Here is a 72,089-nt window from a genome sequence, read left to right as displayed (position 1 = left end):
TTACAACTCAGTCTACCGGTCAATGGGGAAGTCATTATAGGGCCTGATTAGTGTTGATTGGACTGTAACATGCGAGCAACTACTAGGGAAGGTGTCGAACAAGTTTAGGGGGTAGTCGGATCGAGATGAGATGGCTGGAGGACAAGTATGAGCTCATCAAATATCAAATTTCCATGTGTTTCATGCATATACAAGTAATGATTCATTTCGAACTCATATTTTCTCATGTCAGGATTTTGCCCGTTGAATCATTTAAAATGTCGATGGATACACAGGTAGTACGTGCACAAAGTTACAAAACTGTAATTCGTCAATTCATATTCAGGAATGCTCATACAAGCACATAAACGGGAAGCTCTGTCAAGCCATATAACAAGAAGCTCATAAGAGCCAGTTATCGGGAAGCTTTGAAAAGCTAATTATCGAGAAGCTCATAAGAGCCATTGACGGAAGAAAATTTTGTTTCGCTACACATTTGTCCAATACTTGGTTCTATTTCCTGATTGGGCAGGAAAGGAATATGATTTAGTGGTAGAATATTATATGTGAAAGTCATCAATTCGAATCTAATTATCTCTAAATTTAATGTGAGTATTTTTATTTTGTCTTATTTCCGTCATGATTGAATAAGAATAGATAAGAGACTCGCTCGTTGGATTTACGTGGTGGGGTAGGAATAAATATATTTATAGGAGGGGACTTCAGATAAATGTGAAACACTTAATATATATATAAAAGCACGAAGTTAAAAAGACTTTTAAATAAATAATTAAAGACATTTTTTATCATATTACTAAATTTAGATGTAAAAAATTATAATTTATTTTGACATGTAGTGATGGTAATTTTAAAAAGAAAAAGAAAAAGAGTAGTGGGGCTACTTTAAGAAATATAATTTACCATTTCGTGGTGCTACTTAACCCTGCTTTTGTTTCTGTAAAACCCGACTTCTACAGTAACCCTATCTAAATCTTCATTCATTTCCCTCAAACAAAATAACAACGCAAATGGGTCTTCACTTACCGCTTTACTTCCTCTTCCTCTTCCTCTTCCTGTTGTGCCCAATTTTACAAGCAGCAGAGTCTCAAGAACCTACCTGCAGTGGTAAAGAAGTATGTGGAAATATTACAATTCCATCCCCTTTTGGAATCCATATCGGATGCTATACTCATCCTTGGTTTAGAGTAACTTGCAACAAAACCCGCAATGTGAAAATGCCATTCATAAACGTAAATGGCATCGATCTGGAGGTACTTGATTTCAAATATTCAGACGCTATTCTCATCAATAATCCAGTTACTTATATTAACTGTAATAAGGCTAGTGTGAGAGTGGATCTCTGAGGCACTCCATTTTTCTTCCCAAGTGACATGAATTATTTCGGGTCAGTAGGTTTTGGAAATTTGGCTACTATTTTAAGTAACGAAGGTGATTCACTTGGCGGCTGCATTCACCTAAGGTCTGACGATGGTGCTTCTGAATCTGGCTGCATTACTCTAATTACTGCAAATTTCACTTCCTATACTGTCAACATGACAGCCATGTATCCTGACAGCAAAAGCTGCGCATCTGCTTTCATCTTTAGCGTGTATTCTTCCAGTACTGGTTACTCATTACCCAGTGGCATCAATAATCGAACCTCGCATGTTCCCGCCGTGCTCAGCTGGAATTCCACCTATTGCGGTGAAGGAGGTCAGTCACGCGCTGTCACTTCAAATGCTTGGCTGTCATTTTTCCTTTTAATTCAGTTAATGTATAGATTTTGCTAATTGTTTAAAATCAAGAATAATTTACTAATAAGTCGGAAAAATTAAAAAAATTAGGTGAATAGGTTGATTTTTAATTTTTTTTAGGAATAGATTAATTTTACGAGCATTTTCAATATATTGACAAAAAATCAATAAAAAAAAATACTGCTAACTGAAAGTGTTTTCTATCACATCAGTACCGATAGTGGCAAAGTTAATATTTATTTTATTTATTTTTGAAGTCACTTATTAATGTGAATATAAAACTTACAAAATAGGTTTTATATAAACTCAAAGTCTCATTTTCCTTGTTTTCTTAAATGATGTAGGATATGAGTTTATATAGACTCATAATTCATTTGTAATTTGTTCTTAGATAATGTGAGATTGCTTACTCTTATACCAACATTTTTCTTATGAAATTATAGTTTAGATTGTTTTTGATAAAAAATTAATATCCAACCAAAAACTATATAATTTGAAGGTTGCTTATTCCAACTTTTATTTTATACAACAATGGTATAAAAGTATAATTTAAAAGAAGATAATAATAATAATAATAATAATAATAATAATAATAATAATAATAATAATAATAAAAGAAACCAAACAAACATGGCTATAATCTTATGTTGTTAGTTAAAAGAGTAAGCAATCCCATATTGTCTAGGTACATGCTGTAAATAAATTATGAGCTTATATATACTCATATCACACATCCACATCACTTAAGAAAATAAGAAAAATGAGACTTTGGGTTTATATAAAAACTTATTTTTTAAGTTTTATTTTCACATTAATAAGTGACATTAAGAAATAAAAAAAAATATTGGCGTTGCCACTTTTAATGTTGATGTGACAAAAGTGCTTTCAGTTGGAAGCATTTTTTTGTCAATACGTTGAAAATGCTTCTAGTGGGAAACATTTTTCTACAAATCACTTGAAAATGCTTTCAATTAAAAACGTTTTCCAAAAATCAACTTATTCACGTAATTGTTTTAAAAATTTTCGACATTTATTAGTAAATTAGTCTAAAATTATCTTTAGAATCATTCATTTTGTATATTAATATTTTCCTTTTCAAATATTTATACCTAAAAGTTTTTAGAAAAAGAAAACTTATAGGTAAAACTTTTGTATTTCAAAAGCTTAAATTAATACCTAAAATGTTTTAGGTAAGAAGCTTGTACCTTAAAGGTTTTAAAGGGCAAGTATTTTTAATTAAAAATAGTGAATGACATCAAATTCAACCATAAGATTTATATTGGTAACTATATTAATAAGAAATCCTTTATTGAATTTAATGTCACAAATAACACATAAATTTAATTAAAAACTTATAACACTTTTCATATGATTTTTTAGTAAATATTTATTTATTTTAATAATTAGAGGTAAAGAATAGGATTGCTTGATATGGAGCCTAAACTCCTATATTTACAATATAATACTTTTGTTAGTATATGTACCTTGTTTTTAGATAATTATATATTTTTCTGAAGGACACATTGCTTTTATTTCCTACAAACATTGGATGTACATGCATTTAGTAGATTTTGTAATTTACTTCCTTTTCGCTAAGCCCGCAGGATGCAAAAGACCAGGACTGGAACTTATGAAGTTCAGCACCTACAAGGTGGAGAACTGTGGGAATGTTAAATTTCACTACCCTTTTAGCATGGAGGACAAAGATGATTCCAATGACTGGTTTAAAGTAAATTGCACTGGGAATGTTAAATTTCACTACCCTTTTAGCATGGAGGACAAGGATGATTCCAATGACTGGTTTAAAGTAAATTGCACCAAAACTGCCAACGGGTAAAAATTGCCCTTCTTAAACATAAATGGCACGAATCTGCAAATATTGGACTTTAATTTTTTGATGGCACCCTCATTGTCAACCATTCAATAACTTACTCCAACTGTCAAAAAAACCATCACAATGGAATGAGTGTCAACCTAACAGGCACCCACTTTTACTACTCAGATTCTAAAAACAACTTCTGGTCTTCAGGTTGTGGTAATTTGATGACTATTTTAGGCAATGAAACAAATAATCTTATAGGCGGATTTTTGCAACCAAGTTGTAGGATTAATGACAAGACTTCCTCTATTGTTAGTTGTCCTCTTACTATTCCTAAGGGTCTCAGTTCATTCTTAGCAAACATGAGTAATGTGGTTGATTCTAGTGATTACAAGAGGAAAAGATCATGCGAATTTGTTTCCTTGGCTTCTTATGACTCTTTTTCCACCGATGATTTTGATCTAAGTAATAGGACGCATGTCCCAATGCAACTGCAATGGGGCACACTAATATATAGAGAGTGCTATTTGAACGATAGTTCGGACACTTCTTGTATACTCGAGGGTGACTATTGTTGGTCGAGGTTGAGCTCTACTCATCTATGTGTGTGCTCCAAGGATACTAGTGATATCAGTTATTCGAGGTCATGCAAAGGTATGAGTTAATGTTTTTTTAGGGAACTTTTATTCTTTTATCTATATTATCTTTACTTAATACCATAATCGAAAATTTATTAAAATATCTTTTATACAAATTAAGTTATATTATTTTAAGGGTATTCTCATATTTTTACATTTTTATATAAAATCCATAATAAACCTAACATGGTGAGATTTGAACCTTTCACACATTAAATTTTAAAATTTAACTTTATCATTTCAATCAAGAATTCATTTGATTCTTATATAAGCTTTTAACAAATATGTTTATTACATATTGTTTTCCACTCACATTATGGATCTGCCTTAAATTTGTATTATTTTTAAAGGGCTAATTGAATTGGTGTTACCCATCAATTGAGTCTCAACTCGGTTGAAAAATTATGAAAATCTATTACTTTTATAAAAAAAATATTATTATGAGAGTATTTTTTTTCATTCTATATTTTGTAAAATCTACAAAAATGAGTAAGTATAATGAAATTTGAACAAAATCATCCTAATAACTACTCAATGAGGTTTTTATTTTCATGCTTTAAATATTTTTTTTCAAATAATGGTTTTGCATACATATTGCTAGAATAATCCTACGCGTAATTTTAACGAACAAGAGGAAAAGGTATTAAATAAATTAATTTAGTCACTTCCATAAAATGAATAAAAAGAATTAAAGAAGCCAAATAAATATTTTTATATAGTAAATGTTAATGTTGTTATAATTTAAATTTATTTAATTCTTTTTAATAGTATTGATCGATTTAATAATAGAGAAACTAATTTAATTCAATACTTTAATTGAATTATACGATTATAACCTCTCTCTTTGTTTTTTTTTTTAATTCATAAATGGCAGGTGGGAAATGTGATAATTACCTGTATTGCAGCATACTTTGCTTGAATACCCCTAACAACTATTGCTCGTCAAAGTCTTGCCCTCCTCATTATGAATACAATAGTACGGGACTTTATTGCGAGCGCAAAGTACGAATTCAAAACACTCCTAACTTGAAAAGCTTTATTGTAGGTACATGGTGAATTTACACTTCTTGTTTTTAAAGTGGAATCATTATGATTATTTAATTTATGTCAATTTAAATAGTAATTTATTTACTTTTAAATGCGTGATACAATAAATGTTATTTATCATTAAATTTGTAAAAGTTCAATATGAAAACAATGAATGATGTAATAAGGTTGTCTCATTGTTCATTAAATGAATGGCTAATGACTGAAACTTTATTGAAACATTTTCATGGTTTTTTAGCCTGTATTTTAATTTTCAAATTCACCTTTAGCTATGTTTCTTATATCTATATAGGTTGCAGCACTAGTGTTGGGACACTACTTTTACTACTCGCAACATGGAGTATGTACAGAGCCCTCAAAAGAAAACAAAAAATCATACTTCAAAAGGAATGGAGGTTTGTTACTGCAACAACATTTATCTAGCAATGAAGGTAATATTGAAAAAATTAAGTTGTTTACTTCAAAAGAGATGAAAAAGGCGACTGATTCTTATAATGAAAACCGAATCCTTGGTCACGGAGGTCAAGGGACTGTTTATAAAGGAATGCTAATAGATGGAAGCATTGTGGCTATTAAGAAATCCAAAATGGTGGAAGGAAAGAAATTTGATGAAAAGAAGGTTGAACAGTTCATTAACGAGGTGATCATTTTATCTCAAATTAATCATAGGAACGTGGTTAAGCTTTTAGGGTGTTGTTTAGAGGCTGAAGTTCCTCTATTGGTGTATGAGTTCATCCCAAATGGTACATTATACGATCTCATTCATAACCAAAATGAAGAATTACCATTGACATGGGAAATGCGTTTACGAATTGCGATTCAAATTGCCAATGCCTTGTTCTACTTGCATTCAGCTGCTTCTGCTCCTATTTATCATCGAGACATCAAATCTAATAACATACTTTTGGATGATAAATATAGGGCAAAAGTATCAGATTTTGGAACTTCAAAATCAATTGCACTTGAACAAACACATCTAACCACTCGGGTGCAAGGAACTTTTGGATACATGGATCCGGAATATTTTCGATCAAGTCAATTTACAGAGAAGAGTGATGTTTATAGCTTTGGAGTTGTTCTTATTGAGCTTTTAACAGGACAAAAACCCATCTCCGCAGAACAATCAGAGCCAGTGAGAAGCTTGGTATGTTATTTTTTGCATTCAATGCAGGAGAATTCCTTATTTAACATTCTCGATCCAATGTTAGAAACGAACGGTCCAGAACAGGAGATTATAGTTGTGGCCCTACTAGTAAAAAGATGCTTGAATCTTAATGGAAAGAGAAGACCCACCATGAAACAAGTAGCAATGGAGCTGGAGTTGATTAACGCTTCAGGTGGAAATGTGTTGCGCGGAAGCGTGTAAAAGAGTAAAATTATTGTACTAAAAAATCACACTAAGTTCAATTCCCAGGAAAGAGAGGTGGATCACGAGGATCGCTTAAGTACCAAGTCTTTCCTAGCCAGAATATCCCTTTATCGTAATTTAATAGCACAATAAATCACTATAATCACACTCGCAAAATATGCAGAATAAACAATAAAGAACACTAGAATTTTAACGAGGTTCAACAAATTTTGCCTACTTCCTCGGGCACTACCAAATATATTTCACTCCAAAATACAAGTGAAAATTTACAAATAAGGAGAGAGAACAATGCCTTAAGTAGAGAATGGCATGTGTGGGATGTTGAAAATGAGAAATAGCTAGCCCTATTTATAGTTGAAGCTCAAGGATCAACTTGCAAAATCCCTATGCAATTAGGGACCAAAATTGCAATTATCCCATGCCAAATTTCAACCCAAAAATCTATGCGTTAAATGCTTAGATTTTCGGTGCCAAATTTTTGACACCATCCATCTTTGAAAAGTCAAAGATTGTTGCCAATAATCTCCACCTTGAAGATTTGATTAGGATTCTTATCTTCACACAATTCTTTCTGACAACAATACTTGATAGTGCCTTCTTCAACTGTTAAACTTGCAGGATATTGATCAAGTTCAAACAATGTTCGAACTTGATTGTTGTTACCACCTTGGTCATCATATCTGCGGGATTATCTGCAGTCTTGATCTTCTGAAGACGAATTTTCCCTCCATCAATAATTTCCCGCACAAAATGGAATCGTACGTCAATATGCTTTGTACGTGCATGATAGACTTGATTCTTTTCTAGATGAATAGCACTTTGACTATCACAAAACACGTTAATATGCTCCTGAACCAATCCCAAGGTTTTAACCATACCTTGTAACCAAATAGCTTCCTTTACAGCCTCTGTTACAGCCATGTATTCGGCTTCCGTAGTTGACAATGCAACTGTAGACTGCAATGTAGACTTCCAACTTATTGGTCCTCCAGCAAGTGTAAACACAACCAGTGGTTGATCTTCGTTTGTCCAAATCACCGGCATAGTCAGAATCAACGTACCCAATAACACCTTTACCAAGTGTAGTATCCTGCTTGAACAGTAATCCAACATCCACGGTCTTCAAAGTATACCGTAGAATCCATTTCACAGCTTGCCAATGTCCTTTTCCAAGATTATGCATATACCTGCTCACTATACTAACTGCCTGTGAAATGTCGGGTCTTGTACACACCATTGCATACATCAAGCTACCCACTGCATTAGAATATGGAACTTGTAACATGTATTCTTGTTTCGTATTCGTCGAAGGAGATAGTTGTGCAGAAAGCTTGAAATGAGAAGCCAACAGGGTACTTACAGGTTTTGTTTGCTCGTTCATGCCAAACTGCTGTAGTATTTTCTTCAAGTACTGCTTCTGAGACAAACTAACTCTACCTTTAGCTCTATCTCTACATATTTCCATGCCAAGAATCTTCTTAGCTTCACCTAGATATTTCATCTCAAACTCAAGATTGAGTTGAGTCTTCAATCTCTCAATCTCAACTTTTCTCTTAGATGCTATCAGCATATCATCAACATATAAGAGCAAGTATATGAAAGTTCCTACTTATAGCTTCTAAAAATACACGCAATGATCAAATTTACTTCTCATGTACCTTTGCCCTTTCATGAACTGATCAAATTGCTTGTACCACTGCCTCGGAGATTGTTTCAATCCATAAAGCGACTTTGTCAGTTTGCAAACCCAATTTTCTTTATCAGCAACCTTGAATCCATCAGGCTGAGTCATATAGATTTCCTCTTCCAAATCACCGTGTAAAAAAGCTGTCCTCACATCAAGCTGAACTAGTTCAAGGTCATATTACGCAACCAAGGCTAGCAAAATCTGAATAGACGAATGCTTCACAACTGGAGAAAACACTTTATTGTAGTCTATTCCTTTTTTTTGAGCGTAACCCTTTGCTACCAATCTAGCCTTGTATCGAATTTCATTTTTACCAGGAAATCCTTCCTTCTTTGCATATACCCATTTGCATCCAATTGCCTCTTTCCCTTGGGTAGTGTCACCAACTCCCAAGTCCTATTTTTATAAAGATACTGTATTTCTTCATTCATAGCTTGCTTCCACTTTACACCATCAGGGTTACTTATTGCTTCTGTGTAAGTAGAAGGAACATCATCATCTGCAATTGGAAGTGCATAGGCCACTATATTATCAAAGCAAGCAGGCTTACGAATCTCTCTTCTTGGCCTCCTATATGCAATTGAATCTTGTTGCTGTAGAAGTTCTTGGGTCAAAACTTCTTCATCATTTGTTCCTTCAATATCAGCTGGATCATCATTAACTTTTTCAAGCTCCACCTGCTACAAAGTGCCACTGGTTTTGTCATCCTTTTGTGAATCTTGTTCTTCATCATGGTTGATTCATCAAAAGTCACATCTCTACTGAAAACAATCTTCCTTGTATCAGGACACCAGAGACGGTATCCTTTTACTCCACCAGTTATACCCATGAGTAATACTTTCTTTGCTCTTGGGTCTAACTTAGATTCTTTTACATGATAATATGCAGTGGAACCAAAAACATGTAAAGAATCATAATCAGTAGCAGGTTTACCAGTCCACATCTCCATAGGAGTTTTTCCATTTGTTGCAGCTGATGGCAACTGGTTAATTAGATGGCACACATATGTAACTGCCTCAGCCCAAAATTCCTTGCCCAATCCAGCATTGGACAACATACATCGAACTTTCTCCAGTATAGTCCGATTCATGCGTTCTGCCACCCCATTCTGCTGTGGTGTATCCCGAACAGTGAAGTGTCGCACAATGCCCTCATCTTGACATACTTGTAGAAATGAATCATTTTTGTACTCAGTACCATTATCTGACCGAAGTCGTTTGACCTTTCGACCAGTCTGAGTCTCCACCATCTTCTTCCACTTCAGAAATGCATCCAAAACTTCACTTTTTCTTTTCATTAGATACACCCATACTTTTCTTGAATAATCATAAACAAAAGTAACAAAATAGTGCATACCTCCCAAATAAGCCACTTTGGTAAGTCCCCACACGTCACTGTGAACGTAGTCCAGAATTCCTTTTGCATTGTGAATTGCTGAACCAAATTTTACCCTCGTCTGCTTGCCCAGAACACAATGCTCACAGAATTCCAATTTGCAAGAATTTTCACCTTTCAACAAGCCTTGCTTCGCCAAAGTCTGCAAAGCTTTTTCACCAGCATGTCCCAATCGCCTATGCCATAACCTGGTAGCCTCTGAATCTGTATCTTTCGCAGAAACTGTTGATGTTGATCCAATAACTGTACTTCCATTTAAATAGTACAAGTTATTTCTTCTAGTGCCTTTTATCACCGTCAATACCCCAGCTACAACCTTTAGTAATCCATCTCTCAAAGTGATTGTGAGCCCTTTAGATTCTAGGGCCCCTAATGAGATGAGATTTTTCTTCAAGCTAGGTACATAGCGAACATCCATCAAGACTTGGACTGAGCCGTCGTGATTCTTCAATTTGATTGTACCTACTTCCATTGTCTTACAGACACTGTCATTGCCCATAAAAACAACTCCACCTTCTAGTTCTTCAAGACTAGAAAACCAGTCCTTATTAGGACACATATGGTAAATACATCCCGAATCCAAAATCCACTCATCTGTATGACATGTAATTGCCATGCCAACCAAGCTAAAGTCTGACTCCTCATCATGCTCCGCTACACATGCATCAGAAATAGCCTTGCCCTTTTGTAACTTAGGATAATTCTTTTTCCAATGCCCTTTCTCACGACAAAAAGCACATTAATCTTTGGCAGGTCTCCCTTTGAACTTACCCCTTCCACCAGGTTTGTTGCTGTGTGAACGACCTCTTACTGCTAAGACTTCTGCAGTTGTATCTCTGTGATCTCTTTTATCTTTCTTTCGAGTCTCAGATCTACACAACGCACTGCAGACTGCATCAAATGTGATCGTATCCTTCCCATGAAGCAATATGGTGGTAAGATGATCATATTCATCAGGAAGAGAATTCAACAACAATAATGCCTTGTCTTCATCTTCAAATTTCTCATCCAAATTTAGCAAGTCTGCTAAAATTTTATTGAATGAGTTCACATGGTCATTCATCGACATACCGGGTGCATACGTGAATTGACAAAGTTTCTTTTTCATATAAAGCCTATTTTCAAGACTTTTCGTTAGAAACTTTTCTTCCAGTGTATCCCACAACTTCTCCGCTGATGTCTCCCTCATGACAGAGTACTTCTGCTCTTTGGCCAAACATAGGCGGATTGTACCACACGCCTGTCTATTGATCTTGGGCCACTCCTTGTCATCCATCTTGTCAGGTTTTTCTTCAAGAGCTATATCCAACTCTTGCTGACATAAGACATCCAGGATCTCACATTGCCACATACCAATTATTGGTACCATCAAATTTCTCTACTTCAAATTTTGCATTGGTCACGGTAGTCTTTGTTGATGATGATGCCTCTGCCATTCTTCTCCTCGATCCCAACTACTGTATACGTGAACAGTACCGTCTACGTGAATAGTGCCATGGATGAACAATACCGTATACATAAGTAGTATCATAAACGGTCGTATTCCCCAAGTACGAATCTAGCTCTGATACCAATTGTTGAGCGGAAGCGTGTAAAAGAGTAAAATTATTGTACTAAAAAATCACATTAAGTTCAATTCTCAGGAAAGAGAGGTGGATCATGAGGATCGCTTAAGTACCAAGTCTTTCCTAGCCAGAATATCCCTCTATCATAATTTAATAGCACAATAAATCACTACAATCACACTCGCAAAATATCCCTCTAGAATTTTAACGAGGTTCAGCAAATTTTGCCTACTTCCTCGGGCACTACCAAATATATTTCACTCCAAAATACAAGTGAAAATTTACAAATAAGGAGAGAGAACAATGCCTTAAGTAGAGAATGGCATGTGTGGGATGTTGAAAATGAGAAATAGCTAGCCCTATTTATAGTTGAAGCTCAAGGATCAACTTGCAAAATCCCTATGCAATTTGGGACCAAAATTGCAATTATCCCATGCCAAATTTCAACCCAAAAATCTATGCCTTAAATGCTTAGATTTTCGGTGCCAAATTTCTGACACCATCCATCTTTGAAAAGTCAAAGATTATTGCCAATAAAATGTTCTTGAAGACCATGGTGATGAAGAATCTGAAACAGATGACATGATCCATTCATGGGAGACCAATCCAAGTTGTTCAATGTCTAGGACAATTACAACCAACAGTGTAACTTTTCCATTAAATTCATCTTTCTAGTTTCCAACACTCCTGAAACAATTTCTCTTAGATTGATAGCCTTTAACTTCGCTGTTTGTCACACTGGTGGAGTCTTGTGGTTTCCCAAGAATTCATACTTGTTTCACTCAATGTTATTTGACCTCTTGAAGGTATTTATCATACAAGTTATGGATATGTTTTTCTTTTCCTTTTGGTAAGTCGATGAAATCGTTAATAAAAAAGGACCTCATTTTGCTCTTCTTCATCCTTGACCTTCTTCTTCTTCTTCTTCTTCTTCTTCTTCTTTTTCTTCTTCTTCTTCTTCTTCTTCTTCTTCTTCTTCTTCTTCTTCTTCTTCTTCTTCTTCTTCTTCAGATATAAATAAGAAGAGGTGAGTAACTCATCATAGTAATAGTAAGTCTTCATTGAGAGAGTACAACTAAAGAAAGCAAGGGATATTAACAGAATCCAACATATCCTTTATCGCCATTTTCCTCGACGCCATTCTTGCTCATCAACAACTCTCGAACCAATCAAATTGAATATCTTAATACATAATTTCAAAAGCTTCCAATTCAAGTTGAATATGATATAATGTTTTTGGAATGGATAAGTGATAGAAACAATTACATCGTCCATTTTAGTATGTTAAGTGCAAATCAAATAAATTATTAAAAGTTATAAAATAAAATATTAACAATTATAAAATACGATTCAAACAATTAAACTTTTTATAATTCTCTTCGGTCAATGAACTTTTACCTTCCTCTAAATCGAAATTTCAATCGATTTTTAGTTCAACTAGACAGTTCGATTTAAATAACATTGCATTTTAATTTTTTATGATGAAAATTAATTGGTTTTATGGATTTTCAAATTAGTTTTCATCATATAAAATATAAATTTTTGATAAGCTATCAATAAGCGTTGAGCGTAGTGGTGAAGTATATTACAATTTGAAAGAGAGAGTACGTGTTCAAACCTTGAAGACGATATTGTTGGAAGAGGTAGTCATATACTCCAATCATAGATCGTAATATAGACATGAAACATACCAATAATATATACTTTCAATAAGTTATTATAAAATTGACTACATATATAAAAGATATATAACTTTTATTTGATTAATAAGTTATATAAATTTTATTTATATCATTTATTATAAATTTTTTTTGTATTGGTTAGAATTGTGTAACTCAAATCTTTGTTAAAAAATACATTGATGGTTTCACTTTTTCCACTACGTAATAATGTAATTGGAGTTTTAGATAAAGGCAAATCAACAAAACAAAATCAACAAAGTTTACCTCAAAATGTCACAACACTTATTAAATTGGACTCTTAAGTTAACTTAATAATATGACGTTTTGATAATCCCAAGGCAGTTACATTAAGCTTTCTAAAAGTTAGTTAAAAAGAATGTTTTCAAATTTAATTGGTTCAACGGAACCAAACCATAACATCTGAACCGAGTTAGGAAGGTTATAGTTGAATCCTTCAAGATTAAATTTTGAACAACATCAGCCTTCTATACCTCACTAGTAATAGTTTTACTGGTCGTATTCCTCTAGCTTTGTGTCATCTGATGAAACTGGAGTACACATCGCTTTCCCAAAATAAATAAAGTGGCTCAATCCCTTCTTGTGTTGATTGTTTATTGAAAGATCCTATTCTTGGAGAAATTTGTAATTTAGCCCTTAATCCAAATGAAAGAAAGAACTATCTCCATGTATCGGGAATAGAACCCTTAATATCTCACTAGTTTTGCCCAATAATCCATGGTAGATGAAGCAACTTTGCAATTTAGTCCAAAAATCTCAATTTCTCCTCTCTTTCAACTTAAGACAAGCTCATTCAAAACCTATTAACTACCAAAAGCCCAGCAATGACTTCTCAAACTCTTGAATTAGAATTTTCCGTATGAAAATCGCTATAAAAAAATTAATTCTCGATAAACTTTTGCAGTAATTTTATCGGAGTTTCATGAAATTGAATATATTAACTATTGTTGTTCACATAGAAAGAAAGCACAAGAGTGGATCAAATTGGAGAATTTCTTTGTTATCATATATGGTATATGGCGTAAACCTGTTTAATCAGACGAGTCTAACAAACAGTTAATCATGTTTTGTTTGTCTCTAAAAGCTAAAAAAAAAATGTAAGTTGGCTAACAAGTGAAAAAGCATTCATCACTATGCTTGGATGTTTTCCGATTATTATGGAAAGAAGGTTTCTGAGTGGTTTCCCATCATAAAACCCCACACGTAAAGTTAGTCATTTTACACAACTCTTAATTCTTACTTTAAGATGAAAATACAGCAGCAGGTCCACAAATAAAGCAGGGCACATTGACTACTGTTGTTGGCATAGAAAGAAAAACATATACAGTATGGAAACCCAGTAAAGTAGGTTGAAAAGCATTCATCATTCATCACGTTTTGTTTTCTATATCTATAGTATTAGTATGTTGCAACAAATGGGAAAGTATTCAATACACGGATCAGCTTTTGCCTCCTTTAATTAAAGGTAGTATGTAATCGCTACTCATCACCATTGAAGTGCGGATTTTTCCACAAAAGATTTTGAAACCAAAAACATTGGCTCAATTGTTTATAATATTGTCTTCTTTCACATGTGAATTTTAATTTATTGAGGATATATATTAGTTCTAATGACGTGGTATTATAAAATTATAAAATGTTAAATTAATTTTATATTTTTAAATAAATTTAATTAAAATTATTTTCATTATGTTATATAACTTTTTATTTGATTAATAAGTTATATAAATTTTTACAATTATAATTATAAAATTTATTTATACCTGTTGTGTTAGAGTTGTGTGACCTGAATCTTTTTTAAAAAACATACAATAATAAAACTGATGGTTTCACTTTAAAAAGGCAAATCAACAAAACAAAAATCAACTAAGTTTATCTCAAAATGTCACAACACTTCTTAAAGTAAGTTGGCTAACAAGTGAAAAAGCATTCATCATGGAATAGGTTTTGCTTTGCTTGGATGTTTTCCAGATAATTCTAAAATGCATTATTATTTTTTAAAGAAACTAAGTTGAAAGAAGGTTTCTGAGTGGTTTCCCATCATAAAACCCCACATGGAAAGTTACTCATTTTACACAACTCTTAATTCTTACTTTAAGATGAAAATACAGCAGCAGGTCCACAAATATTGTGGGAACAAATTTGATATTGTTTATTGTTGTATACTTGGTTAGCTTGCTGGTTTTTCAAAATATATTGAATATATTCAACATAAATCGCATATACTATATTAAAAAAACGCACATATGATAAAGATTGTATGTGATGAGGAGAGTTGACTTTTCCATAAAAGCTTCTGAATAGGAAAACTTTAGCTTGATTGTGAGGAAATTGTCAACAAAGTTGAGATTATCGTCTTTCTTTGCAAATCTAGCTTGGAAATTTCTACTGTACATTGAATTAGAAAAGAAGATGCCATGAGAGCAAATGAGGTGCATTGCACATTTTACGGGGGCAGATACTTGCTATACTGATTAGTTTGTTGAGGGTAATCGAGCCGAGTTTGAATATTACTAAGCTCGATTTAAATTTTGAAACTCAATATTTGGTTTGAGTTTAATTGAACATTTGTTTTTAAGTTCGAGCTCACTTGAGATATAACCGAGCTACTTGAATTCGAGCTCGATTAAACTCGTTTATCAATTTTTTGTACTTGAGCTCGGCTCGTTAATTAAGGAAAATCAAGTAACTTAATAATATAAAAAATATGAAAGCTATTCAAGCCAAGTATTACTAAGCTTGAAGTTGGCTCGATCGATAGCTCGAGCTCAACTCAATAATTTTTGAGTCAAATTCAATTTTTTTTCAAATCAAACTCAAGTAATCTTGCAAGCATCAGAATCTCAATTATACCCCTAATAGAGGGGACTGAGAAGGACAAAAAAAAATGACTCGTAGCAAATAAGGTTGTTTTACATGTGAAATATAATATAATATAATGTATGGGTAAAGTACATTAGTTGTCACCCAACTATGGAATTCTTTTTTTTTATTCACCCAACTTTAAAAAGTTGTAAAATAGTTATTCAACTATTTGATTTCGTCTTTGTTTGATCACCTAACTATCTTAAATTTTAGGTGTTTCTATTTTTATGTTAGCCAGTGAATGATTAAAACAAAAATTTAATAACAATTGAATAACTATTTTGTAACTTTTCATAATCCAACCATTAAAGAAAACTGTAATTTAGTGAACTCTACAATAGTTTATCCGTAATATATTCACTTGTTTCCGACCAAATCGTGTTGGCCGACTACAGTCCATAAACGGCTCAAACATTAAAAATGATGAACTGTAAAATATGAGTACCTTTGTTTGTACTATAAATTATATAATATGGTCACATTTCTTTTTCTTTTTTGGAAAATGCATTGTAACATGTGCGGTATATTATCTTTTTTTAAGGAAATGTGCAGTTTATTATTAAATATGTAAGTTTCATTTGTTTATTCATTCATAAAGTATAATTTATATAATATGTTAAATAAAAATTTAACAATGTGAATTTTTTATTTTGTCTTGTCCCGTTGTAATTGAATAAAAATAAATGAGAGACTTGTGGGATTGACGTGAGCAGATAGGTATGATTATATTTCTAGGGACAAACTCCAAGTAAAAATGAAGCGTATAGTATATATAGAAGTACAAATTTAAAGAAAATTTTAAATAGGTGAAGATATTTTTTTCATTCATATTACTAAATTTACGTCTAAAACAATTATAATTTATTTTTACATCTAGTGGTAATAATTTTAAAAGAAAAGAAAAACACTAGTGGTGCTGCTTTAAGAATTATAAGTTACATTTAGTGGTGCTAATTTTAAAAACAAAAGAAAATCACTAGTGGTGCTACTTTAAGAATTATAATTTACATTTAGTGGTGCTAATTATAAAAACAAAAGAAAATCACTAGTGGTGCTACTTTAAGAATTATAATTTATATCTCGTGGTGCTACTTAACCCTGCTTTTGTTTCTTTAAAACCTGATTTCTTCAGTAACCCAATCTAAATCTTCATTCATTTCCCTCAATCAAAATAGCAACGAAAATGGATTTTCAATTAGCGCTTTACTTCATCCTCCTACTTCATACTTCCTGTTATGCCCAATTTTACAAGCAGCAGAATTTCAAGAACCTGCCTGTGCTAAAGAAGTATGTGGAAATATTACAATTCCATCCCCTTTTGGAATCCATAGCAACTGCTATACATGAATAGACTTAGTTTAAATATAATTATATGCATAGACTTATTTTTGAAAATTTACAGGAATAGACCGATTTTATGAAAACACTTCCAGCTAGAAGCATTTTTAGGTGATTTGCAACAACTTAAACAAATGGGGCGTTCTTACGCAACAACTTAGTGAAAGGAACTGCAATTAAAGAAAACCCCTTGACAAAACTCCGATAATAACCCACAAGCCCAAGAAAATTGTAGATCTTAGAAACATTCCTAGACTGTTTCTACTTAAGCACATCTTCAATTTTCCTACGATCAACTCGGATCCCCTCCGTAGAAACCACATGCCCCAGAAGAGTCACCTCCTTCAACCAGAATTCACATTTGCTCAACTTAGCGTAGAACTGTTTCTCCTGGAGTATTTGAAGAACTACTTTAAGATGCTCATCATGATCATCTTCAGTCTTAGAGTACACCAGAATGTCATCTATGAAGACCATGACTAACTGCTCCAAGTAGGGTTGAAAAACTCAGTTCATAAGATCTATGAATGCAACCGGAGCATTCGTCAAACCAAAGGGCATGACTAGGAACTCGTAGTGCCCATAACGAGTCCTAAAAGTAGTCTTATGAACATTGACCTCCTTAGCCTTGAGCTGATGGCACCCAGAACGGATATCTATCTTGGAAAACACATAGCCCCATGAAATCAATCAAACAAATTGTCAATTCTCAGAAGTGAGTACTTATTCTTTACCTTTAACTTATTCAACTGTCAGTAGTCGATATACATCATCATGATATCATCATTCTTCTTTACAAATAAAACTAGTGCCCCCAAGGAGACATACAGAGACGGATAAAACTTCAATCAAGGAGTTCCTAAAGCTGAGCTTTTAACTTTATAAGCTCTTTCAGTGTCATACGATAAAGAGTGATGGGCACCGGAGCTGAACTCGATAGAAGCTCAATACCGAACTTGACCCCCTGATCCGGAGGCAAATCCGGTAACTTCTGGGAAAAAAATTAAGAAACTCTTTAACCATCCGAATGTCCTAACCGACGAACCCACAAAAGTTGAGTCACTCACAAAAGCCAAATATGCTTCACACCCTTTTCAAACTAACTTTTCGACCACAAGAGCGGAGATCATATTGGATAAATAATCCCGATGCTTGTCGATCATAACCACCTCCACATCATTCTCTAATATCATAACTACCCTCTTACTAGCACAGCCCAAACTGACCTGACGATCCACGAGCTAGTCCATTCCCAAAATCAAATCAAATTCCCCAAATGGTAGCTCCATCATATTAGCTGGAAACACAACCCTTTGAATCTCCAACGGTACGATCCTATACAATTTATTAACCCAAAATGATTAACCCAATGAACTAAGTATAATAATCTCTCCGGAAGTGCTCTTAACAGAAATCCCCAAGTTTAGAGAAACAGAGCTAGCTGCATAGGAATGTGTTGACCCTATATCTATCAATGCAAAATAATGGGCAATATGGATAAAAAAATGTACCGGTAATAACATCAACGACGTCTCTATCCTCACAATGTCTAGGAGCGTAAACCAACAAAGGCTACCTCGACTCAGTCTGATTAGCACCTCTACCCAATGCTCTCTAACCTTTACCCATACCGTTACCACCCCTAGCCGAACCACGGCCCCTAGGCGGTTGTTGAACTACCCACTAAGGCTGAACAAATCCTGGAGTTGGAGCTTGTATTTGATCAGAATGTTATCAGCAATCTCTGATACGGTGCTTCATCGACCCACATCATAGACACATTCCTAACCTCCTCCAAAATTCATCCAGATGGCGTCTACCACAGTTCCCACACGGTTGAGCCACAGTAGGAGTAATTGGAACCCCAATCCTTGAAGGCCCGTCAGATCTAGCCCATTTCTTAGGCATCTGAGTAGAACTAGAGGGCTCTGAATCCCTCTTATTCTTACCCCTTTCACACTCCCTATTTTCGCGCTCAACGCACTTAACCTCTTCAGTGATCTTCGTCTTGTCCATCAAGACAGTAAATTTTCGCTCCCTCTGTAGAGCTATCAAAACCTTCAAATTACCCCTTAATCCTTCTTCGAAACGAATACATTTCTCATACTCAGTTGATACTATCCAACGAGCATAACGACTCAGTCGAAAAAATTTTAACCTAATATTCGACCACAGTCTTATCCCCCTAGGTAAGGATCATAAACTCGCATCCACGAGTATCCACATATCTCGCCGCCACATATTTACTCTGGAATGCGCTCTTAAACTGATCCCAAGTAATCCAATCTGGGACCCTCCTCAACCGTTAACCACCACTGATATGCCTCATTATGAAGCAGAGATACTGCACCCTTGAACTTCTGCTCGAAGGAGCAGTCAATGTCATTTATAATCATCTCTATGACCTCTAATCAATAATCAACCATCGTAGGGACGACTCTAGTGACACCTCTAAACAATTTAGTACTATTGGACTGAAGTTGTTTAGTAACCAACCAACAGCTCCCAGATCCTGAATAGGGCTCAGTGTCCCTCTCCAAAACCCTCAGCATGGCCTGAGACAATGCATCATCACCAATCGAGCAACTTTGAAACCCGTTCTGAACAGTAGGTATAGTCGGCATCTCACTCGTATTCAAATTGGGCATATTACCCATCGATGATGACTCAGCTCGAGCCCTCTACGGTGTCTACCACACCCATGAATGCTGCATCCATGTGATCCATAAGTGCTCATCATTTTATAGATTATTTATATTAAAAAGTTTTATATATCAGTTCCTATAACATCCTAAAATTTAGGGTTAGAAGTTTTGAGGTTTGTTGTTAGGATCAATAAGTAGGTTGAGCAATTGGGTTTATTATCACGTTTCAATATCAAAATGAGCCTACTGGTTCGGAGGTTGAGTGTGTGTTAGTTTACCTTTGGGTCTCGTGTTCGAGTCCTCATGTGTGTTTTGAAGAATTAATTTTATTCTAGTTTTTCTTATTTGTTTTAAATACTAATTTAGTTATTTCTATTTTTTATTTAACTTTTAATCTAAAATAGGAAGTTATCTCCCAAACTATTTTTCCCACGTTACTCTTCTCTCTTCTCCCTCTCTTGCACGTAAATTTTCTTTTCGTTCCTTCTCCTTTCTCACTTTCATTTTTTTGTGATTTTTGAACCATTGTACTTCTGTTCTTCAAATTAATTCTGGGTTTATCATCGTCATTGTTGATTGATTTTCCTCGTGTGTTTCATTTAATTGGATGTGAATTATGTAAGTATTGTGTTGTTTAATTGTTTCGTTCTGAGTTTTAGGTTATTCTTAGTCAATTTGTTTGTACTGTTTTGGTTGTTGCTTATAAATTAGCATATCAGTTTATGCAATTTTAAAATTGGTACACTAAGGGAGAATCGATCAGTTCATAATGCCTAGGGTTTCGCTTTAAGGTGTGTTTTTGAACCATTAGCGATTAGGGATTGCGTTGCTATCGTGAAACTCGGAGTGGTTTTGTGACCGTACGGGTGGCCACACGAGCGTATGCCGCACACGGACGGTCCACACGGTTGTGTGACTTTGCAAATTAGAGATTTTGGACCTTTTTTAGTGCCACACGGTCATGTGGCTATTATTTAGGGATTTTTGTTAATTTTTACACGGGCATATGCCTTGGACACACAACCGTGTCCCTTAGCCACGCAGGCGTGTGAGTTTCTACATGATCATTTCTACTCTGTTCCTTAAATAAGCACTCTTGAACAGTGAGTTATACGAGCTACTCATACGGCCATACAACTCAAACATATGGGTGTATGTCTCCTCCACATGGACGTGTGCTTCTTCCAATGGGTGTGTGTCTTTTTTGCACAGCCATGTTGTTCTTCACATGACCTTGACTCTTCTACATGGTCAGGGTATACGGCCGTGTGGCACTGTTTCACTGATTTTTGTTCTGAGTCATAAACAGTCTCGTTTTATGTTTCTGTGTAATTCGACCCTCGATTAAGCCTTGATAAGTGTGTTTAGGACTCGGTCAAGTTTGGGTTCGTGTATTTATGGGCTATAACTTAATTGTTCGTTTATGTGATGAATAAATTTGAGTTTATTGTTGCTATCATTACTTAGTATTGGAATGCAAGTATAACCAACTCTGAATTTGTTCAACTGGAAATGTGAATGTCTGTTTATGTATGTTTGTTTGCGTATGTGTGCAATACTGCATTAGCATGAAAATTTTGGGATTTGCTTATGGAAAGAAAGAAGACTGATTTGGCAATTTAACTGCAATACAGTTTAGTGCACAATTTTACATATGTCAGCTCAGTTGCATATTATTATTTGAGTGGCTCAATTCCACATATAGGGTGTGCAATGTGGATAGGCCTATTACGGTCTTATGTGGTGTGCAGGGTGGTTGGGTCCAACATATCCCTATTGTGGTATGCAGGAGGGACGGAATGGTGTTCGAATGGTTGGGGTAGGTTTTTGACTCGTTACATTCGTTACGCATCTGAATATATATCTGATTATGTAAGCATTGGGATATTGGTGATATGGTTAATATAATATAATAAGTGTGTTAATTAATATGTGCTTTGATATTCTTTGAATACATTTTTGTATACTGGATTACCGCTTTGAGATTTTTGTAAGTCATTTTTATACATATACTTGTTTGGAATATTTATTGTGTCACTCCATCTTTTGCCATCTGTTTTATTTTCCGGGCTCACACTGAGCTCACGCAGCTTACCTCATTGTAACATTCTTTCTTTCAGGTACTTTTTATGTTCGAAAGTTGGACTCAACATGCTGGAGGTCTCGGGATGATAAGTGTTTGGTTTGGTTTAAATGATGCTACTTAAATTTCAGTTGTTATTTTCAAATGGTTTGTAGGAAAGATTATAAAAATTGTGGTATGGGTTGAGTTTGGATTTTCGATCAACTAGGTGTTACAGTTTTAAACAATTTATAAGTTTTGTTATATCACGATTTTCAAATTATGGTTTGTGATTGACAAAATTTGATGCTTTCGAAACTATCAAGGAATTCCATTTGGTTTATTTCTGACTTGCGTTTAATGCCAATTAAACTTTGTTTCAAAATTTAACTAAGTGTTATCTAACTTTCTAAAAGTTATGGCAAGATGGTTTACCAAAGGATTTTCTATGTTTATAATAGAGTTTTTCTTTTCGCCACTTTCGGTGGTCAATGTAACCTCCGGGATTCGATCTAGAATTCTAGGTCAGGTTTTTGGGTGTTACAGTTCAAGTATTTATTAACAGACATTTTATGCCTCAAAAAATTGTTAGAAGAAATTTCAAAAATCCCAAAAATGTTTCAGTCTCTAACTATCTTAATATGGTTTTAATCGTTTCAGAGTTTCCTAAACTAAAGTATTTCTGAGTGAGGAGTACTTACAGAATCGGTTCCAAAGACTCGGTATTTCACAAAATTCCTTTTCAGATTCATATAGAAATAAACTATATTTAAACAAATGATTTTCTCAAAAATAATTTTAAACCCAAAATTTCATAGTCAGAGTTTTGCAACCTGACTCTAATACCACTAAATGTAACATTTCAAACCCGTCCTAGACGCTATGACTAAATCTGAGGATGCTACTTAAAAGAAAATAGCTGTAAATCCAGTTCTTGATTATTTTGGAAATCATCATAAAATTTTGTTATCTAAGAACCAGTTTTATAGGAAAACATATTCAATATAACAATTTAATTGGGAATGTTGGTTTTTTATATTTGCTAAATAAAACGAATACTTTGCAACGGAAATTCTTAAAACATTAAATTTTTGAAAAACTCAGTTGTTAATCTGAAACCCATTATTTGCAGAAAAACGAACCTTGTCGACAAAACATTTAAGCGGTAACTACGAAAAACGAAATTAAAGTCCAAAACCCAAAACCAAAAAAAATTGTCTAAATACTCCAAAATTTACAAAACTCTCAAACCCAAATTTAAATAAACTAAATTTATAAAAATATGGTTATAACCGAGCTCCCGTCGCACTGACCTGCCTAAGTCTGAGGGTTACCTGAAAGTGATAGACAAACAAAAAGTGAGTTTTCATAACTCAGTGTGTAACTTTAAAGAAAACAAAATTACGGTTTTAATTTTCAGATTCATTACAAAGTAGAGTAGATACAAATGTATATCTTATACAGAATCAGAACCATAAGCAAATTTACAATCCTACCCTCATCTGCTACACACCATTTCCAACCATCCCTACACACCATATAGAGTATTAAATATCCATCCAACCCTACACACCACTTAGTGTGTAATGACCCAAAAATTCACGGGCATCGAAAAAGTATTATATCGGGCCTCCGTCTTAGTAAATTGAGTTTGAAAATAATTATTAGAAATAGTTAAGAGTTTAGTTTAGTGCTTAATTAGGTATTAATTAGGTGAATTTAGTCTAATTAAGAGTAATTAGTAAAAAGGATTAAATTACAATAGAAGTGAAAGTTTAATTATAGATTAAAGGAAAATAATAAGGGCCAAATGGCCAATTATGCCAATTGTCAATTTGAGGAGCATAAAATCTAAGATTTTATTTGTTAAAATATATTATTAAATTATTATTATTATTATATTGTGAAATAAATAAAATTAAGACAAATGTATGGTTATGAATATGACATGTGGTAAAAGATATTTATATTAATTATTATATATTATATTATTATAACAAAAAGTAAAAGAAAACAAAAGAAATAAAAGAATAGAAAAAGAGAAGAAGAACAGAAAAGAAACAGAGAAAGAGACGAAAACAGGGGAAGAAAAAGGGAAAGAAAAGAAAGGGGGAAAATTGAGATTTTGAAGCTTGAAGTTTAATAGGTAAGCTAAATCAAGTGCTTTTCTCATAAATTTGATGTTTATGGAATCCTAGAGTGAATTACTCTTGGATTTAAGTTAAAAATTTGAAAGTTAATAGATTTTTGAGTAGGGTTTATGTTGAATAAATGATGGAATTGAGGATTTATTTGATAGAAATTTTATTTGGAATTGAATAAAGGATTGAATTGTAAACTAAACTACAAGTTTTGAATTTTAGGGATTAAATTGTGGAAAATTCGAAATTAGTGAAAACTGATGAAAATTTAGTAGATAAATTTGAGTTTAGAAGAAGTTTTGAATAGAAATAGAGTGTGAATTAAATTAGAAAAGTAGATAAATCTAGTTAGGATTAAATTGGAATTAAAGTATAAAATTTGATAGAAATTTTATTTTTATTGTAAAATTTGTGCTGTAATTAATTATTTGATTATTTAATTTTCGTAGCTAATAAAGAATTGAGGTATCGGCACAAAAGGGAAGGAGAAGGTCATTAAGGAATAATCAAGCAAATTCGGGTTTGTATTACTATAATTCAAATTTATTTATTATTAATTGTTATATTTTAATTAAAATGCATGGTAAGTAAAATTAGGTAAGCAATTGGAATGATAATAGTGACTTGAATTGAATCAAATTGAATTGAATGATGGAAATATGTGAGTATTTGAAATGTATATTGATTAAAAAGTATTAGTGATTTGAATTTGATTGAAAATGAATTTAAAATATGAATTAAATAAAGTGAATTAATTTATAAATATGTGTGAAAATGTGAATTGTGTATTGATTGAAAAGTGGTTTGAATTGAATTGAGATATGATTATATGTGATTATTTGAAATATGTATTGGTATTAAATTGTTAATTGATTAGAAAGTGGAAAAGTGATCTTGAATTGGAAATGAAAGAGAATTGAGAATTTGAATACCCTATTAACTAGTCAGGCTAAGTCGGATATAGTTGGCATGCCATAGGATTTGGAAGAGTACGGGATTTATTGGCTTTGCCGATCAGACACTTTATGTGTCGTATTAGGCACCTCGTGTGTCATTTCAGGCACTTATGTGTCGTCTACTGATCAGGTACTATGTACCGTTTTAGGCACAATGTGTCGTACTAGTGTGTTTGGGTTGGAATCCGTGTATTCGTCAAAGTCCAGATTGTTAATAGGGTGAATAATTGAAATGAGAAAATCAAATGAATTTGATCGATTGTGGTATTAAATATGAGAAAATTTAAAATTTGCAGATTGAAAATTGATATTGAAAATAAAAGGCATGAATTTAATGTTTATGTAGTGATTAAAATTGTTACATGTGATATGTGATTGAGATTGAAGAATAGTTAAAAATTTTATTGTTATTGTTAAATAATGAAAGTTTATGAATTAATTGATATTCAAGAAATCGGATAGTTACATGCTTCGTAATTATAATTCTTTATTGCTATTATAATTTGAATTATGGTAATACCACTGAGTATAAAATACTCAGCATACGGTTGTTTCTGTACATAGGTTGAAATAGGGGTCTGAGTCTCGGTTCAGCATCCAGGTCAATCCCGACTCCTGCATAGAGATTTTGGTGATGTTTTCTTCCTTAAATGAAAGTGGCATGTACATAAGAATTATAATAGTTATTTTGGTATGCTATATAGTTTTGTTGTAAACTAAGATATTATGTGTTTTGATGATTATATTAGTAAAATGGTAAAAGTTCTTTATGGCTTTGGTATCGAATTGAAATGACTTGATTAGTTTTATGAGTTAATTAGAAATGATAATAGGATTTTTATTAATTAAGTTGTTATGTCAATATGTCAAGTAAGATTTAAGTATATAAATGCCTTGATTGAAATACTGGAATTGGGTTAGTTATGTTTTGAAATTTTACAGGGGGTTTTATGTAAAAATAAGCAGAAATGTTGCTAAAATTTTTATAAAAATGAATGAAATCAATTATTAAAATTTATAACAATTTATGAATTATTTTAATATGTTGGTTATTTATTTAAGAATTATTTGTAAATTGTTTGATATGTCCGGTAATGCCTCGTAACCCTGTTCCGGTAACGGTTTGGGGTTAGGAGGTGTTACATAGTATCGGTATGACATTGTTCAGATTATTTGCAGTTGTGCTGCTAGTATAATGGGCGAAATATCGCCTCTCACAGAAACATTTCCTCCACATAATATATCCCTCCCCCCAAAATCAGATATAATCAAAGCAGAAATCATGCAAAACATTTCAAATACAAATCATATACATATATAACATTACTCTTAGTTTAAACTATCATATGACAGCTCAGATACACTTGTAGATGTCGGAATTTATGTTAACAGATGACCAAATTTCGTGTTTTCTATTATATTTAATCACATACCAACCCCACGGAAGACCCACAGTCGATCGGGACGACGTGCCCGGCCCTAGGAAGAAATTCTAAATTTTTGGCCCATACGGCCTGGCACACGGCCCACACATGCCCATGTGGTCCATACAGTCTAAAATAGCTTAGGCCGTATGTCACACACAGTCCGACACATGGTTTGTCACACGGCCATGTGGCGTCAATAGTGCCCAATTTTGGCGTTCGTCGTTCGCTGTTTTTTGGGTTTCTCATTACACACCTAGTTATTTTCTGATGCTGATTCAACACAAGTAATCCTAGAACCTACATTGATAATTAACACAACCAATTTCAATAAAGATTAATACAATATCACTACCACTAATCAAACTAAACAACACTTCATAACACAACCACACACTTACCGAGAAACAAACAACTACTACGAGAATTCTAAATTGTTGGAAGGTCACCCACTGCCTCTTGTACTACTCCTAAAAACGCATTAGAATTAATACAATATCACTAGTCTGATCTAACACAACCCAACGTACAACACATCTACAAAAACACATAACATACTAAACTTAAACCCTTACCATTGGATTTGCAGTCAAAGGATCACAACTATTGCTTCAAAAATTAACAGCAGCCCAGCGTTTAAAGAATATTCCCAAAACAAAAATGAAGGAACAAAAGAAAAGATGAAAGCATAAAGAAAAACAATATTTTGGATTTGAAATTGCGGCGTGGGTTAGGGAGATAACAGAATTGGGAACGTGGGTTTGGGTTTTTTTACAAAATAAATAAAACAAAACAAAATGGATTTAATTTTTAAAAAAATGGAATGGATAAGCACAACGTAAACTAAATACCTTGTTTTGTTTACTTCAAAACAAACCCAAAAGATAATACATTTTAAATTAACTACTTGATTTTATTATTATATATTTTTAAAAGAAACTCATTTAAAATTAATTTCAAAATTATTTTGACAACAAAATATATTTTATTTTAAATCATATAGGCCTATGAACAAAAATGATTGAATTGAGATTTAAACTCAAGACCCTAACACATAACTAGAGCCTCTAACCATTGAAATAAATACTTGCTAATGATAGAATCTAACAACTATGACCACTAAATTTGGGCATTACAATTATAATATTTTATGATGAAAATTAATTAATTTCATGTATTTTCAAATTACTTTTCATCATACAAATATATAATTTTTTTTATATGCTACCAATAAGTGTTGAGAGTAGTGGTAAAGTCTTTTGCAATTTGAAAGAGAGAGCACATGCTCGAATCTTGGAGATGATACTGTTGGAAGAGGTTAAGCCCGTTCTTGTATGTTATATACATTTTTTTATTTGATTAATAAGTTATATAAATTTTTACAATTATAATTATAAAATTTATTTATATCTTTCATTATAAAAATTTTTGTATGTTACATGTCAATTACAATATTTTTTACTCTTGTATTTAAATTGTTTATTACTACGAAGTACTCATCTTTTGTAACATCCCTAACCCATATCCGTCGTTAAAACAGGGTTACGGAGCATTACCGAAACTTACAGATCAAATACAGACATTTCATTTCATTTAGCATCCATGTCAGAAATCAAATCAAAACCAATCATACCCTCACTTGAGCCCTCGAAGTCCAAACTACACATTAGAAATAAATCAGAACTAAACCGAGAGCTTAGAGAATTTTTTGCTAAACTTTAAATATTTTGCCTAGGTGCAGAGGACTCACGCCCCTGTGGCCAAGCCGTGTGGGCATTCAAAATAGGGCACACGGTCGTGTCCCATCTCGTGACCAATTTAGGGTGCTCTTTGATTTGGGTTACATGACCAAGCCACACGCTCGTGTGCTAGGCCGTGTGAATATTTTGAGCAATTTGTTTCTCAAATTTTAAGATGCAGGGGACACACGGCCAAACTACACACCTATGTGCTAGGCCGTGTATCACACACGGCTGAGACACATGCCCGTGTGGACTAAAATAGGTAATTTCTAAGGCCACTTTTCTCAGCCAATTTGTCTTCCACCTCCATTAACACTTTCACCAGCTAATACAATAAATCTAACTCAAGCCAAAACCAAGTTTAATACATATCATAACACCCCATATGCCTAAGTATTCAATCTTACCTAAATGACCATAGAAACATATATGCATATTTCTCCAATCATGTTATTTTAAACCATTCATCAACATACTCATAAATTATCCATTCATAACCATATCAACACAACAAACATGATAATTCACACATATATACATATCAAATTTATCTAACTCAAGCCATTCCAATGGCTATTTACAACAAAATACTTTTAAGCCAACATTGGCCAAATTACCCTATACATGTCATTATAACCAAAAGTAATCTGCTATTTATACCAAAATGAGCCGAAGGATGGTGAGATGTTGCTCCAACCAGCTTCCAACCAAATTGAGCTTCCAAATTACTATAAAACAAAGGAAATGAAACAGAGTAAGAACTTAATACTTAGTAAGTTTGTATAACGGAAATTAACTTACCATTTATTTAGATTTAAGGTAAGAATACAAAATACATCGAAAGAAATTTGGCTAATAGCCTAAACACATAACCTCATCAAACATGCTAGTCATGTATTTCACATGAATACCAAGAAACATGTATGAGCTCATCAAATATCAAATTTCCATGTGTTTCATGTATATACAAGTAATGATTCATTTTGAACTCATATTTTCTCATGTCAGGATTTTGCCCGTTGAATCATTTAAAATGTCGTTGGATACACAGGTAGTACATGGACAAAGTGTACAAAACTGTAATTCGTCAATTCATATTCAGGAATGCTCATACGAGCACATAAATGGGAAGCTCTGTCGAGCAATATAATGGGAAGCTCAAAAGAGCTAGTTATTAGGAAGCTCTGAAGAGCTAATTATCGAGAAGCTCATAAGAGCCATAATGGGAAGCTCGCAAGAACTATATAACAGGAAGCTCTGGAGAGCCATATATCGGGAAGCTCATAAGAGCTACGGTGTATCTAAAACACATGCAGGATCACAACCAATCGAGATGCTTCGAAGAGCTATTAACGGGAAGCTCGTGAGAGCCAAATATTGGGACGCTCGTAAGAGCTATGGTGTGTCTGTAACACATGCAGGATCACAGCCAATCGGGAACCCTGTATCCATCGAATTTCATTTATTCAAATGAGACTTAATACTTGTCGGTCATTGTTGATTATGTGATTAATAAATACACATAGCAATTTATACAAATTTCATACTTGGAAATTACACCATCCACATACACAACATTTAATTCAAACATATAGATATACAATTTAGTTACACGAACTTACCTTGACAATTGCACGTTTATTTGTTGTCTACTAATCCGATACTTTTTCTTTTTCACGATCTAACTTCGTATTTGATCTATCCGGATCTAAACGAATGAATTTAACATCAATTTAATAAAATTTACATTTAATAAAATTTACTTTTAATTAATTTAATTTCGTCCCTAGGCTCGGAAAATGAAATTCATGCAATTTAATCCTTATTCCAAGCCTAATCGATTTTTACATGTAACATTATCAACCCATGTATTTTACAAAATTTAGAATTTTTCCATAACTTTTACATCTTTTCAATTTAGTCCCTAAATCATAATTTCATCAAATTTCTCTTTACAAAAGTTGTTTATCTATCAACAAACTTTCATTTTCTACCATAAAACTTCATAATTCATACATACTCATCCATGGAAAAACCCTAATACTTTGATAACTTTACAAATTAATTCCGAGATAGCTAGATTAAGCTATTACGATCTCGAAAATATAACAATCATTAAAAATGAGTTAAGAATACTTACCTAATTAAGCAAAATAAGTTGGCTTGAGCTTAGATTTCCATGGCTAAGGTTTCCATCTTTTTAATTTAGGAAAGATGATAATATGATGATATTTTCTTTTATTTTATTATTTATCATCTTTTATCTTTTACTTTCCAATTTAGTCCTTTTCTTTATTAAATTTTGTAATGATGACTAACCATACTTATCTACTAACTCCTCTTAATAGTCTATTTTCCATATAAGGACCTCAAACTTTGAATTCCATAGTTATTTGATACATATAGCTACTAGAACTCAACTTTTTCATTTTATGCAATTTGGTCCTTTTCATCTAATTAGACATGCAACCGATAAAATTTCTTTACGAAATTTTCATGCGATATTTCAATCACACTGCAGACCATGAAATAATATTAAAATAATTTTTCTTCCGGACTCAAATTTGTGGTCCCAAAACTACTATTCTAACTTCACTGAAAACGGGCTGTTATATTTTTTATCTAATTATTAGAGTTATTATTATTATTATTATTATTATTATTATTATTATTATTATTATTATTATTATTATTATTATTATTATTATTATTATTATTATTATTATTATACACTATAGCAATATGATATTACAAAAACGGAAATAAATTTTATGTGATATAACTTATAAACTGTCATTTGTCATAATAAAATCTACCACGTATAACTGTCAACTATATTAAAAGATTAATTCAAGGCAATTTTCTTATAAAAGTGTAGCAACAGAATTGGAATAAATATTTTATATATTTTGTTAATATACCCAGCATCCTCCTCGTTATAATTTTTAATTTTATTTAATATAAAACCTAAAATGGACACCACGTAATTATTAAATACGAGATAACACAATATTAACAATGCATGTTACTTTAAAAATACATTGTTGCTATATTTAATTCATTCATTAATTTTAAAACATTTATATTTATTGTTCACAATATCCATGCATTTGGACTTATTTTATTTTCAGCATATTATTATACGATATATATGAATATAAGATTATATATGTATAAATGTACTTTATTTTTACATTAATTTTTCGCTTGATATGTAGCTCTAAATGTGCATATATTGAAATATGCATGAATATATAAATATACAATAAAAATACAAAATTAAGATTAAGTATAATTCGACCTATAATTAAGTTAAATAAACTATTAAAAATACAAATTATAAGGAAAATTGACACTAGTATATATATTTAATAATTCTTTAAACTTAAAATATATTTTAAAATTAACTTTTAATGTTGACAATATTTGAAACTTACAACATATTATAAAAACATGACTATTAATACACAAAAATAACTAGTGCATCAAATTCAAATCCAAATTAGTTGTTTACTAACACATATTATATACTATTCATTTAAAGTTACCTATCTTTAAAATTATGAAATTTATTAATATGTTAGTTTATCCAAATGAGATGCGTGCACATTTTACGGGGCGAGATGGTTGCTATACTGATTAGTTTGTAGAGGGTAGTGGTATAAGCGAACCGAGTTTAAATATTACTAAGCTCGATTTAAATTTTGAAATTTGTATATGTAATGGCTTAATGCCTTATTTCTGTTGTTAATGAAAAATCAGCTTCTTTTCATTTAAAATTCTCTCTTCTTTGCTTTTGTTTTCTGTTAATTTCCACTTGCAAAATTCTGTTCTTCATCAATTGTTTCTTCTGCAAGTCTCGAGCCTTGCTATCCAAGCAAGACCAAAGCAGCTTGCTACTGCCTCCAACACCAACACGAACCTTCAATTTAAACTCCTGGCGGAACTCCTTTCATGGTGGGTCTTTTCTTTCCATTAAGATTCAAGCATCTTTCTGCTTCTCTGTTGATTAACGGTTCAGGTGGAAATGTTCTTGAAGACCATGGTGATGAAGAATCTGAAATAGATGACATGATCCATTCATGGGAGACCAATCCAAGTTGTTCAACGTCTAGGACAATTACAACCAACAGTGTAACTTTTCCATTAAATTCATCTTTCTAGTTTCCAACACTCCTGAAACAATTTCTCTTAGATTGATAGCCTTTAGCTTCTCTGTTTGTCACACTGGTAGAGTCTTGTGGTTGCCCAAGAATTCATACTTGTTTCACTCAGTGTTATTTTATCTCTTGAAGGTATTTATCATACAAGTTATGGATAATTTTTTCTTTTCCTTTCGCTAAGTCGATGAAATTGTTGTTGACACCATTTTCTGGATGAAAAACGGGGTCGACTTGGGTTTTGAAAAATGAAAACGAAAGTGGGAGTCGCCACCAATCTTTTTTGATGAGGTGTGATCGGGTCACCTTTAAAAGCGGTTGTTTTTAATAAATAATTTAATTTTATTAAAACAACGAGTTTGGTCTACAAAATTTAGAAAACGGGTTCGGGAATCAGTTACGTACGAGGAAGGATTAGCACCCTCGTAACGCTCAAAATTGGTACCTAGTTGATTAGTTAATGTCTTAATGTCGAAAATTGAAAACTTTGAAGAATTTTAAAAATACGATCCTTGTATTAAAATGTTGAGAATTTTGGAAAAAGGGGCATATTTCATGTGAGAAAGAGAATCATATCCAGTAAGTTAGGATACAATGTCTCGAATTCCCGATACGTGAACGAATGCCAAAATTTACATATTTAAAAGATATTTTAGCTATCTCGGATTTAAAAAAGGATATCACGACCAGTAAGTTAGGACACAATCCTTTTTTAATTCCCGATATAGTTTAAAACTTGAGTTTGAAAATATTCACGTGTTTAGATTTATTGTGAAAATCGAAACCCAGTAAGTTAGGGCACGATTTTCTCAAATCTGAACACGAAATTTTGTTTATTCAAAAGTCATAATTCATTTATTGAATGAAATAATTTAACACGAAATAGTAGAAATAAGATACGATGTTAGTATACGTAACTAAATAAATATGAATACGATAATGTAGCATAAATAATATGAGTAATAGCAATGAGAATAAATTAGGTAAAAGGATGAACCAATAACATACAAAATAACAATGCATATAAGGAAATAAAATTAAAACATTCATTCAAAATAATAATGAAAATATAAATAAAGAAATAAATAAAGAAATGAATAAGGCTATAAAATATAAAAGATATATATGTGAATATACGTAAAAATAAAAATAAGAACAACATATGTATATATATAAAATAAATAAAATAAAATAAAAGTTTATAGGTGTATATATATAAATGTATAAGGGAGCTAGACATATATATATATATATATATATATATATATATATATATAGCAAAACGTATGTATATATAAGCTAGAAAATATTTAAAAGAGATATAGATATATATACATAATAAGATATAAAGATATTTATAATAAGGTATGTATATATAAATAGTTATAATAGTAATAATAATAGGACAAGTATATTTAAATTTAAATAAGTAATATATATATATATATATATATATATATATATATGACAATAATATTATAAGGATAATGATATAATATAATAGTAATAACAAGATTAAAATAGTTAGTTTAACAGTAAAATAACTAAAACAAAAAGGATTAAATTGAAAATAAACAAAATCTTAAGGCGGAAATCAAAAATTAAAAAAGATTAAATCGCGATGCAAATGTAAAGGGGACTAAAACGCAACTAAACCAAAGCCCCAAAACGCAATAACAAGAACGGACCAAAATGAAACCAAAATAAAACCTTGGGGCTAAATTAAAATAGAAGAAAATAATGAAAAGGGTCAAATTGCAACGCTTCAAAGTTGGAGGATGCAGATAAATAACCCATTTAAAGAAAACACGTGGATCCTTCCCGGGTCGGGTCACACATGGTCGAGAGACCAAAACGACGTCGTTTTTGGTCTCGAGCCCTAAGCCCAAACGGCGCCGCTTTTGAAAAGTTTATTTAAACTAATTTTTTTAACAAAACTTCATTTAGCAAAGAAAAAATAAAAAATTTTGCTTTTTCTCTGCTTCTCAAAAACGATTCCCTTCTCCCCCTTTAGAGTCCGTGACGTCTCCGGTGAACTTCAAGGTTGAAGGCTTCGCAGTAGCCTCGCAGCCAACTTCGTCGTGCCGGAAAATTTAAAGAATAAAACAAGTCTCCCCACTTGTTTTTTTTCCTTTGGCGGCCTAAACGAAATCCCAAAGGGCTTCTCGGCTTAAGACTCGGAGGGCATCACAAAGTGTGGCACGCCGCAAGCGAGAAGGTAACCCTTTTTGATTTTTTTTTTTAGATTTTAAAGAAGAAAAAAACGAAATAAAAATAAAAAAAATCTATTAAAAGCAAAAGAAAACAGAGAATAAAAGGCGAAACAACCTTCAAAGTTTTTTTGTTTTTATTCTTTCTGTTGAATCTATATTTGGTTACAAAAATCGCAAGCCAAAAAGAAACCCCCAACAGATCTCAAGATCCGTTAAAAAATCGATCCCCCCAACAGATCTAAAGATTGGTTTTTTTTTTAAAAAATTGATTCTCCCCCCTAAAATCTGTTAATAATCGGTTTATATACCGAAAATAAAAAAAAACAAAACCTCTCTTGCTTGTTGTTGTTGTTCTCTTTATTATTTGCAGGTGAAGCAGGTGGCGATGGGACAAGGTGAACGGCGATGGTAGAGGGCTAGGCTGCAGGAGGCGTACGACGCTGAGCAAGGTAGGGAACCATAGGGTTCCCTGATGCTTGTTTAATTTTTGGGCCCAATTGGGCCAATTTAGATTTTGGGCCTTGGGTATTGGGCCGGGTCAAAATGGATCGTACAGCTGCCCCTCTTTGCTCGTTGTCGTGCAACGAGAACAGAGCAAAGACTAAGAAAGACCCATTTTGCCTGGTCTTGCCAAATCTTGACTGCTTGGTGCCTTTCTTCTTCAGGTAGTCACCTTCGCCTCCACTTGGTCTTGTTGCTTTGATCCATCCTACTGCATCTTCTGAGAGATTCGACTTGTAGCTTCAATCTTTTTCGCAGCAACTTCAGGGGGACGAGATTTGTGATTTTAGTGTGTTCCACTGCAACGTTATGGAGATAAGACTTGTATCTTCAACCTGCTCCTTTGCAACTTCAGGGAGATAAGGTTTGCTATCTTCAGTCTATTCTACTGCAACCTCAGTGAGATAAGACCTGTAGCTTCAATAAAGTCTGATGCGATCTACTCTACTGTAACTTCGGAGAGATAAGATTTATCCTTTTAATCCGCTTCGCTGCAACTTTAAAAAGATTGGACTAGTAATTTCAATCTGTTCCACTGCAACTTCAGGGAGACAGGGCTCGTAATTTCCAATAAAGTCTGATGTGATCCGTTTTACTACAACTTCAGAGAGATAAGATCAATTATTTTGACCTGCTCCACTGCAACTTCAGAGAGGTAAGACTTATATTTTCAACTTTCCCCACTACTCTACTGCAACTTTAGAGAGGTAAGGTTTGTAATTTATAGCTTCCATCTATTCCACTACAATTCAGGGGAATAAGACTTGCTATCTTCGACTTGCCCCACTGCAACTTTAGGGAGATAGGATCCATCATTTTAATCCGTTCCACTGCAACTTCAGGGAGGTGGAATTTGTATCTTCAACTTGCCCCACTGCAACTTCATGGGGATAAGGTTTGCTATTTTAACCTGCTCTACTGCAACTTCAGAGAGACAAAGTTTGAAATGATCTGCTCTACTGCAACCTCAGAGAGACGAGATCTGTTATGATAGATTTAATCTATTCCACTACAACTTCAGGGAAATGCGATTTGCTATCTTTAATATGCTCCACTGCAACTTCAGGGAGATGGGATTAAAAGCTTCAATTTGCTTCCTTACTACCTTGGGAAAATAAGTTCCACCGTCTTTGATTTGCTCCACTACTGCTTAGGGAGACAAGATCTACGATTTTCAACATACTCCCACTACTGCTTAGGGAGATAGGACTAATGGCTTAAATCTGCTTCTCCACTATCTTGAGAAGATAAGATTTACCATCTTTGATCTGATCCACTACTGCTTAGGGTGCCAGAATCTGTAATCTTCGATCTAATTCGCTGCCAAATACAGAAAGACAAGATTTGCTATCTTCGATCTACTCTGCTTCCAAATACAGGAAGACAAGATATGCTATCTTTGATCTACTCCGCTGCCAAATACAGGAAGACAAGATCTGCAATCTTTGATCTACTTCGCTGCCAAATACAGGAAGACAAGATCTGCTATTTTCGATCTACTCCGCTGCCAAATACAAGAAGACAAGATCTGCTATCTTCGATCTACTTCGCTGCCAAATACAGGAAGACAAGATCTGCTATCTTTGATCTACTCCGCTGCCAAATATAGGAAGACAAGATCTGCTATCTTCGATCTACTTCACTGCCAAATACAGGAAGACAAGATCTGCTATCTTCGATCTACTCTGCTGCCAAATACAGAAAGACAAGATCTGCTATCTTCGATCTACTTCGCTGCCAAATACAGGAAGATAAGATCTGTTATCTTCGATCTACTCTGCTGCCAAATACAGGAAGACAAGATTTGCTATCTTCGATCTACTTCGCTGTCAAATACAGGAAGACAAGATCTGCTATCTTCATTTATCTGTTCTCTAGGGAACATGACCTGTATAATAAACCTAATTATGCCTAATGATTGGGATGGCATGATCTAAATGAATCAAATGCTCCTAACTAGACATGTATGGATGGTGTTTGCATGAATGCAGAATGTCATAAAGATGATTCCTTAATGTTTGAGTTGTTATTACCTATTCTTCATCAAGCCTTCATGACCAATACGTAAGGACGCTATCTTGCTCAGTAGGTAACACTCATCTCTTGCTTAACCGGATTGCCCCCACTGTAATCTTCAAAATTCAATCCGTTGTAATCTTCAAGGTTCAGTCTACTGTAATTTTGGGACATAAAATTCGAGCCACCTTCCTCCCACTGAGTATAAGATCTGACACTTTCTCAATCCTCTACCACTGTAATTCAGGGATACCTGATCTGAATCTCTTTGGTCTTCTACACCATTCCCAGGGTTTCATACCAAATATTTATGCACAATTGTAGAACTTTCTCTTCCAAGAAACCTCTTTTTATCACTCGGTGATCATTGCTTGTTTGTTCATTGAAGCTTTGTCACCAAAACAACATTTTGTCATTTTGTTTAATCCATGCTTGGACAACAAAATTCGAAAGGATAGTCCTAAGTTAGACTTTTCCTTTTTAGACATTTCAACCTTTAAACTTGGTGTGTTCTAAACAATAGTCCTGTTTCAGGTTCTTGTATTATTTAGAAGCTTTCAGAGTAATATACAAAACTCCTTTTGCTTGAATATTATCAGTCCATTAATCATTATTTCAAAAAAAGCTTGAAAGAGATTATTACAATGGACAATATGAAATTTTATTGAGAACAAGGCTCAAGATGAATAAATTAATCAAGATAGCAAATTTTGCTAAGATAAGATGAAAAAGATTATCACAATGGATAAGATAAAATTTATTGAGAGCAAAGCTCAAAATGAATAAATTAATCAAGATAGCAAATTTTGCTAAGATAAGATGAAAAAGATTATCACAATGGATAAGATAAAATTTATTGAAAGCAAAGCTCAAAATGAATAAATTAATCAAGATAGCAAATTTTGCTAAGATAAGATGAAAAAGATTATCACAATGGATAAGATGAAAATTTATTGAGATCACGGCTCGAAATGAATAAATTAATCAAGATAGCAAATTTTGCTAAGATAAGATGAAAAAGATTATCACAATGGATAAGATGAAAATTTATTGAGAGCACGGCTCGAAATGAATAAATTAATCAAGATAGCAAATTTTACTAAGATACGAAATGAAAAGGTGAAAACAGGTGCCCCAGATATCGCATCATGAGCTTCTCTTCATGAGCTTCTTGAAGACCCTTTTTGAACTTGATATATGTTTTAAAAGTCCTAGAAGACTTTGTTGATGCCCCAAGATGTAGCATCTCTCCTTCTTATTAATTCAAAGAGGATAAGACTACCGCATGCCCTACTTTTGATTTGAATTGCCCATTCTTGGGTTTTCAATTCAAAACCCCTTTGGTCTCAAGGCGCCCTTTGTGGGTTTTCACCTTGGCCTCTCCTTTTTCTTTTCTTTTTCTTCTTTTCTTCTTTTCTTTTTTCTTCTCTTTTTTGTTTCTTTCTTTTTTTTTGAACATTCTTTGATTGAATTTGCACTCGTAGGATCAGGTAAGTCCTTGCTGGTCAAAATCAATGCTTCTCTAGATAAAGCCTTCCACGTAATGTCCTCTTCAGTTTGATGTCCTTTTAAAGCTTTTTGTATGGAGAGGATCTTTTTCGATGCTAGGTCCCCCTCATATAACTCTCTAGGCCGAACCTTCTTTGGTGAGTTCGCGTATTTTATCTTTGGTGCATTTGACCAAGACGGATAACTTTGAACATTTCTCTTCAATCTGGATCTGATTCAACACTCGGAGAGAAGGAATCTTGACCTCAATGAGCAAAGCTGTGATAAGCCAACGCATTACCCCGGTAGAAGTTTTTTTTTTGTTTTTTTGTTCCCACTGTACCGTGGATCTTGAGGCGAAATGGTGTTAACCTTGAACAGACTGCAAACTTCTGATGTCGTGCCGTTGTTCAATTTAGTACATCGTCAGATATACTCCTTTTTAGCATTCCATACTGACATATGATTGTTTTAAGAATTTGCAGACTGTTCACTTTGCGGCATTGACATATGAAGCAACTTCTACCCACTTAGTGAGGTAATTGATAACCATAAAGATAACCGTCAAAACCTTAGGTGAGATTGGCCCTATGACATCTGTGCCCCACATAGAGGAAGGCCATGGTTTCCATTGATTCTTTGTAAGGTAGGATCTTGTTCTCCCGTCCTTAACAAACTAAGAGATAAGCTACAGTCTTAGTTATCTCTAAAGTCTTGAAGTTTAATCTGGACACATATCTTGCTCAAAAGGAGGTTCTAAGTCAATAGTAGTGTTGCTCATATCATTGATATCTGAAGACCTGTTATAAGGATGAAAGTAGATCCAAAGAATAAATAATCTATATAGTATGTGAGTGAAATGGAAACAATAAAAGAATATTTGCTCGAAGTGAGAAATAAAGATGAATTTTATTGAAATAAAGATGTTGGACATAAGCCTATCTCACAAAAGGATTCTTATTGCCCCTAGGCTTAAAGCAATAAGCGCGTTTTGGACATTACTCCAAATTAGCTCTACAAAATACAGGGATCTCTTCCACAGTCCCATTGCTCAAAATACCCCTAAGTATGTAAGGGTAAATATCTAACAAGGTCCCTTCTTCAGTTGTTTCTTCGCACGGCGTTGATGTGAACGTTTCCCAATATTTCCTCATTCATCGCATTCACCTCGATTATCAATATGATTGGGCAGTAGATTTTCTATATCGAACTTGACAATGCCTATACTGATGAGCCTTTCAACCACCTTTTTAAAGGCGACGCAATCTTCTATTGAATGCCCCGTAATTCCCTCATGATAGTCACATTACGCATTTGTGTCGTACCATTTGGGGTACGGAGGTTGTAGAGGCTTTAAGTAGAAAGGGGAGACGACGTGTGCGTTAAATAAATTCTGATACAGCTCCCGGTATGACATTGGGATTGGTACAAATTTAGACTTCTCAATGTTTTGCTTTGTGCCGGATTCTTGCTTCTGGGAGATCTGATGGCCAGAACCAATCGTCTTTGGCTGACTTGCGGTAAACGGCTTTGAATAACCCTCGTTATACCTACTTGCGTCATTCACCTCATTTTCTCTCTTCCTCGGGGACTTCGAAGTATTGATTTGAGGGTTCCACTCTTGCCCTTTCCATTTGTAACAATCTCCAAATGGTTTTGAGAGCTCTACTCTCACTTGTTTTGTTCCCGTTAGATCATCAATGACAACAGGAGTAGTTAGATTGCCCCTAAGGTTGGAACCTGAGTCTGTCGCGAAATTCACTGGTGTCAAGGTACTGGTCTGGTACTGTGGTCGGTTGTTAACAGTTACCCTTTGTGGATATGTATTCGGTTGTGCTTGGATGTTTGTTGGGGTAAAACCTGGAAAATGAGCAGGGTTTTCATTATTACTTCCAAAGTGGAGCGTTGGGTTTTTTCCTTTTTCTAACCCTTTATCCAATAATTGGGTTAACTGGCTCATCAGATTTCTTTGGACTTCTAGCATCTGATCCTCTATATCTTGTTGAAATTTGGTCAATTACTTTTGCATCTGTATTTGCCTTTGCTTTAATCTCTCCAACCTTTGGTTCATTCATTTAGTTCCTGTTCGGGTAGCGCAAGGGTGTTGGTTTGGTAGGTTGGTTTCCATTGACTCTGTAATGACTTTGTTTAATTAGGGCCTTTTAGTGAAATTTGATGCATGCAATGAAATGTAATGCAGATGCATGAAATGAATGCAAAAAGAGACGTTAATTCTTGGTTCAATTCAATTAGAACAACTTTACTAGGAAACAAATCTCTTTACATAAAGCGGATATATATACGGCTTTTCCCTTATGTTCCAAGAGAACAATCCTTTTCTTCATTCGCGCATTAAGATAAATCTCATGAACTCTTCAAAAGGGATGTCTTCTATCTCCCTTTTCCTTGATCCGGGCTGTGAGTCGTTAACCACCCATCCTCGTGATGCTCGTTGGCTCCTCTTTAAGAAAGTTCAGTGGCTCTCAAATAATCATTGTCATCTTGAATTCTCGGGCAACGGAGCAATGGTCGTGTAGTCCTCCATTAAACTATCATCCTTCTCTTATCACATTTTTTTAGACCATATTCGGACAACTGTATTATTATCCACTTTATCAAGAAACCCATTTCCTTATGACAAGCTCTCTATTTAACAACTAAACCTGAACCAATACCTCTTTACGATGTAAATGTAATGCAATCATAACCAAAACAAAAGAAAACAAGCTAGTGCAAAGCAAGAGCAAGCAAGAATAAATAGAATACCTATTCGGGTGAATACTAGGGGTTCGAAGTGGTTCTACCTAGGGTGGGCTCCTAAGGTTCACTACATGAGGTTTGGCTCTAAAGTAAGGGTACCCGAACCAGCAGATTCCTCGATCTTCACCCATTATAGGCTCATATAGACCGAATTCAGTTCAGGGGGATACATTTCCCTATGACCATTCGGAGATGAAAATCTCACGAAGACATAGGTACGGATGTATCCCGGAAGCGATTCACTATCCCATGCGGAGGTGAAAACCTCACGAAGGCTTAGCTTCTCACTCCCACTTAAAGGGTGTGACCAACGGTCATGCAATGCAATGCGCAGAAATAAATCTGAACCTAAACTAACACAACGATTATGAATCACAATGATGAAGATCGTAATAAAGATAAAAAAAATGCAACGAAAGGATCGTATATTTAAACTAAGTTTTTTATTTTTGACAAAAAGACAAAAAATAATCAACTCGTGGCTTGACTCTTGTGTTTGTCCCCAGCGGAGTCGCCAAGCTGTTGACACCATTTTCTGGATGAAAAACGGGGTCAACTTAGGTTTTGAAAAATGAAAACGAATGTGGGAGTCGCCACCAATCTTTTTTGATGAGGTGTGATCGGGTCACCTTTAAAAGCGGTTGTTTTTAATAAATAATTTAATTTTATTAAAACAACGAGTTTGGTCTACAAAATTTAGAAAACGGGTTCGGGAATCAGTTACGTACGAGGAAGGATTAGCACCCTCGTAACGCTCAAAATTGGTACCTAGTTGATTAGTTAATGTCTTAATGTCGAAAATTGAAAACTTTGAAGAATTTTAAAAATACGATCCTTGTATTAAAATGTTGAGAATTTTGGAAAAAGGGGCATATTTCATGTGAGAAAGAGAATCATATCCAGTAAGTTAGGATACAATGTCTCGAATTCCCGATACGTGAACGAATGCCAAAATTTACATATTTAAAAGATATTTTAGCTATCTCGGATTTAAAAAAGGATATCACGACCAGTAAGTTAGGACACAATCCTTTTTTAATTCCCGATATAGTTTAAAACTTGAGTTTGAAAATATTCACGTGTTTAGATTTATTGTGAAAATCGAAACCCAGTAAGTTAGGGCACGATTTTCTCAAATCAACACGAAATTTTGTTTATTCAAAAGTCATAATTCATTTATTGAATGAAATAATTTAACACGAAATAGTAGAAATAAGATACGATGCTAGTATACGTAACTAAATAAATATGAATACGATAATGTAGCATAATATTAGTAATAGCAATGAGAATAAATTAGGTAAAAGGATAAACCAATAACATACAAAATAACAATGCATATAAGGAAATAAAATTAAAACATTCATTCAAAATAATAATGAAAATATAAATAAAGAAATAAATAAAGAAATGAATAAGGCTATAAAATATAAAAGATATATATGTGAATATACGTAAAAATAAAAATAAGAACAACATATGTATATATATAAAATAAATAAAATAAAATAAAAGTTTATAGGTGTATATATATAAATGTATAAGGAGCTAGACATATATATATATATATATATAGCAAAACGTATGTATATATAAGCTAGAAAATATTTAAAAGAGATATAGATATATATACATAATAAGATATAAAGATATTTATAATAAGGTATGTATATATAAATAGTTATAATAGTAATAATAATAGGACAAGTATATTTAAATTTAAATAAATAATATATATATATATATATGACAATAATAGTATAAGGCTAATGATATAATATAATAGTAATAACAAGATTAAAATAGTTAGTTTAACAGTAAAATAACTAAAACAAAAAAGGATTAAATTGAAAACAAACAAATCTTAAGGGGGAAATCAAAAATAAAAAAAGATTAAATCGCGATGCGCGCAACAGAAAGGGGACTAAAACTGCAACTAAACCAAAGCCCCAAAACGCAACACTGCAACGGACCAAAATGAAACCAAAATAAAACCTTGGGGCTAAATTAAAATAGAAGAAAATAATGAAAAAGGGCCAAATTGCAACGCGCTTCAAAGTTGGAGGGACTGCGCACATAAATAAGCCATTTAAAGAAAACACGCGGATCCTTCCCCTGGGTCGGGTCACCGCGCGGGTCAGAGACCAAAACGATGCCGTTTCTGGTCTGTAAGCCCTAAGCCCAAACGGCGCCGTTTTGAAAAGTTTATTTAAACTAATTTTTTTTAACAAAACTTCATTTAGCAGCAGAAAAATAAAAAAATTTTGCTTTTCTCTCTGTTTCTCAAAAAACGATTCCCCTTCTCCCCCCTTTAGAGTCCGGCGACGTCGCCGGTGAACTCGCGCGAAGGCTTCGTCGTAGCCTCGCAGCGGCTTCGTCGTGCCGGAAAATAGAAAGAATAAAACAAGTCTCCCCCAGCCCGTTTTTCCTTTGGCGCGACCTAAACGAAACCCCAAAGGGCTTCTCGGCTTCGGCACTCGGAGGGCATCACCGGCAAGCGAGAAGGTAACCCCTTTTGATTCTTTTTTTTAGATTTTAAAGAAGAAAAAAACGAAATAAAAATAAAAAAATCTATTAAAAGCAAAAGAAAACAGAGAATAAAAGGCGAAACAACCTTCAAAGTTTTTTTGTTTTTATTCTTTCTGTTGAATCTATATTTGGTTACAAAAATCGCAAGCCAAAAAGAAACCCCCAACAGATCTCAAGATCCGTTAAAAAATCGTTCCCCCCAACAGATCTAAAGATTGGTTTTTTTTTTAAAAAATCGATTCTCCCCCCTAAAATCTGTTAGTAATCGGTTTATATACCGAAAAAAAAAAAACAAAACCTCTCTTGCTTGTTGTTGTTGTTCTCTTTATTATTTGCAGGTGAAGCAAGTGGCTCTTCTTCATTTTGCTCTTCTTCATCCTTGACCTTCTTCTTCTTCTTCTTCTTCTTCTTCTTCTTTTCTTCTTCTTCTTCTTCTTCTTCTTCTTCTTTTCTTCTTCTTCTTCTTCTTCTTCTTCTTCAGATATAAATAAGAAGAGGTGAGTAACTCATCATAGTAATAGTAAGTCTTCATTGAGAGAGTACAACTAAAGAAAGCAAGGGATATTAACAGAATCCAACATATCCTTTATCGCCATTTTCCTCGACGCCATTACTGCTCTGTCAACAACTCTCGAACCAATCAAATTGAATATCTTAATACATAATTTCAAAAAGCTTCCAATTCAAGTTGAATATGATATAATGTTTTTGGAATGGATAAGTGATAGAAACAATTACATCGTCCATTTTTAGTATGTTAAGTGCAAATCAAATAAATTATTAAAAAGTTATAAAAATAAAATATTAACAATTATAAAATACGATTCAAACAATTAAACTTTTTATAATTCTCTTCTGGTCAACTGAACTTTTACCTTCCTCTAAATCGAAATTTCAATCGATTTTTAGTTCAACTAGACAGTTCGATTTAAATAACATTGCATTTTAATTTTTTTATGATGAAAATTAATTGGTTTTATGGATTTTCAAATTAGTTTTCATCATATAAAAATATAAATTTTTTGATAAGCTATCAATAAGCGTTGAGCGTAGTGGTGAAGTATATTACAATTTGAAAGAGAGAGTACGTGTTCAAACTTTGAAGACGATATTGTTGGAAGAGGTAGTCATATACTCCAATCATAGATCGTAATATAGACATGAAACATACCAATAATATATACTTTCAATAAGTTATTATAAAATTGACTACATATATAAAAAGATATATAACTTTTTATTTGATTAATAAGTTATATAAATTTTATTTATATCATTTATTATAAATTTTTTTTGTATTGGTTAGAATTGTATAACCCAAATCTTTGTTAAAAAATACATTGATGGTTTCACTTTTTCCACTACGTAATAATGTAATTGGAGTTTTAGATAAAGGCAAATCAACAAAACAAAAATCAACAAAGTTTACCTCAAAATGTCACAACACTTATTAAATTGGACTCTTAAGTTAACTTAATAATATGACGTTTTGATAATCCCAAGGCAGTTACATTAAGCTTTCTAAAAGTTAGTCAAAAAGAATGTTTTCAAATTTAATTGGTTCAACGGAACCAAACCATAACATCTGAACCGAGTTAGGAAGGTTATAGTTGAATCCTTCAAGATTAAATTTTGAACAACATCAGCCTTCTATACCTCACTAGTAATAGTTTTACTGGTCGTATTCCTCTAGCTTTGTGTCATCTGATGAAACTGGAGTACACATCGCTTTCCCAAAATAAATAAAGTGGCTCAATCCCTTCTTGTGTTGATTGTTTATTGAAAGATCCTATTCTTGGAGAAATTTGTAATTTAGCCCTTAATCCAAATGAAAGAAAGAACTATCTCCATGTATCGGGAATAGAACCCTTAATATCTCACTAGTTTTGCCCAATAATCCATGGTAGATGAAGCAACTTTGCAATTTAGTCCAAAAATCTCAATTTCTCCTCTCTTTCAACTTAAGACAAGCTCATTCAAAACCTATTAACTACCAAAAGCCCAGCAATGACTTCTCAAACTCTTGAATTAGAATTTTCCGTATGAAAATCGCTATAAAAAAATTAATTCTCGATAAACTTTTGCAGTAATTTTATCGGAGTTTCATGAAATTGAATATATTAACTATTGTTGTTCACATAGAAAGAAAGCACAAGAGTGGATCAAATTGGAGAATTTCTTTGTTATCATATATGGTATATGGCGTAAACCTGTTTAATCAGACGAGTCTAACAAACAGTTAATCATGTTTTGTTTGTCTCTAAAAGCTAAAAAAAAAATGTAAGTTGGCTAACAAGTGAAAAAGCATTCATCACTATGCTTGGATGTTTTCCGATTATTATGGAAAGAAGGTTTCTGAGTGGTTTCCCATCATAAAACCCCACACGTAAAGTTAGTCATTTTACACAACTCTTAATTCTTACTTTAAGATGAAAATACAGCAGCAGGTCCACAAATAAAGCAGGGCACATTGACTACTGTTGTTGGCATAGAAAGAAAAACATATACAGTATGGAAACCCAGTAAAGTAGGTTGAAAAGCATTCATCATTCATCACGTTTTGTTTTCTATATCTATAGTATTAGTATGTTGCAACAAATGGGAAAGTATTCAATACACGGATCAGCTTTTGCCTCCTTTAATTAAAGGTAGTATGTAATCGCTACTCATCACCATTGAAGTGCGGATTTTTCCACAAAAGATTTTGAAACCAAAAACATTGGCTCAATTGTTTATAATATTGTCTTCTTTCACATGTGAATTTTAATTTATTGAGGATATATATTAGTTCTAATGACGTGGTATTATAAAATTATAAAATGTTAAATTAATTTTATATTTTAAATAAATTTAATTAAAATTATTTTCATTATGTTATATAACTTTTATTTGATTAATAAGTTATATAAATTTTTACAATTATAATTATAAAATTTATTTATATGTGTTAGAGTTGGGTGACCTGAATCTTTGTTAAAAAACATACAGTGGTAAGACTGATGGTTTCACTTTAAAAAGGCAAATCAACAAAACAAAAATCGACTAAGTTTATCTCAAAATGTCACAACACTTCTTAAATTGGACTCTTAAGTTAACTCGACTTAATAATCTGGCATTTTGATAATCCCAAGGCAGTTGCATTAAGTTTTCTAAAAGTTAGTAAAAAAACGTTTTCAAATCTAATTGGTTCTATGAGGCTATTTCAGTGACCAATGTAGTCTTTAAAATTCGGCCATAACATACGGGCCGAGTTAAGAAGGTTACAGTTAAATACCTTAAGATCAGCCTTTTATCCCTCACTAATAATAGTATTACTCACTACAGCAAAACAGGCTTTTCGCGGTGCTTTTTTAGGGCTATAGCGGCGTTTCTTTTTGTATAAATACTTTTTAGCGCGCTTCTATAAGCGCCGCAAAAAATGCCGCTAATGACTGCGCCGCTAACTATAGCGGCGCTTCTTCTAATAAACGCCGCTATAGATGAAGACAGCGGCGCTTCTTCTAATAAACGCCGCTATAGATGAAGACCTATTACGGCGTTTCTTTTGCCGCGCCACTATAGATGTGGCTCTTTAGCGGCGCTTACATACAAAACGCCATTATAGATCGGCCTTTCTAGCGGCGCTTATCCGAAAAACGCAACTATAGAGGGTGGGTCTATTCCGGCGATTATACTCAAAACGCCACTATAGATGTGATCTATAGCGCCGCTTATACAAAAAACGCCACTATAGCTTGTTCTATATAGCGCGCTTGTACAACAAACGCCACTAGAGAGAGGGTTCTTTTCCTACGCTTATACAAGAAACGCCACTATAGATAGGGTTCTTCTCCGGCGCTTCAATAGGAAACGCCACGATAGATAAGGTTCTTTTCCGGCGCTTATGCAAGAAACGCCACGATAGATAGGGTTCTTTTGCGGCTTATACAAGAAACGCCACGATAGATAGGGTTCTTTTTTACGCTTAGTCTAAAAACGCCACTACAGACGGGGATCTTTCATACGCTTATGCAAAAAACGCCACAATAGGTTTGTGTTTTTAGTGGCGCTTATCCAGGAAACGCCGCTAATGTTGGCAGATTTGAAATTTTTTTTTTATATTTTCAGCCCTCTTGTAAAAAAAATCAGAATAAACCAAATCTAATCCAGCCAAAAGTAATACATCTATATAATATTTAAAATAAATGTCAATAAATAAATTAAAATTCACATTATTTTTACAAAAATTGTAAAAGTCAAATTGAAGTATATTTACACGATAGTCTAAGACGAAGGTGGTTGCGACTGCTGAAACATCTTCATCATATTCGAAGCTTTGTTGGAGTTCATCGAACTTTTTAGTCTGCTCGCTTCCCTCGTTTAGCCTCTAATTCCTCACCGCAACCTCTGCTTCTCTCGTTCTTGATCTCGCTTTAAGTCTGCCACTGGAGTTCTTCATACTTTCGTTGAACCTCGACTTCTCTCATTCGCCTCTCGCTTCTCTCGTTCTGCAGATCTGCTTTAAGTTGTAGTGGAGTTCTTCATATCTTTTGAACCTCGACTTCTCTCGATGTTGCCTCCGCTTTAAGTTGTGTAATTTGTTCACTTGTTGTCGCTTGCATCCGAGCTATCCGGTCTCTTAACCTTTGAACTTGACTTGAGCCCGACTCCCGAATGCATGTATCGTTATGAAGTGGATCCAAAATATTGGGATGGGCTAACAAAAATCCTTGACATCGAACCCGACCATACCTTTCAGACCCAAAACTTCAATGATAATCCGGTTATCAATGTCGTCGATATGAACAGAACTATCACTTGAAGCAATCGCCAGACTCCGCCTTTTTGTCCTTCAGTTTTTCCTAAAAATTAAATGACATAGTTAAGAAAGGAATATATTAAAAAACAAATGCAACATCCCTTAACAATATTTTCATCGGAAGAAATGAAATAAACCATTAGAACAAGAAAATAATTAAAACAAGTCAAATTGTATTAAGCGAACGTACCATAATTTCTGCAGCTTCAGGAGTCATAGGGTTTCCATCTTTCTTCCTATGTGTAATGTCAAAAAGTTGAAGGCGTCCAATTTTTTGACCCGACAGCACTTCCTGCAATACAATAGTAAAAATATTATTTGATATAAAGTAATAAATATCTGCCAGTACCGTATAAATCCAAAATACCTCAGCTTGAGCTACACACGCAAAACTTCTCGACCCAGCTGTGTGCGTGAATTTTTGTTTCTGCCTATTACTTGTTCCAACTCGTTCACGATCCTACGTTATCAAATTATTAGTACGTTAATTATTAAATACTATAAACCAAAATAATTACAAGATTTTTGTAGTAACACATACCTCTCATTTCTTCGAAGTCCAAAATCTAACGACCTCTTCCCACTGGTACCTAAGCATTCCCGGTGGAACATTATCTAATTTCTTATCGACTGTTGTCTTTGTCTTAAAATATTCTTTCTTTAATGTGCTCTTATGGTCTCTCCACCTTTTTCCTAATGCCTTCTTTAGATAAGCATCGGAGACCTCTAGAGCAAATCTCGCCTACAAAAAACACGTTTTGTTTTTATATAGAAACTAAATGTAAACGAAACTTAAACCCAAGTATTATAAATGACATACACGTTTTGTTACCTTAATGTTATCGAGAGCTTGGTTCTTGTTACTCTCGGGCACTTTGCACCATGACTCGAAGTTAATTGGCAATATATTTGGATTCCGTGCTAGAATGCCCATGTATCCTGCTAAAAGGCGAGCTTCTGATCCAATAGGCTGACCAAAGCTATTACTGGATACTTGGACACGCTCGATTGGATCTAGATCGTATAAATCCCTCAGTAGAGTATGTCCGCGAACTCTCGCGTCCGGCATTTCAAACTAGAAAATAAAAGTATTGTAATATAAGAAATTTAAAAGATAAAATAAATAATAAGTGAACACACATGTAAGTTAGAAGTTAAATTAGTTTCAGCTTCTATAGGTTCGTCATGTGGGACCGGAACATTCGAAGGTCCAATAGCAGTTTGTTGTTCAGTGCTGTTTGTTTCGGTCGAGTTTGGAGTACCTTGAACAATGCGGTGCGCTCGAACGGGTCTTCTAGGCATTTTATCTGCAATACAAAATAATTAGTTGAAAACTTAATATACAATTACAACAATAATAATATGTTTAAAATAGTTCAAATATATATTAAGACCAATATTATGATATGATATTACATATGATTAAATAATCGTAAAAGCTTACTATATTATAATCCATAAATATCTTCATCCGTATCCTGGCGGACCCATTGACTGTGTGTACTAGTACTAGGGATGTTTTCATTTAAGTTTTGTTCTAGAAATGGCAAAGTTTCTGTTCTGTCGTCAACGCCATCTCTACTTCCACTGCCTATGTCAAACAAGTCCCTAGAGATGTTACGGAGTACAACGTACCAACCCTCATCAATTGGATCTTTTGAGTAAAATACTTGTTTGACTTGAGAAGAAAATACGTACGGCTCATCAATCAATTGTTGTCCTGTATGAATCAATCGATTGAACTTCACCATTGTGAAACAAAATTAATCTTGCTTAATTCCACGACCAGTATTAACATCGGCCCAATCACCTCGAAATAAGACAACTTTCCATTTTCAGTAGTAATCCAACTCAATTATATCAGTAAGAAGTCTGAAATATTCGACATTTCCCTCGACAGGATTGTTGTCCCTAGCACTAGCATAACTAGTAATTGAGGAATTAACAACTATTTCAGAATTTTGCGTTCTCCTCAATCTCTCGCGATATTTTGTATGAAATCTGAAGCCGTTTATGAGAAACGCACTAAATCTTTTAACCACCCGATCTGGACCTTGAGAAAGCCATTTAACTTCGTCGGTCACGTTCTTCCCACTCCAAACCTATTGTATGGAAAGTCAACTGAGTAATTAGCGATGTTATGAGAGAAGATTATTATTATATGTCGATGAAAGCTACAATTGCATACCGTTTGGGTTAACCATTCATGGAAAGATTCAATGAACAACTTATTGATGTCTCGAAGTTGTGTTCTTTGGGAGCGCGCACGAGATCTCAGTATTTGTTTGTACTCACTATGTATAAAATATATGTTCAGCTTGTTAGAATATAAACAATTTTTAATTGATGAATATTTATCAAATTTGTAGAACTTACTTGCGTAAAGGTTCCATTGATTCGTGGTGAAACAGAACATACCGATGTGCTTGTACCCACGAAAAACCATCTAATTCTGCAATTTCCACTTTGCCGATTGCTTCTCCAAAACTTTCGAACAAATAAGTATCGGCCAAGTTATGATCCGTGAGTCCAGCATTTCTATTTGGTCTGCTCAACCTTGTTTCGACATCATCCAAATATCGCGAACAGAATGTCATACATTCCTCTGCTAAGTAGGCTTCAGCAATCGATCCTTCTAGATAACGCTTGTTGCGGCAGTAAGACTTTAATTTGGATAGGAACCTAAACACGAAATAATGTTATGAAAAGTTGTACTTAAATGCATATAGGGTTTACGGAAGGAGAGTTTTTAACATAAATTAACACATTTCTATGGGATACATCCATCGGTACAAAACGGGTCCGCCGAGAATTGCTTCTCCCGGGAGGTGGATTATCAAGTGAACCATAATAGTGAAGAAGGAAGGTGGAAAGATTTTCTCCATGTTGCATAAAGTCAATGCGGCTCTATCCTCATACCTTCAAGTTCTTGAACATCCAAAGACTTTGCCACAAATGTCTTTCATTATATTGGATAGTTCAATTATACAAGACGTCACCTTCTTCGACATACAACATCGTAGAGCAACTGGCAGTAAATCTTGCATCAAGATGTGATAGTCATGTGATTTTAGAGAATACAGTCTTCGATCTTTAACACTAACACATCGAGATATATTTGATGCATACGCATCAGAAACCTTTATATCCTTCAACACCGTACAGAACACTTCTTTCTCTGTCCTCGACATTGAAAAAATTGAAGGCGGCAACTAATATTTCCCATTAGGAAGTGGATTTGGATGAAGATCAGGTCGAATTCCCATTTCGACTAAATCAAGTCGACTCTGAAGATTGTCTTTCGATTTTCCATCTACATTCAAAATTGTACCGACAATGTTCTCACAGACATTTTTCTCAATGTGCATAACATCAAGATTGTGTCGTAAAAGCTGATGCTCCCAATAAGGCAACTCAAAAAAAATACTTCTCTTTTTCCACAAGTCTGCCTCATTGGGATCATCCTCTTCATCGGAGTCATCATCAACTTCATCATTTGATCTTCTATTTATTTGCGTGTTCGCCGGGTGGTTCATCTTTCCATAACTGAAATTTATATCTTTCAACATGAACAAGATATCACATCCACTTGTCTGCGAAGGAGCTTCTCTGAACTCTTCGGTACCGTCAAATACTGAACTCTGAAATCTAAATCTATGATTTTCCGGTAACCACCGACGATGCCCCATGTAAGAGAACTTTTCCCATTGTATTACCATTGCGAACATGTTTGTGCAAAGACAACAAGGACACGCAGAAACGACCCTTGGTACTCCAACCGGATAAATTGGCATAAGCGGGAAAGTCATTAATGGTCCACATCAAAGCTGCACGTAAATTAAAGTTCTCCTTTCTCACCACATCGTATGTCTCGACACCAGCCCATAACTGTTTTAACTCATCTATAAGTGGCTGTAAATAAATGTCGATATCATTCCCGGGCCCTTTCTCACCAGGGATAATCATAGATAAAATAAGGGAAGATTGCTTCATGCAACTCCACGAAGGCAAATTGTAAGGAACAAGCACAACTGGCCAAGTACTGTACGTGGTACTCATGATCTTGAAAGGATTAAATCCATCAGATGCTAGCCCAAGCCTCACACTCCTAGGATCGCTTGCAAAGCTTGGAAATTTATTGTCAAATGATTTCCAAGCTAAAGAATCTGCCGGATGCCTCAACTTCCCATCATCGGTTCGTCCGTCATGGTGCCACGTCATAGACTCCGCTGTCTTCGATGACATGAAAAGCCTTTGAAGCCTTGGTATCAGCGGAAAATATCATAAAATCTTAACCGGCTTTTGTCTTGGTTGTGCAACATTTTCATCGTCGTTCCCATATTTTGTGTTTCTATTTATCCAACGTGATTGGCCGCATATATGACAAAGACCTTTGTTGACTTCTCCGATCGCCTAATACAACATGCGTCATTTGGGCAACTATGAATTTTGTGTACCCAAGACCTAAATCTTTTATCATTTTCTTCATATCTTTGCATGATTGAGGATTTTTGCAAGCGAAACATTTCTCTCAAAAACTCTAACAGCATTGTCAAAGAGTTCCCGGTCCACCCTCCCAAACATTTTAACTGAAAAAGACGAATACAGAAAGACAATTTTGAGAATTTTGATCCCTCATACAGTTCTTCGTTCATGTCATTAAGTAGCGCGTAGAACTTTGCCGCTTCTCCATTCGGCTCTTCATGATGTACACTGCTTCCGGGTTCGGTAAAAGCATTTCCACCGAGATTACAATCATCAGATGGCACAAAGTCGGGTGGGAACGATTGTCCACCATGACTATGAATATTAAATGCTTCCCGCAACATCCCTTCCATGTCATCCCCTCTAAAAGTCTGATGGTAAGCAGTACTATCATAGGATACATCCATCCTTGAAGAGGAAGTACTACGCGGGCATTCTCCATGAAAAAGCCATTGTTTATAACCCCGAAAAAACCCATCAACAATTAGATGCTCGTATACAACTTCACGATAATTCCAGTTTATGTTGACACACTTATTACACGGGCAAAGAATCATGTTCTCTTGGCTTGCATGTTGAAATGCAAAATTTAGAAATGTCTGTACTCCATTTCGATAACCGTCGCTTACCCTTGACAAATTCATCCAAGACCGGTCCATTTTTTACAGTCTTGAAGTCTGATTTTCACCAGAAATTACAAGGGTAAGTTGTTCAGTGGTAAGTATAAATGAGTTATGTAGGTATATCATATGTTACATAATGTATGTATTAAGTAAATTATGTAAGTTATGTACGAGTATAAGTTATGTAAGTCATGTATTAAGTAAGCTATGTAAGTTATCATAAATATGTATGTTATGTAAGTTGTAAGTTATTGTGTATTATGTAACTTATGTAAGTTATCAAATTAATGTATGTTATGTAAGTTGTAAGTTATTGTGTATTATGTAAGTTATGTAAGTTATGTAAGTTATGTATTATGTAGGTTATGTAAGTTATGTAAGTTATGTATTATGTAGGTTATGTAAGTTGTGTAATATATTTAAGTTATGTAAGTTTTGTTTATATTTGTTATGTATGCTATGTATTATGTAAGTTTATATAAAATTTTATATAAGTTATGTATTAACATATAAGTTTATGTAAGTTATGAATGTAAGTTATGTATTATGTAAGTTATTTAAATTATTTAAGTTGTGTATTAAGTAAGTCATGTAGGCTATGTGTTATGTATGTAAATTATGATATGATTGATAAATTTTTCAAGTATATATATAATTTTAATAAATATATTAAAACTTTATATAAATATATATATCAAAGATGTTTTAAAATATAACTTTGAATACATTTCATTTAAAATATACTTTTGTAGCTTTAATCTCGGATAATTCAAATATCGTTACGATATGATATATGTTTTATAGCTTTTATTAAATCAAAGAACAAATTATGTCAAGAAAAAATTTAACATTGACTTCACATTACAAGATATAATTAATTTGTTTATATTTATGAAAACAATTTTGTTATTAAAGAAATAATACTTTGAATTGCCATTACAAAATAAATATATTTGAAAAAGTATTTTTTATTTTAGTAGAAAATATAAATAAATATACAAATCTATTTGTATGTCCAAGATTATTAATCATTAACATAAAACCAAGTTGCAAATATAAGATCGATAATCAGTCATTAATTTGAAGTAAAATTTATAATTGCAACACATAATATCGAAATCGATGATTTGCAAACGCTCAACCGATTAAACGATTAGCCCATAATTTATTCAATTACTCAAATATATGTAGTTGTTTAAGAGTTGTATTCAATTTTAATAGTTTAAAACAATTGCCTTTGCCGAATAGCAATTCTTAAATTTAAACATCAAATAATGTAATAAGTCGCAAAGTGAAATGGAAATTTAGCTAAATTGGTAATTGAAACTCCCTTCTAAAAATGAGAAATAATAATTAAACTATAAAACTAAAAAATAACAGAATTTTTTTTTTAACAATTTGACTTTTTTATAAGAAAACTAAATAGAGAAACATAGGAATAAATACCTTAAATTTCCTCAATTGAAGCAAATCTGGAACAAAAGATGAAATACATTAGTATCGAAAACCGAAGTAATTAAAGCCAAAAACTTAAAAAAAACAGGATAGGATACTCACAAAGTTAGCTAAACTAAAACCCTAAAAAACCTAAATGCATAAATGATTTAAACCCATATCATTTAAGTCGTACATCGACTTATAACCTATCATCAAACCGATAAGCTTGATGAAGTAATAAGGTACTCATTCTATTCCCAACGCTATAAAGCGATATTTATAAAATCCACCCACGCCGAAGGTGACAAATTAAATGGGGCTCAATTTTGTCAAAATTGCTACCCATTTGATTAGCAACGATTTCGTTAAGGACGTTTTGAAAATAAAGTAGATTTAAAGGCAAATAATGCAAATATAAATACTAATAACACTGTTTTCTAAATAGCAAACTGTTATAAGTACTAGTCAACCTTTGCATATTACAATCTATAAATCATAACCTATATTTAATTATTAGTTAAATTCGGGCATATCATACATTTCACACACATATATATATATATATATATATATATCACCTAACCAATGTGAAATAGCTAAGTATTATATATGTTTTAATACATATGACAAACATTTTAACTTATAAGTTATGCCAATTTCATATATTAAACATCACCAATATATATATATAGTACACCATATACTTATATGACAACATGATTAAGCAACAATAAAGATATATTTAAATCATAAATTAACCAAAACCGAACTTAACTACAAATTGAATTCACATTACGCAGATAATGCACACTAGGCATAACAAATTCTCTCCAAGAATCTTGAATTGATGTGGCCTACCTATCGTTTTCCAAATTGATTATATTGTATGCCTAAATTAAGTCTAACATCAAACAACCCAGTTCAATACCGAAAAGCATTACTCAAACAACATTCACACATTTACTTACTCAACCAAGAATATGAAAGTAATATGAAAGTAAATTAAACAAACAATTTCAGTAATGGATTGAAGAAATAATACATTTCCCCTTAAATGGATGCTGGAATAACAGAATAGGCAAGGATATTAAAGAAATCGATGATTCAAACAAAACGAACACCATAATTTTAATAATGATTTCTCAAAATAAATCATGATTAACTATATTGAATACTGTGTTTTGACATTAATTCGCAGCACATACAAAAAGCATTTGTACAGCTTTTCTAAAAGACTTTCCACAAATCGGGTCGGATAGGGGTTTAAGGAAGGAGGAAGAAGCAGCAACAACGCATTAAGGCAACACGGAAAGAAACCCTAAATTTACTTAGACTGACCAAAAACCCAAAATCCACATTTTTGATGTTCTATAATCGAAACCCTAAAACCCCAATTAACTTAGACTGACCTAAATCCCAAAAATTTTAATCAAAAAAGAACAGAAACGGCATACCTATTCAATGGAGAAATCTCGCAGCTGTGCCCACCTTGTTTCAAGATCGACTCGCTCGCACGTTTCTTTCCTTTGTATTTTCGTGAAAAGTTTTCCCCCCTTTCGACACTTAGAAAAGTTCTCTCCTAATTTCTCTGCGATTTCCAGTTGCTGTAAATGGAGGACGACACTGAAGGAGAGTTAATTTGTCCTCTGAAGAAACGATGCCGTTTAAGTAAAGTTATGTAAATTTTGCGGCGCTTTGTGTAAAAACGCCACAATAGAAACTGATTCCCTAACACGTAACGACGTCGTATATTGTAATCTTTGTGGCATTTTTGAATGAAACGACGGTAAAGGATACCTTTTGCGGCGTTTTTATATAGAAACGCCGCTAAAACTCTCATTTTTTTTCTCTTACATTTAAATAATTAATTACCAATTTATTTAACAAATAAATAATTACTTACTTATTTATTTGTTTATTTATTTATACCAATATTATTTTGGTCCTATATATACAAATTCTTAAATTAATAACTATATATATATATATCCATATATATAATTAATATATCCATATATATATATCAAAAATATATCAAATGGCCGTTAATTTGGGTTAAATGTTTTTAATTATATAACTAGTATATATTAGTTATATTGTATCATTTAACAAGTCTCAAATTATAAATTAACCTTGTAATCTTCATATTAACCAATCAATTTATATATGTAGCTACATGCATAAAGAGATCATCTACCTATATACTCAAAACTTATCTTAATATTAAATTTATCTCAAAACATATATATTGACCTCCAAATTTAATCAATCTAATATTAATTAACCTCTTAAGAAACCATAAACCCTGTCCAAACCCCTAAAACCTCTAACCCTTAAATCCCCCTAAACCCTAATTAACCCTGTCCTTAACCCTAACCCATAAATTCACGTCTATAACCCCTAAAGCATAACCCAGCCCCTAACTCCTAAACCATAAATACCAAACCTTAAATTCATATATACCGGCCTGTACTCCTTAAAATACGACCATGCATCGACCAAAATATTCCATAAATATTCTTTAATATATAATAAAAAATATAGTGAAAATCTATTAAGCAACAAGTTATATATATATAGTTAAAAAGTTGTATAAAGTTGAAATAAGGTAGCAATATTATGTTTGACAAAATTTCGTATGAAGCTTCAAATGTCCTCTTAACAAATGGAAAAAAATTTGTTATAATAAACTTAATTGGTACAACAAATTTTGTCTCTTTATATAAAATACAATTTTTAATAAAATTTGGTATATAAAATGCATTTTTTCGATAATAAATTAAGTAAAACATGAGGACACGGGTTAAATGGCTCAGTAAAGAAAGCGGCGCCGTTTAAATTAATTATAACTCACATTTGCGGCGTTTACAGTAAAAAAACGCCACTAAATTTTCAACAACGAAAGAAACGATGACGTTTTCACAAAATAGTTGACATATTTGCGGCGTTTTCCCAAAAACGCCATAATAGAGTACATCATTCAACCAAACGACGCTGCTCGACAGAGTTTCAAGACTATTAGCGGCGCTTTCTATAAAACGCCACAATAGAAATCGATTCCCTAACGCGTAACGACGTCAGTATATTGCAATATTTGTATGCGTTTTTCACTAAAACGCCGGTAAAGGCTATTATATATATATATCTATTAATTATAATATAAACTATACTAAACTTCAATATATTAAATTTATTGATCGGATTTATTTTACAAATATATAATAACATATATATTTACCATAAAAATAATCAAAAACTAATATTAATCTAAATTAAATCCTAACACATGACCGTTGAAACCCTAAATCTCAAACCCCTAAACCTCTAACCCTAAATTAACCTTAAATCTTAAACCTTAAATCTATACCCGAACTTCTTAAAATACCGTCCATAAAAAATTCCATAAATCTTTAATATATATATATAATCATAAAATATATTTTGTATAAATTGGTGTTTAATTTATATTAATTCCTTTGATTTATTTAGTCGAACAAGTACTACCAAAATTTATTACTCTTACAAAAGTTAATTTCTATTTTAATTTATTCTTTACAATACAAAAATTTAAGTTTTATTATATTTTTATTCATAATTTAATATATTTTGTCTCGTAATAAAGTAGTTTAAATCAACTGTAGTGATTGAAAATTAGTAATAAATAGTTAGCTCTTATATACATATACGACTTCTCTTTAATAAAAACTTTCGTATTAATCAATACTATTTTTAATTATAATTTAGATGTAAATTGTACCACATAATAACAAAATATTAATTATTTCAACTCATAAGATTTTTGTTACTATTAGCGACGCATCAGGAAAAACGCCGCTAAAGGTAATAAATTAGCGGCGCTTAGATAAAAACGCCGCTAAAAGCCGGAGGATTACTGGCGCTTAGATAAAAACGTCACTAAAGATCCGAGCATTACCGACGCTTATACAAAATCGCCGCTAAATGCAAAGAGCATTAGTGGCGCTCAGAATAAAACGCCACTAAAGATGCAAGCATTAGCGGCGCTGAAATAAAATCGCCGCTAAAGACCAGAGATATTGCGGCGTTCATATAGAAACGCCCCTAAAGATCGGGGAATTAGCTGCGCTCAGATAAAAACGCTACTATAGATGCGAGCATTAGTGGCTCACAAATAAAAACGTCGCTAAAGGTTTAAAAATCGCAAAAACGACGTCGTTGGTCTTTAGTTTTTTTGTGGCGCTTTATATAAAACGCCGCTATTTCCTAGTTTTAGCGGCGCTTGTTTGAAATCGCCGCGGATGCGCTACCTTTACCGGCGCTTTGTATAAATCGCCGCTAATGCTCCATTTTTTGTGGCGCTTTTGTTAAAAACGCCGCTAAAAGTGCCGCTAAAAGCCTATTCTGGTGTAGTGACTGGTCATATTCCTCTAGCTTTGTGTCATTTGATGAAACTGGAGAACATTTCGGTCTCACTAAAATCTGCAATTTGTGCTTAATACTCAATGTCTATTTAATATATTGACTATTGTTTTTTCACATAGAAAGAATTCTTTTGTTATCATATATGATATATGGCGTAAACCGTGTCTAATTAGACGAGTCTAAGAAACAATGAATCATGTTTTGCTTGTCTCTAAAAACTAAAAAAGTAAGTTGGCAAACAAGTGAAAAAGCATTCATTACTTTGCTTGGATGTTTTCCTATTATTATTGAAAGAAGGTTTCTGAGTGGTTTCCCATCATAAAACTTACATATGATAAAGATTGTATGTGATGAGGAGAGCTGACTCTTCCATAAAAGCTTCTGAATAGGAAAACTTTAGCTTGATTGTGAGGAAATTGTCAATAATGTTCAGATTATCGTCTTTCTTTGCAAATCTTCCTTGGAAATTTCTACTGTACATTGAATTAGGGAAGAAGATGCCATGAGAGCAAATGGGGTGCATTGCACCTTTTACGGGGGCAGATACTTGCTATACTGATTAGCTTGTAGAGGGTAGTGGGTAATTGAGTCTAGTTTGAATATTGTTAAGTTCGACTTAAAATTTAGAATTCGATATTTGGTTTGAGTTCAATTTAACATTTGTTTCTATGTTCGAACTCACTTGATATATAATCAAGCTACTTAAACTCGATCTGGACTTGATAATTAAGAGAATTATCATAACTTAATAATATAAAAATATGAAAAGATCGTTAAGACTCGCAAGCTATTCAAGTCAAGCATTACTAAGCTCGAATTTAGCTTGATCAATAGCTTGAGCTCAGCTCAATAATTACCGAGTCGAATTCAAATTTTTTTCGAGATCAAACTCAAGTAATCTTATTATATAAAATGAAAAAAAATACTTTTATAATAATACTTATTTTTTATAAAAGTAATGGATTTTCATAATTTCTCAATTAAGTCAAGGCTCAATTGATGGGTGACACCAATTCAATTATCTCTTTAAAAAATAATACAAATTTAAGGCACATCCATGATGTGAGTGGAATAAGGAGAAAATGATAATTTAATTCAATACTTTAACTGATTATAGCTTTTCTTTTTTTCAATTCATAAGTCTTGCCCTCCTCGTTATGAATACAATAGTATGGGATTTTGTTGCGAGCGCAAAGTACAAATTCAAAACACTCGTAATTTTATTGTAGGTGTGTGGTGAATTTACACTTCTTATTTTTAAAGTGGAATCATTATGATTATTTAATTTATGTCAATTTAAATAGTAATTTATTTACTTTTAGATGCGTGATGCAATAACTGTTATTTATCATTAAATTTGTAAAAATTGAATATGAAAACAATTGAATGATGTAAAAGGTTGTCTCATTGTTCATTAAATGAATGGCTATCAAATATGAATGAAACTTTATTGAAACATTTTCATGGTTTTTTAGCCTGTATTTTAATTTTCAAATTCATCTTTAACAATGTTTCTTATATCTATACAGGTTGCAGTACTACTAGTGTTGGGACACTATTTTTACCTCTCGCAACATGGAGTATGTACAGCGTCAAAAGTGACATTCCTCGGATTTTCTTCTCAAGTTGTTGTAAAGAACAATCACCTTTGCTATAACTCATTAAGGATAATGCTCACCCTTTGTTATCTCCTCCCTTCTAGCTTTATAGACAACTAGGATTGTATAAACTTAATAATTAATATAAATATATGTATATAAAAATAAAGTACAAAATTAATTAAAATTGATTATAACTACATATATCTTCATTTTAAATTAAGTTTATTTATCACTTCTTTCATCCACTTTTAATATAATTAAATTAATATTAACTAATAAAATTTTAAAAATGATTTTATTTAATCTATAGTATCAAGCTTTCTATTTTACAATATGATTTGAAATATTTAAAAGTTTTGAAGGGAGAAACATAAATTATCCTTATTTCTTAATGCTATTGTAAAAATATTTGAAGGAATATAAGGCTCGACTCTCCCTTTTATTTGTCTCTTAACTCTTTATACGTAACCTACTCTTTGAATGGAGACCACTTACGTGTAGCTGGAAAATTGTATCCAACAGTCTTTGCAAATTAATGAATTATTCTCAAATCAAATGCACTTACACTGGAACTTCAAGGAAAGTGTGAGCAAATTCTTTTCATTTGCTTCTCACTCAAACATCCTTTGTTTCTTTAAATCTTCATTCATTCCCCTCAAACAAAATAACAACGCAAATGGGTTTTCACTTACCGCTTTACTTCATCCTCCTACTCTTCCCTTTATTTCTTTGAATGGAGACCTCTTACGTGTAGCTGGAAAATTGTATCCAACAGTCTTTGCAAATTAATGAATTATTCTCAAATCAAATGCACTTACACTGGAACTTCAAGGAAAGTGTGAGCAAATTCTTTTCATTTGCTTCTCACTCAAACATCCTTTGTTTCTTTAAATCTTCATTCATTTCCCTCAAACAAAATAACAACGCAAATGGGTTTTCACTTACCGCTTTACTTCATCCTCCTACTCTTCCCTTTATTTCTTTGAATGGAGACCTCTTACGTGTAGCTGGAAAATTGTATCCAACAGTCTTTGCAAATTAATGAATTATTCTCAAATCAAATGCACTTATACTGGAACTTCAAGGAAAGTGTGACCAAATACTTTTCATTTGCTTCTCACTCAAACATCCTTTGTTTCTTTAAATCTTCATTGATTTCCCTCAAACCAAATAACAACGCAAATGGGTTTTCACTTACCGTTTTACTTCATCCTCCTACTCCTCTTCCTGTTGTGCCCAACATTACAAGCATCAGAATCTCAAGAAACTGCCTGTGGTAAAGAAGCATGTGGAAATATTACAATTCCATCCCCTTTTGGAATCCATAGCACCTGCTATACTAAACCTTGGTTTAGAGTGACTTGCAACCCAACCCTCAATGGGGTAAAGCCATTCAAAAACGTAAATGGCATCGATCAGGAGATACTTGATTCCATATATTCAGACGCCATTCTCATCAATAATCCAGTTACTTATATTAACTGTAATAAGGCTAGTGTGAGTGTGGATCTCTCAGGCACTCCATTTTTCTTCTCAAGTGACATGAATTATTTCGGGTCAGTAGGTTTTGGAAATTTGGCTACTATTTTAAGTAACGAAGGTGATTCACTTGGCGGCTGCATTCAACTAAGGTCTGACGATGGTGCTTCTGAATCTGGCTGCGTTACTCTAATTACTGCAAATTTCACTTCCTATACTGTCAACATGACAGCCATGTATCCTGACAGCAAAAGATGCGCATCTGCTTTCATCTTTAGCAAGTACTCTTTCGGTAGTGCTTACCCATTACCCACTGGCATCAATAATGGAACTACGCATGTTCCCGCCGTGCTCAACTTGAATTCCACCTATTGCGGTGACGGAGGTCAGTCGCGCTGTCACTTCAATTGCTTGGCTTTTATTCTTCTTCTTTTAATTCAGTTAATATATAGATTTTGCTAATGGTTTAAAATCAGTATTTAGAATCATATAAGTTCTAAAAAAAGTTTTTAGGATCATTCGTTTTGTATATTAATATTTTTGGCTTTCAAAAATTTATACCTAAAAGTTTTGTATTCCAAAAACTTGAATTAATACTTAAATGAGATTAAATTAAATTAAATTATTATTTTTAGAGGAGTTAAAATGTAATTTTACATTTATTCAAGGGTTAAAGTGTTTATGTTAAATTATTAATTCTTTTGAAAGAGGCAGAAAGGTGTAGTTTACTAATTTGTTCACTTAATTAGGGAGATCAAGGACACCGCTGGATTCATATCGGTTATATATATATATATATATATATATATATATATATATAAAATTTCGAGTTAATCGAGTTGGCAAGTACTATTTTATTATCTTAACTCAATTCAAAATTTTTCAAATTGAGTCGAGTGAAATGAAATTTGAGTCTAGTCGAATAGAGTAAATTTTTTGATTTAAATTAAAAATTAAACATGTCAAATTAAAATATTATTACAAGATAACTAATTCTTTATTAAAGCACATAAATTTGAAACCATATATATTTGAAAACTTTTTCAAAGCAAAATAAAAATACTTTAGTATGATAAACTTGAATCATTAATTAACAAATTTAGGTCCCAAAATTATTATTCTAGAAAATTTTTAATTTTTAACTTTCTTTATATATTTTAAGAATTTCTTATAATTTTTAAAAATATAAATTTTGGAATTTTATAAATATTTTGAAATTTAAAATTATTTTGAATTTTATAAAATTATTTTGAATTTTTTAATTTTTGTTGAGAGAGACCAATTTGCTCATTTTCAAACTTAACAGTGACGTAAAGGATATATACACCAATCTGTTATTCAAATTATTCTAATTGTAAAATTCAACTCGATTTGAACTTGAAACTCGAATTACTTATTTGAGTTGACTCTAATAATTTGAATAACTCAATTCGATAAACTCGAAATTTGAATTTTTTTTTGATATTTTCAAATCTAATCGAGCTTTACTCACCCCTAATTGGATGTACATATATTTAGTAGATTTTACGATTGACTCCTTTTTTGCTAAATCCGCAGTATGCGGAAGACCAAGACTAGGACCTATCAACGTCAACACCTACAAGGTATGGCCCTGCGGAAATGTTACTTTTCACTACCCCTTTAGAATGAAGGACCAAGATTATGAAATTGACGATTGGTTTGAAGTAATTTGCAACAAAACCGCCAACGGGGGAGAAGTTCCTTTCTTAAACATAAATGACACGAATCTACAAATATTGAACTTTGATTTTTTGAAAGGCACCATCAAGGTCAACCATCCAATAACTTACTTCAACTGTCGAAACTCGAAAGAACCATCATAATGGGATGAGTCTCAACCTAACTGGCACCCGCTTTTCCTACTCAACTTCTGACAACAGTTTTTATTATTCAGGTTGCGATAATTTGGTTACTATTTTTGGCAATGAAACAGATAAACTTTTGGGCGGATGTTTGCAACCAAGTTGTAGGATTAATAACAAGACTTCTTATGTTGCTAGTTGTCTTGCTTTTTTCCCTCAGGATCTCAGTTCATTCTACATAAACATGACTAATAGGGTTGATTCTAGTGATTATAGGAAGAAAAAATCATGCGGATTTGCTTCCTTGATTTCTGATGACTATGATTTAGAAGATTCTGATATAAGTAGTAGGACGCATGTCCCAACACAATTGCATTGGGGCACACCAATATATGGAGAATGCTATTTGAATGATAGTTCGGATACTTCTTGTACATCCGATGGTGAATATTGCTGGTCGAGGTTGAGCTCTAATCATCTATGTGTGTGTGATAGGGATACTCGCATTTACTCGACGTTATGCGAAGGTATGATTTAATGTTTTTTTAAGGAAATTTTTTTCTTATATCTATATTATCTTTTTTACTTAACAAATTAAATTACATTATTTTAATGGTATTCACATCTTTTAAATTTTATATAAAATCGATAATAAATTTAAGATTGTGAGATTTGAACCTTCAACGAAAAATTTTAAGATTTAAGATTTATCATTTCAACAAGTAATTCATTTAATTCTTATATAAGCTTTTAATAAATATGTCTATTACATAATTTTTTCCAATCCCATTATGGGTGTACCTTAAATTAATATTATTTTTTAAAAGGTTGTTCGAATTGGTGTCACCCATCAACTCAGTCTCAACTCAGTTGAAAAATTATGAAAATCTATTACTTTTATAAAAGAACAAATATTATTATGAGAGTATTTTTATCGGTTTATATTTTATGTAAAATCTAGAAAATGAGTATAATAAAATTTGAAGAAAAACACCTTAGTAGCTATTACATAACTTTACTATTTCAATAACTCTTTTTTATATATATCATTATTTTTAAAATAAATTGTTACATAAGTTTTTTTTCACTCACATCGTTAGTATATCATAATTTAGTTATTATTGGTTGAGGTATATCATGGCTAAAATATACTAATTAGTTGAAGATTCAAGATACAAAATCATATTTAATAAAGTATGTAAAATTTCGATATATATATATATATATATAAATAAGTGTATAAAAAAATATGGGGAGTAATCCACTTACACCGGTATAAAATGAAAGTTGTTTTACATCCTTTTGTATCCCCCTATACGATTAATATTTTAATAATCCAACTGTTGAATTTATGCACTACACCAAAACAAGTTTTTAGCGGCATTTTTTTAGGCCTTTAGCGGCGCTTTTTAACGCCATTAAAGATCTTTACGGCGCTTAAAGGCCGCTAACGAAAACGTCGCTAACGTTTGCAGCGTTTACAAAAATAAACGCCGCTAAAGATCATGTTCTTTAACGGCGCTTGGAAAAAAACGCCGCTAAAAGTCATGTTCTTTAGCAGCGCTTCAAAAAAATGACACTAAAGATCAGGTTCTTTAGCAGCGCTTTATTCACAAATGCCGCTAAAAGAAATGTTTCTTTAGCGGTGCTTTTATAAAAAACGCCACTATTTTTGGAATATTTTTTTATATAAAATTTTTTATTTTTTCAGCCCTCCTGTAGTAACAACTCAAAAGCAACCAGATCTAAACCAGCCAAAAGCAATAAATTTATATAATATTTCAAATTAAATGAATAAAATAATATTAATATCAATAAATAAAAGTGAATTCATATTATTTTTGCAAAAATGTTAAAAAGTTAAAATGATAAAAATATTTATGCAATACACTATAACGGTGGAAGTTGCGACTGAAACATCTTCATCATAGTCTGAAGTGCTCTTTGGAGTTCATCGTATTTTCGCTTCCGCTTCTCTGCTTCTCTCATTGCGACCTCTGCTTCCCTTCTATCGCATTGCTTCCATCCATCTTTGCCTCTAAGTTGTAGCTAGAGTTCTTCATATTTCTTTTGAACCTCAACTGTGGTCGCTTGCATCTGAGCCATCTAGTCTTTTAACCTCGAACTTGACTTGAGCCCGACTCCCAAGCCATGTATTGTCATGAATGGATCCAAAATATTGGGTTGGGCTAACAAAAGATCCTTGAAATCGAACCCGACCATACCTTTCGGGACCCAAAACTTGAGAATAATCGGTTCTCAATGTCTTCAAGATGAACAGAACTATCACTAGAAGCAATCGCTTCAGACTCAAATCTTTTATCCTTTAGTTTTCCTAATAAATAAATCACATAGTTAGGAAGCATAATATATATTAAAAAACAAACGCAACATAACAATAGTCGCATTACAAGCAATGAATTAAACCATTAGAAAACAAACACTATAAATAACTAAACTAAGACAAATCGTATTAAGTAAACGTACCATAATTTCACCAGCTTCAGGATTCATAGCAGATCCATCTTTCTTCCTATGTGTAATTTCAAAAAGTTGAAGGCGTCCAACTTTTTAACCGGACGATAGTTCCTACAATATAGTAGTAAAAATATTATTTAACGGAAAGTTATACATATTTGACAATATTAAAAAATTAAAAATACCTTCGCCTCAGCTACACATGCAAAACTTCTCGACCCGGCTGTGTGAGTGAATTTTTTTTCTGCCTGCTGCTTTTTCCAACTCGTTCACGATCCTACATTATGAAATTTTTAGTACTTAAATAGTAAATACTATAAACCAAAATAATTACAATAGTTTGGAATTACATCATACCTCGCCTTTCTTCGAATGCCAAAATCTAACCGCATCTTCCTATTGGTACCTCAGCATACCCGGCGGGACATTTTGCAATTTCTCTTTGAGGGTTGTTTTTGTATTATAATAATCTTTCTTTAAAGTACTTTTATGGTCTCTCCATCTTTTTCCTAATGCCTTCTTTACATAAGCATCCGAGACCTCCAAAGCAAACCTCGCCTACAAAAAACACAAGTTAATACTATTTCCCAAGCATTACAGATGACATTAACCTTAAGTTACCTTAATATTATCGAGGGCTTGGTTTTTGTTGCTATCGGGCATTTGATGCCATGACTCGTAGTTGATAGGCAACATATTCGCATTTCGTGCTAAAATGCCCATGTATCCTGCTAAAATTCGAGCTTCTGATCCAACAGGCTGACCAAAACTGTTTCGTCCAACTTTGACACGCTTGACTGGATCTAACTCGTATAACTCTCTAAGTAGCGTACGTCCTCGACCTCTGCGCGTCCCACCATTTTCAGCTACAAATGGTATATTATAATATAAGAATTTGAAAAATAAATCAATTATAAGTCAACACGCATGTAAATTAAATGTAAAATTACTTTGAACTTCTGTAGGATCCTCAGCTGTAATCGGAACATTCGATGATCCAATTCATTGCTCATTGTTCAAGATATTTGTTTCATCGAGTTTGGATCATTTTGAACAATGCTTCCCCTTAGAATTTTTCTTCTAGGAATTTTATCTGCAATACACATAAAATAGTAGAAAACTTAATAACTAATTACAACAATAACAACACATATAAAATAGTTGAAATATATAATAAGACTAAGAATTAAATTATGATATTACATATAATTAAATAATCGAAAAATCTTACTACATCATTATTCGTAAATATCTTCATCCGTATCCTGACGAACCAATTGAAATTGTCCACTAGTACTAGGGATATTATCGTTTAAGTTTTGTTCTGGAAAGGGTAAAGTTTCTGATCTGTCGTCGATGTTATCTCTACTTCCACAGCCCATATCAAACAAGTCTCTAGGGATGTTACGGAGTACAACGTACCAACCCTCATCAGTTGGATCTTTTTAGTAAAAAACTTGTTTTACTTGAGATGAGAATACATACGACTCATCTATCGGTTGTTGTCCTGTGTGAATCAATCGGGCGAAGTTCACCATTGTAAAACCAAATTGATCTTGCTTAATTCCACGAGCAGTATTAACATCGGCCCAATCACCTCGAAATAAGACAACTTTCCATTTGCCATAGTAATCCAACTCAATTATGTCAGTAAGAAGTCTGAAATATTCCACATTTCCCTCGACAAGATTATTGTCCCTAGCAATAGCATAACTTGTAATTGAGGAATTAACAACTATTCCACAATTTTGCGTTCTCCTTAACCTTTCGCGATATTTTGTATGAAATCTGAATCCGTTGATGAGGAACACACTATATCTTTTAACCACTCGATTTGGACCTTGGGAGAGCCATTTAACTTCGTCGTTTACGTTCTTCCCACTCCAAACCTGTTGAATGGAAAGTAAACTGAGTAATTAAAAATGTTATGAGAAAACATTATTATTTGTAAGCGGAAGCTCCAACTGCATACCGTTTGGCTTAACCATTCATGAAAATATTCTATAAACAACTTATTGATATCTCGATGTTGTGTTCTTCGGGAGCGAGAACGAGATCTCAATATTTTTTTGTACTAACTATGTTAAAAAATGTTCACTTTGTTAGAAGATTAACAATTTTTAGTTTGATAAATATTTATCAAATTAGTAGAACTTACTTCCGTAAAGGTTCCATTCATTCGTGGTGAAACAGAACATATCGATGTGTTTGTACCCACGATAAATGATCTAATTCTGTAATTTCAACTTTGCCCATTGGTTCTCCAAAACTTTGGAACAAATAAGTATCGACGAAGTTATGGTCCGTGAGTCTAGCATTCCTATTTGGTCTATTCAACCTTGTTTCAACATCTTCCAAATATCTTGAGCAGAAGGTCATACATTCCTCTGCCAAGTAGCCTTCAGTAATCGATCCTTCTGGATATCGCTTGTTTTGGCAGTAAGACTTTAATTTGGATAGGAACCTAAACACAATATACAATATTATCAAAAGTTGTAACTAAAGGCATAGAGGTGAATGAAGGAAAATTTTAAAAATTTTAATTAACACCTTTCTATGGGATACATCCATCGATAGAAAACGGGTCCGCCAAGAATTGCTTCATACGGGAGATGGATTATCAAGTGAACCATAATGGTGAAGAAGGAAGGTGGGAAGAATTTTTCCATGTTGCATAAAGTTAAAGCGGCTTGATCCTGTACCTTCTGAAGTTCTTGAAAATCCAAAACTTTGCCACAAATGGCTTTCATTATATTGGATAGTTCAATTATACAAGATGTCACCTTCTTGGACATACAACATCGTAGAACAACTGGCAGTAAATCTTGCATCAAGATGTGATAGTCATGTGATTTTAGCGAATATAATCTTCGATCTTTAACAGTAACACATCGAGATATATTTGATGCATACGCATCTGGAACCTTTATATCCTTCAACACCGTGAAGAACACTTCTTTTTCCGTCTTCGACATTGACAAAATAGAAGGCGGCAAGCGATATTTCCCATTCGGAAGTGGATTGGGATGAAGATCAGGTCGGATTCCCATTTGGACTAAATCAAGTTGACTCTGAAGATTGTCTTTTGATTTTCCGACGACATTCAAAATTATACCCACAATGTTCTCGCAGACATTTTTCTCAATGTGCATAACATCAAGATTGTGTCGTAAAAGGTGATGCTCCCAATAAGGCAACTCAAAAAAAATACTTCTTTTTTTCCACAAGTCCCCTTCATTAGGATTGTCCTCTTCATCAGAGTCATCCTCAGCTTCATCATTTGATCTTCTATTTCTTTCCGTGTTTGGCGGTTAGTTCATCTTCCCATAAATGAAATTCATATCTTCCAACATGAACAAGATGTCAGAGCCACTGGTCTGCGAATGAGCTTCTCCGAACTCTTCAGTACCGTTAAATACAGAACTCTGAAATCTAAATCTATGATTTTTCGGTAACCACTGACGATGCCCCATGTAAGAGAACTTCTTCCCATTGTACAACCATTGCGAACATGTTTGTGTAGCACAACAAGGACATGCATAACGACCCTTGGTACTCCAACCGGATAAATTGGCATAAGCGGGAAAGTCATTGATGGTCCACATCAAAGCTGTACGTAAATTAAAGTTCTCCTTTCTCAACACATCGTATGTCTCGACACCTGCCCATAATTGTTTTAACTCTTCAATAAGTGGCTGTAAATAAATGTCGATATCATTCCCGGGCCCTTTCTCTCTAGGGATAATCATAGATAAGATAAGGGAAGATTGCTTCATGCAAATCCACAGAGGCAGATTGTAAGGAACAAGCACTACTGGCCAAGTACTGTAGGCAGTGCTCATGATCTTGAAAGGATTAAATCCATCAGATGCTAGCCCAAGCCTCACACCCCTAGGATCGCTTGCAAAGCTTGGAAATTTATTGTCAAATGATTTCCAAGCTAAAGAATCTGCCGGATGCTTTAGTAATCCATCATCGGTTCGTCCATCATGGTGCCACGTCTTTGACTCTGCTGTCTTTGACGACATGAAAAGCCTTTGAAGCCTTAGTATCAACGAAAAATACCGCAAAATCTTGACTGGCTTCTTCCTTGATTGTGCATCATTTTCATCGTCGTTCCCATCTTCTGTGTTTCTACTTATCCAACGGGAGTGGCCGTATACATGACAGCACTGTTGGTTTCTCCGATCGCCCCAATACAACATGCAGTCATTTGGGCAACTATGGATTTTGTTATACCCAAGGCCTAAATCTTTAATCATTTTCTTCATATCTTTGCACGACTGAGGGATTTTTGCAAACGGAAACATTTCTCTCAAAAACTCTAACAGCATTGTCAAAGAGTTCCCGGTCCACCCTCCCAAACATTTTAACTGAAAAAGACGAATACAAAAAGACATTTTTGAGGATTTTGATCCCTCATACAGTTCTTCATTCATGTCATTAAGTAGCGCGTAGAACTTTTTCGCTTCTCCATTCGGCTCTTCATGAGGAACACTTCTTCCCGGTTCGGTAAAAGTATTTCCACCGAGATTACAATCATCAGATGCCACAAGTCAGCTAGGAAAACTGGACACCATGATTGTGCATATTAAATGCATCCCGCAACATCCCTTCCATGTCATCCCCTCTATCAGACTGATGGTAAGCAGTATCAGGATAAGTTACATCCATCATTGAAGAGGAAGTACTATGCGGGCATTCTCCATGAAATAACCATTGTTTATAACCCCGAACAAACCCATCAACAATTAGATACTCATATACAACCTCACGATAATGCCAGTTTATGTTGACACAATTCTTACAGGGGCAAAGAATCATGTTCTCTTGGCTTGCGTATTGAAATGCAAAATTTAGAAACGTCTGTACTCCATTTCGATAGCCGTTGCTTACCCTTGACAAATTCATCCAAGACCGGTCCATTTCTAAATTATTGAAGTCACGTTGACAATAATTTGCACGGGTAAGTTAAAATGCCGATATAACTATAAATGAGTTATGTAACTTATGATATGATATATTTTTATGTATTATGTAAGTTATGTAATAAGTTATGTTTTATGTAAGTTATGTAAGTTGTGTATTATGTGAGTTATGTAAGTTATGGAAGTTATTTAATTTATGTAAGTTTTGTAAGTTATGTAGGCTATGTATTATCTAAATAATGT

The 72,089-nt window shown here is 33.2% G+C and overlaps 3 long non-coding RNA genes and 1 pseudogene across 3 annotated transcripts; 3 read left to right on the top strand and 1 right to left on the bottom strand.

Moving 5' to 3' along the window:
- The first annotated feature begins 3,914 nt into the window (after nucleotides 1-3,914).
- Nucleotides 3,915-6,603, top strand: LOC105798207 (wall-associated receptor kinase-like 1; annotated as a pseudogene).
- Nucleotides 6,604-12,142: 5,539 nt separating this feature from the next.
- Nucleotides 12,143-46,440, top strand: LOC128032642 (uncharacterized). The gene is made up of 2 exons (XR_008188889.1): nucleotides 12,143-12,280; nucleotides 44,291-46,440. It is a non-coding gene; the product is annotated as an uncharacterized LOC128032642 (long non-coding RNA).
- Nucleotides 24,467-25,730, top strand: LOC128032641 (uncharacterized). The gene is made up of 2 exons (XR_008188888.1): nucleotides 24,467-24,524; nucleotides 25,525-25,730. It is a non-coding gene; the product is annotated as an uncharacterized LOC128032641 (long non-coding RNA).
- Nucleotides 46,441-66,926: 20,486 nt separating the features above from the next.
- On the bottom strand, nucleotides 66,927-67,778 carry LOC128032503 (uncharacterized). The gene is made up of 4 exons (XR_008188756.1): nucleotides 67,540-67,778; nucleotides 67,276-67,476; nucleotides 67,104-67,195; nucleotides 66,927-67,029 (listed from the first exon to the last, which is right to left on the bottom strand). It is a non-coding gene; the product is annotated as an uncharacterized LOC128032503 (long non-coding RNA).
- Nucleotides 67,779-72,089: the final 4,311 nt, after the last annotated feature.

The sequence above is a fragment of the Gossypium raimondii genome, chromosome 9 (genome assembly GCF_025698545.1).
Source record: "Gossypium raimondii isolate GPD5lz chromosome 9, ASM2569854v1, whole genome shotgun sequence".
Taxonomy (NCBI): Eukaryota; Viridiplantae; Streptophyta; class Magnoliopsida; order Malvales; family Malvaceae; genus Gossypium; species Gossypium raimondii.
This window is presented reverse-complemented; position numbering and strand designations above follow the sequence as displayed.